General features: G+C 35.5%; 5 protein-coding genes and 1 long non-coding RNA gene across 6 annotated transcripts; 2 read left to right on the forward strand and 4 right to left on the reverse strand.

Moving 5' to 3' along the window:
• The first annotated feature begins 4,206 nt into the window (after positions 1-4,206).
• LOC122588901 (F-box/kelch-repeat protein At3g06240-like) lies at positions 4,207-4,773 on the forward strand. The gene has a single exon (XM_043761124.1). It carries the CDS (start codon positions 4,207-4,209, stop codon positions 4,771-4,773), a length of 567 nt encoding a protein of 188 aa, XP_043617059.1.
• Positions 4,774-8,592: 3,819 nt separating this feature from the next.
• LOC122584830 lies at positions 8,593-12,942 on the reverse strand. Its single transcript, XR_006321603.1, has 3 exons — positions 12,783-12,942; positions 12,575-12,669; positions 8,593-8,985 (listed from the first exon to the last, which is right to left on the reverse strand). It is a non-coding gene; the product is annotated as an uncharacterized LOC122584830 (long non-coding RNA).
• Positions 12,943-14,736: 1,794 nt separating this feature from the next.
• LOC122605193 (superoxide dismutase [Fe], chloroplastic-like) lies at positions 14,737-18,466 on the forward strand. Its single transcript, XM_043778097.1, has 8 exons — positions 14,737-14,904; positions 15,062-15,105; positions 15,877-15,951; positions 16,060-16,420; positions 16,507-16,625; positions 17,441-17,467; positions 17,554-17,577; positions 18,054-18,466. The coding sequence occupies exons 1-8, from the start codon at positions 14,859-14,861 to the stop codon at positions 18,276-18,278; spliced, it is 921 nt and encodes a 306-aa protein (XP_043634032.1). The 5' UTR covers positions 14,737-14,858; the 3' UTR covers positions 18,279-18,466.
• Positions 18,467-18,985: 519 nt separating this feature from the next.
• LOC122606782 (translocase of chloroplast 34-like) lies at positions 18,986-24,221 on the reverse strand. The gene is made up of 8 exons (XM_043779640.1): positions 24,084-24,221; positions 23,714-23,805; positions 23,197-23,304; positions 22,662-22,786; positions 21,016-21,280; positions 19,844-19,912; positions 19,609-19,770; positions 18,986-19,222 (listed from the first exon to the last, which is right to left on the reverse strand). The coding sequence occupies exons 2-8, from the start codon at positions 23,798-23,800 to the stop codon at positions 19,148-19,150; spliced, it is 891 nt and encodes a 296-aa protein (XP_043635575.1). The 5' UTR covers positions 23,801-23,805; positions 24,084-24,221; the 3' UTR covers positions 18,986-19,147.
• A 1,892-nt stretch (positions 24,222-26,113) lies between these two features.
• Positions 26,114-32,652, reverse strand: LOC122596625 (histone H3.v1-like). Its single transcript, XM_043769239.1, has 8 exons — positions 32,387-32,652; positions 31,802-31,892; positions 30,779-30,964; positions 30,567-30,701; positions 30,328-30,480; positions 27,533-29,691; positions 27,083-27,169; positions 26,114-26,586 (listed from the first exon to the last, which is right to left on the reverse strand). The coding sequence occupies exons 2-8, from the start codon at positions 31,882-31,884 to the stop codon at positions 26,534-26,536; spliced, it is 2,856 nt and encodes a 951-aa protein (XP_043625174.1). The 5' UTR covers positions 31,885-31,892; positions 32,387-32,652; the 3' UTR covers positions 26,114-26,533.
• A 2,604-nt stretch (positions 32,653-35,256) lies between these two features.
• On the reverse strand, positions 35,257-40,337 carry LOC122585237. The gene is made up of 8 exons (XM_043757356.1): positions 40,013-40,337; positions 38,631-38,778; positions 38,088-38,238; positions 37,842-37,967; positions 37,640-37,720; positions 37,358-37,550; positions 36,719-36,989; positions 35,257-35,731 (listed from the first exon to the last, which is right to left on the reverse strand). Exons 1-8 carry the CDS (start codon positions 40,208-40,210, stop codon positions 35,442-35,444), a joined length of 1,458 nt encoding a protein of 485 aa, XP_043613291.1. The 5' UTR covers positions 40,211-40,337; the 3' UTR covers positions 35,257-35,441.
• Between the last annotated feature and the right edge of the window lie 31,752 nt (positions 40,338-72,089).

The raw sequence follows: 72,089 nt of genomic DNA on the forward strand, positions 1-72,089 counted from the left end.
TTGATTCAAAAAGAAAACGAACACATAACCTTGATAGACTAGCCAAATGATCATACAACCTTGATTCACAACTAAATGAACACAAAACAATCATACATCCTTGATTGGACCGATAAACAATCCCATAACCATGATCTGATCAATAATTGATCATTTAACCTTGATACGAACTTATAACGATCAAACCACTGTTGAAACACCATGTACCTACACTTCGTACGACTCTGCATTTAAAGAACCTTTGATGCTTATATATAGGGTCACCCGCAGCCTTCCCACTTAAATGCATCATCGTCTTCCATGTATGTACAACTATCCTAATCTCAACAAACATTCATAACCACAAGCATAATCAAACGAGCACCAAGTCTATACTTCAATCGAACAATCAATCAATCTATCAATCAATAAACAAACAAGGATGTACACTTTTCAGCCCGAATCTCAATTGAGTAGGGAAGGTTACGAAACTCACCTTGGCCTCTAGAAGTCGCTAGAAAGAGAATAAGCGGGTGAGCGGGGAGCACAGCTACACAAACCTATTACGTCAACATCATAGCATCACAATGTATCCCAAACGATAAGGTCTAACTAGTTATACGATGCCACAATCCCCTAAGGTACATTAGAAGTGATTCTAGAATGTTTGGATACAAAAGGAAGAGTTTCGGTCAAATACGTTTCAACGAATTAGCACCAATAATCGATATGAAAATCAAAGTGTTTAGATTTGAGTTTAAACAATATTGTTGACCTTAGAATGGTGTTATAAGACTCTCCTTGAAGTTACAAGTCGATTGAATATATAACAAAATGGGAAATGAAAAAGTATCCGGTAGATCAGTGGAGCACGGCTCTTGTGCAGAGCAAAGGCCGTGCTAAGCCTCTCAGAGGCCGTGCTCAGCCACTCAGAGGTCGTGCTAAGTCTAACGGGCATAAACCCTAATTTTCAACAAAAACCTCGTTTTAACCTCAAAATCGACTAGGATAAACTTCAAGACTCGTTTTGGGACATAATTAAACTTAAACAAACATAACCCACTTCAAATCTACGACCCATAACATCATTTTCATGTCTAATTCGGTTTTGACCCAAATCATTTATCTTGAAACCCTAAATTTGATTCAACCCGTTTTTGACCCGAATTCGACCAAGAACTCGTAATATTCGACTAGGAAATATGTTTAAAGACATAAGATGGAGAAATTTAGTTAGGTTTTACTTACCAAAACGCCTCAAGAGTTCAAATTCAGGTTTGGAGTTTTTGAAGAAGAATGAGCACCAAAAATACCCAAAATTCATACACCAAGATGATTATCATTATGATTATTGTTGGTTCTTGTTAATTTACTCACAACAATAGGAAATCCAAGAATTTGTTATGTATTTATGAAGAATTTTAGGTGATAGATAGAAAAGAGGAGGATGGAGAAGAGAAAGAGTTGAAGTTTGGTAAAGTGAAAATGAATGGATGAGTGAGTGTGGGTGTTGATTGGGGGCCGGCCTAGGGAGTCCATTTTTGGGCTCCCGCTCCGCTAATTCTGACAAATAGCTAAACGTTAACCACTTAAACGCTAAAACGAACCCGTTGCCCCATTTAACTCAACGTTATGTCAAAACACGTCAAACCGTTCCATAATTCATATAAATTCACGAAATCATTCACATTTTACCACGTTTATTTACAAGTCAAATAAGGTCAAAAGTCACGAATGTTACAGTATTCCACGATATTTTCTATTTATACACTACCCATGTATAAATTTCATATATTCTGTGTATTTTCATGATATTTCATGTTTATACACTATCCATGTATAATTTCCTTTTTTCGTGTTAATACATCTTTCGTGTATTTTCATGATATTTTAGGTTTATACACTATCCGTGTATAATATAATTTTCTCGCATTAATACATCTTTCATGTATTTTCACAATATTTTATGTTTATACACTATCCATGTATAATTTGATTTTTCGCTTTTGTACATCTTTCGTATATTTCCATGATATTTCATGTTTACACACTATCCGTGTATAATTTTCTTTTTTCGCGTTAATACATCTTTTGTGTATTTTTATGATATTTCAGTTTATACATTATCCGTGTATAATATAATTTTCTCACATTAATACATCTTTCGTGTATTTTCGTGATATTTTATGTTTATACACTATTTGTGTATAATTAACTATTTTCATTAATACGCCCTTTGTGTATTTTCGTGATATTTCATCCATCTAATGGCGGGATATTTGCATGCATTGTCGACGTATAATAATATATTCCTAGGGATATATTATTTAAGCAATAAATTATATTGCAGATGCGTTTCCTTTAGTAAGTAATTTCACTCTCTTATTTATTTGGGCAAGAACAGTAATGCCCTAAGAGCAGTTATCAATGATGATTGTCTCTTAGATATGTTATTACCTCGTGTCTTGAAATTCAAGGATCACGAAGTCGTTATTCGTTATTGGCGTCTTCCGTTTGTATGAAGTTGTGGGTTTGAGTAAACAAATCTTCTAAGGATGTTGGTGGTCGTGAAATGAGGTCTTTGAATAGTCTTCTAGAGTGTAAACCACTAATCAAAGCTCTACATACTATAGCATCTGTTCCACCATGTGTTATGTTTATGTGCTTAGCGACTCGTCTGGTCATTGTCTTATACCAAGGGTTTCTGCTTGAGTTTTATGAAATCTTCGTTGTTGTAGAAAGTTTGCCTTGAGTTTGTCTCTTAAATGGAGGAAGCCATCGATGCCCAGGTGCGAGGTTATCATACCAGAATCTCGTTGTCCCGCATAGTGTGATGTGAAACAACCTACACCATGTTGGCTCTAGTAGTGTGTGCACGCTCATTGTTCCCATGAAAACTGTGAGATGATCATCGGGATCTGTTGTCCCATCATATGCTCGTAGATTGGTTGGAACCTTTAGCCCGTCGGGCATGTTATAGTCACGAATTCGGTTAGTGAAAGATGAAGCTACCAAGTCTTGCACATCCCTATCTCGTTCCCCAAACGTGAAAGGCTTGTGATAAAAGTCAGTATCTAATGCTAGTTTTCCTCTTGTGGGTGTAGCGACTCTAGTCGTGGTACAAGCTCTGACTTATTCCATACTGTCACTTTTAATAACCAAGATATCTTTGCTTTTTCCTAGTACCATGTCATTTATGCCAGAGTTCCATGCATGGTTCTATGACTAATGGATCGACATCGGCAGGCAAGGGTTGAGGTGAAATGTTTGTTCCTTTTTGAACAAAAGTAGTGTACATAGCGTCCATCAGATCGTTAATCCGATCAAGATTTCAAACTATCAATTGCATCAAAGGTTCATTCGGGTCTAGTTGTGTGGCTATGTTGCTAGGTTTTCCTGAGGTTTGATGAGTTAATGCAGGCTCAATGTTAGGGGTGTCAAGATTGTTTGTTTTATGATTATTAGTGTTTTGATCAGAGTTACTGTCAGCCATTTCTTACTTGTTACTAGCGAGGGAGTAATGTGGATTTCTTTGACTTTCTTTGTAAAAGGAAGAACCAAAGTTTCGGTCCCACGGATGGCGCCAAATGATGATACGTCGATTAACATAAACTTATTAGGAATATGCAATCTAATATCATTATACAAAAGAATGGGGTTTATACGGATCCCATGCCACCTAGCATGGGAAAGTGTGAGGAAAATTAGGATATTTGGGTGACGATTCCCTACTGGTAACTCGTATTATGTATACGGTTTTACACCATCCGATCCTATGATGATGATCTATGTTTTAGTTATATTTGCTAGATGATGATAAGAGAGTTTTATTCTTTAGAGAGAATTGGAGTGTAGAGAGTTCTATGTGAAAACTTCTTCTGTTCTTTCTTTATGATTTGAGTTACTATTTATAGTGATAAAGATGACCCTTGGTGATTTGAAAGGGTTTCCCTTGGTGATTCAAAAGGGTGTCCTTTGGTGATTTGAAAGGGTGTCCTTTCATAACTCGAAAGAGTGACTTTTGGTGATTTGAAAGGGTACCCTTTGGTAACTTGAAAGGTTGTCCCTTGGATAGATATTATTCCTTTGGCATCGTATGTGTACTATGTTATCGTATGTATACTATCGGATCCCATAACTTGTGATTATAAAGTTGTTAAGATAACATACAGTTTTGATAGTTTGGATGATATGATTGAAAAACTTCTTCCCGTAGAGGTGTATAGCATGCGAAAGGACTCATGGGAATCCATCACAGAAAGGTTTCCATCCCATATTACATCATTTCGCAACCTCGATGAAGTTTATGTGGATGGATATGATGGAGATGTTCATTGGCATTCTTATGTTGATACGAAGTACATGCTTGAAACAATAATAGCATTTGATTCGAATCTTGAAACTTTTAGTGAGATATTGCTTCCAGACTCTATCCAAAGCAATCGAGGAAGGAGTAATGCTTTGGGAGTTTTGTCCCGAAAGCTTTGTGTGATATCCAGCATCTACAATGGTGATTGTGAGGTGTGGGTGATGGATAAGTATAAGGTGGCTAGTTCGTGGATGAAACTACATGTGTTATCCGGGTTTAGTGGCAATATTTATCCGATTGGATTCACTTTGAACGGTAAGTTTATTTTTGAAAATGATCTTCGTCTAGCTCTGTACGATCCAAAGGCAGCCGCACCTAAACTGTTTAAGGGTATGAAACCATTTGATCACTCAATAACCAGAGTTGCTCAATACATTGACTGTCTCGTTTGGCCGGTAGCGCGCAACGTGAGCCATCCATTATGATAACATATCTTGATTACAAATTTGAAGCTCTAAAAGTGGCAACGGATACTGCGTCGCCATCATGTAGTTTGCTTGATCAGTCTACTAGCTAATTTATTTCTTCATGCTGTATTACATGAGGCATTTAATTTGACATTGTTGATTTGTTTTTTTTAAATTTATTTATTTTTCGTGCTCCTTTGTTTGCTGCCAGCTGAATTGCTGAAAAGATTAACGATCTTTTAACATTTGTCTGTGCTGGTTTATTCGAATCTAAATTTTGTTGGTGACAAGATTTTAGGAGCTTCAAGCTTCTAGTTTTTAAGAAAAAAAACATCTATCTAGTAAAAAGCTAGATTTTGATAATTAGTAATTAAGGTCCAAAAAGTACTAAATCTAATTATTATGATTTATTAAGGTAAATTTAGATTGAATAAGTGATTTACAATAACGTTTGTATTTAATCTTGGATCAATAGTACTCAGTCTAATTAAGAAGGTAAATTTAGATTGAATAAGTGATTTAGTAATCCTCATAATTATGCCTGTATTTCAGATAAGAAGCTAAATTTGGTGTTATTGCTTAATTTCTCATCATCTGATGTACCCTTTCTAATTTTTATGTATATTTTTTTTGTCGTCGTTAGGCTTAGTTAGGATAACCTGTTTCAACTCTATTTTGATTATCAATCACTTAATGTTGAAAAACAACTAATTAAGGCCATATCAATCACTGGAACTGGAAACTTTGGTGGTACCACAGATAGGGCATCATAGGGACTTCTTTTCGCACGTTGAACAAACAGGAAAATGTCTACACGATAAACACGTCTTAGTCATATACTCATATGCAACTTCTTTCAAAAACAATGTTCCTTTATCGTCTGTGGCATTGCATTAGATTGGCTATACGTCCCTCATCACCGGCATCCTTCAGATCCATCTTCATTTCCATTTCTTTTTGTTTGCAATAGTTTTGCTTAACCTCTTCAAATGCGTCCCTGAATCCCTCTGGATATTAGGCAGACCGGCCGCAGACATAAATAGTAGTTGCATGAGTACAAAAACAAAAGTAGTAATTCCGAAAAATGAGTTATTTCCTAGCTATATTAACTAAAGAGCATATTGATACGCGGCTTATCATGGCAGTGTATTCTGGAGGAGGCTCCATATATGGAGATGGAACACCAAAATTTGCAGACATACAATTTTGATCTACAATTGAAATTTTTTACACATTAGGATATCAGATGTTGTTATAAAAGCATGAACAACCAATATTAAAAAGAGATAGAATTATGTTTTCATACAAAAAACCTCCATTTTTGTTGTTGGTTAAAAATCTTTTGGGTGCCATTACACAAAGAGTGAAAGAGAAAGGGGTATGTTGATAAAAAGTTGGTGGTGGTTTAGCGAATTATAAAAGGGTAAAAATTAAACACATTCAAAGTAAAGGTAGATAGATACTATAAGGAGTCTCTTAACTTTATGTAGAGGTAAAACTATTTACAGTTTAATTTCCTACATATACCGTCATATTATTGACGCCCAAAATACATAGTAGACGCCATTAGGTATTACGTACTTACTTTTTCACAAATTAAAGGTAGAAAAAAAAATGTGACAACTATGTGATAACTGAGAAGTATGAAATGATTAAAGTACTTTATAATGGATCTCTATAGTGGTAAACGTCGTGATCTCTAATGTAACGTTTTTCCTTAAGTAATGCTGGAATCTTGGATAACCAATTAAGTTTCTTTTTTACCTATTCTAAACCGTGGTTTATTAATGCTCTATCTCTAGTTAAAGATTTAGAACGTCGTAGAAATCGCGAGGCTGTGATTCTTTGTATCCAACTGAACATTGCCCAAATGATCAATTTATGGCGTATTTGTTTTTTTAACCATTAAGTGATTGAATTAATAAGTGACTGAATGGATAAATAATGTCTATATAGATTAAGTCAATACAATTGTTTTTTGTTTGTTAAGTCAAAAAGCAAACACTTTTGATAACTTAATGGATTAAGTATCTTTGATTAAATCATGACTGAATTTATAAAGTCTCAAACAAACATCACCTTAGCAATGAATATGTCTTTGAATACCACACTATGGAATTGAAAATGATTCAAATATGTGACCTATTTCTAGCAAAAGTCATTAACAATAGTTTGCGAGCTATGGTTAACATCAAAAAAATAATGCCAATGAAGAGATATTATTTCTTAGAACTTGCTAACCATAGTTTACAAGCTATGGTAAACATTAAAAAAAAAAAAAAAAATGCTATGCATAACAGTAGTAGTGTCCCTTTTGATTAAATTAACTTAAGTATGCATAATCCTCTTATTTTTTAGCCAATTGATGAACAAAATACATTGGATCTGTATAATTGTCTTCCCAAATTATGGTGGTAAGTTTGTTAAACGTGTCAAGGAAAACAAAAAATCCTTTTGCAACTTAGCGGAAAATCAAAATTAAAATGAATCAGTTAGCCCACTTGGTATAGAATTGTGTGTCGGGGTAAAATCTACTTTTCCACCCCTAATATGTACTCGTAGTAGTTAAATTTAATTTAATTAGTGGCATAATAGATAAGGTCGTTCATATTTGATATTTTAAATGCCTGTGGTTTCAAACTTTAAATTCTTTTTAAGAATTAACCACCTCTAGACGTACAGCTAATATTGAATGATACGATGGCTTATATTTGGAAAAAAAGTTAGTAGTTATATAACTAATTAACTTTAATTTTATCAAATGAGAGATCACATGGAACATCAAAGAGAGTTATCATGAATTATTCACGTCATATTTTTGTTGCTTTTGGGTCACAGTGTACATGATTTTGATCATTCCATGCCATATATAAAGCGTATACCATTTAGTTCTGTTTACTTTCATTGAATCTATTTTTGGGTAAGAATGTGAGTTTAGTAGGTCTTAAGTATTACACAAATCAATCCCATCTAACCAATTTGTAAGTTATTCCTAAGAAAAAAAAACACAAAGTTACAAACCAATGGCTGAACAAGACGGTAACAGAAACAATAACACACAAAACTATTGGCCTGTTGGTGGCCGGGGATCTGCGCCACCAAGAGCCCCAGGCGCCGAAACCCCACCCCCACCACCCACAGTAACACCTTCCCCACAACCCTTTTTAGCGCTATCCATTGCTTGGCCTAGTTCAAGCAGCCAACCCGTCACAAAGTCTTCTGCTATATGCCCAGTATGTGGAAAGGAAATGTATCATGAAAAAGCCCTTAATGGGCATTTGCGCTGGCATACCTACAAGGATCGAGAAGTAGCTGCCGAAAGGGTGGTCAGGGCTTTAGCCTCATCCGTGCTAGTTGCAACAAACGGAAGGGGAAGCACATCAAGAAGGCAAGAGTTGCCTGACCTAAATTTGATTCCCCCGCCGGAGGGTGAAGAGTAATGGGTGTGGATTCTGTGGAAGCAAGCATAACTACTCTATAGCTAGCTAGGGTATCCCGGGATACGGGTCTACTCGACTCTCAAAGTGTCGTTTTTCTTTATTAGTGTAATCCTTTATTAGATGTCATGTTTCTTAATAAGCAGTGTAATCCTTAATTTGTTAAGTGTTATGGGTCTTAGTCCTCTTAATGTGAAGTGTTATTCATTAATCTGTTTACCATATCTAATGAAGTCTTTTTATTATTATTAATATTTTACGCTATCTTAAAAAGTTATGATACAAGTCTCCATGGTTGCTCTTTGCTGTGATAAGAAAAATAAAATGAATGAATACAAAAGTAGATAAAGATTGTGAACCTAATAGCAGTGAACGATTGTACGTAGAAATGAAAAGCCAGTAAACAAAACAACATAGATGCTACATAAGTTGGTATATCCATTACACGGATTATGAGGTATGGGACTTATAACTATAGTATACATATAATTGTCCACCAAAATCAGATTTTCCCTAAATCTCGATGTACACAATGTGTATTCAATAACCAAAATGTTCATGTTTTCCCAATACATAATGTAAGTTGCAACTATCTCGTTATAACACCACGTGTTGACCTACGTGTGTTGCGCACGTGTTCTATGTTAAATATCATACCATCCGTACGAAACATCAAATCCTCCATCTAAACTCCATATCAAAACTCCAGATGCTGCACGTTGTGCGTTACAATGATAATTTTGATCATGTCTACATCCTTTGCATTGTGTCCTCCTACAAATTCCTGTCAGACCTATGGTAAACACAAATTACAAACGAGTATCAGTTTCCATTAATTCCTATTAGGCTATTGTAAAACTTGTTTATACAAAATGAATTGTACAAACAGAATGTTTAGATTTAGTTTCACATGCGCATCTTCTACCTACGAGTGTCAATTAAAGATGAGATAGATTATTAATGGTGCATAAGTGTAGTGACATATTCGAATTTGGGGAGCTTTCAAAGCTTTGATGGTGTATATTGCTAGATTCTTATTTGGAACAAGAAAACCATGAAAAAATTTTACAGACTGTAAGTTTTTCGATTCATTGGTGTTTCATGTATTTTGTCGATGAAACTTAGTAGAACCAGTATACTCGGAGTTGGGAATGTCGGGTTTTGCCATATCACCAAAGCCGGTGGTGGCAACATTGGGCTTAGCTTAAGTGATCCGCAGAACGCAAAGATGTTACAGATGTGTGTATGTAGAGTACATGGATAACTCAGTGTTCCTAACGTCGGCCTTTGATGTGTTTCATTAACTTTGTTTGGATCAACCTAATGGTACCAACACCGGACCTTACTTTCGATACAGCAAGCTACGTATAGAAGACTGGGGATACCACTAGTCTTTGAACAATATAAATAGATGCATACATATATATATATATACCTTTTGTATGTTCCGTAAGCAAAGCCCAGTGTTGCCACCACCAGCTTTTGGTGATTTGGCAAATCAGTGTTCCCAGAGCCAGGTATAGTGGAAAAAAAATGTCGTGGCCAAAATAAGTAAACACCAATGGATCGTAAAAACATACAGTCCGCACAATTTTTCAAAGAATTATAGTTGGGAAACAAATCAGCCATTAAGATGAGATTTTAAAATAATAAATGATGGAGAGACAAGGAAGCTAACAGTAATCTATATACTATGTTTACCTTAAGTCATAAAGAGAATCGTAAATACGTTGCAAACACGTGCAACAATAATGGAGGGTGTGACGTTATAATAGCATGACGTTATAGAACGATAATATATATTTGACATAAACATATGAACAGCATGGGGTAAAGCCTGTCACGAAAACTACATTATAAAATATTTGCAAGTTTCGATCACAACATATCAAGAAAGCTAATGTTTTCCCGCTGAAATTTTATCAAGTTCACTGCGTGCCCATCAAAATTTAAGAAAAACTTCAAATTCTTGGATGGCAATAATGTTTATCCTATAATTAAAAGTCCATACGTCATAATTTGATTCTGATTAAGCGTTGCAGAATTTCGATTAGCAATCTACTTATCACTTATATAATCTAAAAATAAACGACATCAATGGCCGATATGCTTCCCAAGTATGACTCTAGTTCAAGATACGAATCTAGTGACATACAATCAAATGTGTATTCAAAAATGTTGCTAAACTAATTAGCCTAAACTGTTGACATACGAATCTAGTGACATACGAATCTAGATTTTAAAGACTTTCCTAAACTGTTGAAAAATTTAGTATACTAAATTGAATCGAATAAAACGTGAAAATTGAAATTGACATGCTCGGTTTCTGACCACATTTATCATGTGTTGTTACCTAAGTAAAAGTGTAAAATGAACCTCCACAAAATTTGGAAGACGTCATTCATTAAAAGTCAAATTCGGATAAAAGACCGTTGACGGGGTATGTTACCAGATTCTTATTCAAAATCAGAGAATCTATGTTGACAGGCAAATCAACCATCAACTAAATTTTTCTATAATTACCAATGATGGAGAGATAACTAATGACTATATTCCACAAGGGTTTTGATCATTTGAAAACTAAAATTTTCGTGAAAACTAGAAAATTGCCAAAAAACACTGTGATCTGAATTTAACACAATGTGTTTTTAATATGTTTTTCGAAAACACAATGTGTTAAGTTCATATCACAATGTGTTTGAACAATTTTCCGATTTACAACGCTATCAAAAACACACCGTGATTTAAAACTTAACACAACGTATTTTAGGTTACACAATAAAAACACATTGTGTTTTATAAAAACACATTGTGTTAAATTCAGATCACAGTGTGTTTTGGTCAGTTTTCTAGTTTTCACAAAAAATTTAATTTTCAAATGAATATTTCACTATTCCACAATGCAATATAAAGTTCCAATCATTAGCATTGTACATCTGTATTTATATTAAAAAACAATTATCCACCAAGAGATCAGACTTTCCTTAGACTTCAATGTGCACGTCATGTGGACTTAAAACTACCATTTTCCAAGTTTCCCGGTACATGTTGCAACTAGCATATATTTCCATAACTTAGATTGCACGTCGGTAGTTGACCTACGTGTCTTGTTTGCATATTCTACATCAAATATTATCGTTGTGTCATGCCATGCATATCAAAACATTATGCCCTCCATTCTTGATGCATGTTGTGCTCTAGACATTGCAGGTGTTGTGCACTACCAGCCCGAATGACCGAATCGGAAAACTGAACCCGCCTAAAAGATCCAGTCTTAGATACATATTTTCCCCTGATTTTGGTCTAGGTCCGGTCCGGTCCAAACGCAGAAAAACTCGGTCCGACCGGCCAACCCGGAATACGAACCGATTATCGTATAGCTAATACTCTCTGCTATCCAACAAGTTCAAAACATATAATAGGCAAAGATCTTTTTTGTTTTGCAATATACATAAAAAAAAAGGAAGCCCAAAACCAACATACATACATTAAATTACATACATTGAGCCTAGCAGCAGATCACTCTCTAACTGCAGCACAAAACCAACAGTCTGGACCAAGTAAACCAATCCGAAACTGGTTTGGCCCAATCCTACACTCACTCAATCATTCATACTTAATATCCAATCAAAGATAATCATGCACTATAATGGTTTAAAGAATTTTTAAGTTGGAACAAGTTGAGTTTATTATTACTAAATTACTTAAATGCAAAGTTCACGGGTTGCCTCGTGGGGAGTATTTGTGTTTTGTTCAAATCTCGAGCCTAAATCTAATGTATTTATTCTTATTTAATGACGGCCTCCTTTTATCTATCATGCATATAGGTAGCTTATGGTAATGTTTGCCTATCATGATTTCTTCATCAAAGTATAAGGTAATTCTACCATAAAATTTAGGCAATCAAGAAATTGAGGGCATGTACCAAACTAATATTGAAAACATTAATCCTGAATAATTTCAATTGGTGACTTAGTTCAATCGAATACCAACTGGGCTGGATCAAGTGGTTGGAGATCTTGTCTTTGGAAACAGAGGTCAAGGGCGCGATCCTCATGCCCAGCAAAACCAGAGGTCCTTTGCTACCTTTGGTTGAGCATGGAAGCAGCCTATCTACCTTTGGTAGGGGTAAGTTTGTCTACATCTCAACCGAAACTTTCCATTAGTGGCAGATCTTGAAGTTAAGTAAAAGCATAGGACCTAAACATTTTTTTCTATCACTATATTTCAAGTATTATAATAATAACACTAGAAATCTAAGTTTTCTTCAATAATTCAAATTACCGTTCTAACAAAAAAAAAAGAAAAGAAAAAAACAAATAGTTTTTAAACAAACAAAGAACTAAATTACTAATGAATATACCGGGAAAAAAGGTGAGTACCTGATAGTAAATTTAACATCTCAGCCGACGACCTTTAAACTCTTTGAGCTCGCCGACTATAGATATGGAATCAATTTTTTCAGCAATTTCTCTATCTATGTAAATAACCAAGGAATAAGGAGTCAACACAAAATTACAGCAATATATTTAGGGATTTAGAGCAAAATGATAACAAAACTAATTCAATTGCTAGTGATAAACAACATACCGTAGGGTGGCTGGCCGGAGAATGGTGGAGGGATGGTGTCATGGTGATAAACAAATAAGTAAAGTTTCTTTTCTTTCTTCTATCATCTATGCAATTGACGACTTGATGACGTAGGCAAGAAAAGGCCTAAAAAGGATGGATCAAAAATTAAATGTTTGGACTTGCGATGGGTTGGCTTAAGCAATTAGGGCATTAGGCTGCGAAATGGGATATGGGCTATAAATGTTAGTGTTAATACATTTTTAAACTTATCAAAGTACCAAATAAATTAAACTTTTTTGATTAAAAAAAAAATTAAAGGGGCTGGATATGTTTGGTTGTCCTTGAGCATTAGTTCAATGGTTTAATGACCATTTTTCATTCAATAGTTGTATTCAAGTCATGGGAAGGACAAAAAAAGTCCTTTATGAGGGCTTGGTTCTCGTATATCTAGGTTCAAGTATGAGAGGTCAGGGTTTACCCTTATTAATTGTCGTATTTTCAGACAGATTAGTATGGGGTTTCTCTCCATCAGGTATTTGAAATAGATGTTTTTACTTCGAGTGAGCTCTCTAGCGCGGACCCGGTTAATACAACGTATGCTAGGTCTTCCGCTGTCAAATCGCGACACGAAGTTTCAAGCTAAATTCACCTTTCAAAAGAAAGATATGTTTGGTTGATTGTAACGGAAGAATGAAATGGACGAGATAATTTGATAAAAGATACGTTTGGTTGATTCTAATGGAATTACAAGTTAATGAAATGGATAAAGTAATTGAATGAAAGATAAAATTTGCATTTGTATGTTATCTTTTAGTTATTAATTATTAATTATTAACTAATCTTTTATATATAAATAAAGGAAGATTGTGATGATATAATACTTTTTAAAAAAAATTTATTTGGCATTATTAGACTTTTTCTTATTAATTATGTATTTTTTTTATCTAATTAATTTATGACACCATCTTTTGAATTTAAATTTTTAGTCCCTTCATTTGAAAGTTTTTAAATCTTTCAAGGCTAATGTAATATAAGCCTAATGTATAATAATATTGTTTACTTGCCTCTAAAATATAGACATTTTTACTTACGATATATTTTTTTTATGTTTCATTATGATAATAAAAATGTATTTACGAAACTTGTTTAAGAATATTGGGTTAAACCCGGGATAATTAGCTAGTAAATAATAAAGATAACATTGTGTTTAAATTGTCATTGTTGGATGTGGTGAATGAGACAAAAATCATGACCTTGTGAGAAACACGGTTATGAAAGACTAGTAATGGACTTTTCTTTTTTCATGTCCTAACTAAATACACTTTTCGAACCGAAAGCAATCCTCTTTTCCATTGCATGTCCAATTCAGGCATACCAAACATTACCTAAGACTAGATTTAGCACATACGACCCTATTTGGTTAGCTTATTGGTTTTTTTTTTAAAAACAAATGTGCTTTTTCTAATCTTAAGTCTATTGTTTTTTTTAACAAATATGCATTTATTGTTAACCTTAACTTTATCAAAATATAGTGGAAGTGGTAGCATCCAGATTAGTTAATTGTTTTTGTTTAAAGTTAATGTTAAAAAGCTATCTTCCATACTTTTAGAAAAAAACTTCATGAACTTTTTTTTTTTCTTTTTTTTTTAAAATGAATTTCGCTTGAGAACTTCGTGTCATGATTCGACAGCGGGAGGTCTAACATACGTTGTCTTAACCGGGTTTGCGTTAGAGAGCTTCCTCGAAGTAGAAATGCCTATTTCAAATACCCGATGGGGGGAAAACCCCCTACTAATCCGTCCAAAGGTACGACGATCAATAAGGGTAAACCCTGCCTCCTCAGACTTGAACCTGAGTATACCCAATCTAAGTCTTCATCAAAATACCTATGTATTTCTCAAGCCTTGAAGACCTCCTGCTTGTTTGTGTTATATTTTACCTACTACAACAAAACTAACTAAATAAACTACTACTAATAGAATTTGCCCAAAACTCCACCATAGTGTTTGAAACCCAAAAACCCTCCCAAACCCCAACCCAACCCAAAAGGCCAAAATTATCTTCATCTTTTATTACAAGCTCTGCTGCAGTGATATGTTAATGGCTTCTGTCACAACCTCCCCTTTTCTTTCCACTCCAGGTTTATATCACCCACCACCTTATCTATATCTATATCTCTATCTGTATCAATATATCTGCATCTACATTAATATCTGTATCTTTATCTATATCTATATCTATATCATATGCTACTGAATTTTACTGCTTATTAATACTGAAATTTCAATAAATTGCAGAATTTTGTGGATTAAATAGAAGCTTAAGATCTTCACAAAGGCAGGTCAGTTGTATCTCCTCAATTGTTCCTTACAATTCTTACTGTCTTAGATGATATAACATGAATAAAGTTTGTTGCTTTATACAAGAGTTTCCGGGATGTAGACATAGTGTTCGACGAAATGCCTGATTCGATTTTTCAATCCTTTTTTTTTTTGGTGTGAGAAAATGGTAGCCAGTTTTAGCTAGTAAGGTCCGTCTGTGCTAGAAGAAGCAGGTTCCGTGAAAAGAAGTAATTTTCTTGGTCATATAGTCATGTTTACAAGATTATGTCCATGTTTTGATGTTAATGGTTACTTTCCAGTTGATCAGAAATTGATAAGTGAGTTATCGGTAATGACTGTATGACTTGAGATAAAGAACATGAACATCTGTTAGAGAATGTTTCAAACATGTTTACGTAGTTTCGAACATACTTACGTAGCTTCGAATTATGACTCTTGAGTGTATCCGATTTTCTAAATGAAGGTTAATGATATAAACAACTTTACGTAAAGATGTTATTGTGCTGTAAGTGCGGTGTTATGAAAAGATTGGGTTCAAAGTTGTCTGCCCTTTCATTTCAATCGGGTATAAATATACATGGGTTACAATATAAATATAGAAACGATTACAATTTACAAACAACCACATTAATTGGTGATTTTGAGAGATTGATTCTCGAAATGTCCAATGATTTGGAGCCAATAATCTTGCTGTCCATGTGCTGTGAATTTTCTGTTGCTAATAGTTATCTTCATTTTTGTTGATCGAAGAAGCTATTTTTATGGTACAGAGATGGTGTGCTAGGAGATCTGGTCACGGGACTATATCCGCCAGCATTGTTCTGAAGCCTCCTCCTTATGAACTGGTACGAGTAAATTTATGTATGCTCATAGTTATATAACTGGAAACTATGATAGGTGACATTTCTATATAATTCTGTAATAAATATTATGTTTTCTGTCACGTGTGGTAGCATGCTCTAGAACCACATATGAGCAAAGAGACATTGGAGTATCATTGGGGAAAGCACCAGAGGAATTACGTCAAAAACCTAAACCAGCAAATTGAGGGGACCGAATTAGATGGAATGACATTAGAAAAAATAATATCGGCTTCATACAACAAAGGAGATATTCTTCCGACTTTTAACAATGCAGCACAGGTTTGGAACCATGAGTTTTTTTGGGAGTCTATGAAACCCGGTGGTGGTGGAAAGCCTTCTGGTGAACTATTAGAATTGATTAACAGAGATTTTGGCTCATTTGAAGGCTTAATCAACGAGTTTAAGTTAGCTGCCACTACTCAGTTCGGTTCTGGGTGGGCATGGCTTGCATGTAAGTGCTTGTTTTACTTAACAAGTTCAAAGTCGAAATAAGGTTGAGCTGTTTATTGATGTCTTTATTTATGTGTTTCTTTGTAGATAAAGAGCATAAACTCGACATACCAAATGCTAGGAATCCACGGCCGTCAGAGGAGGACAAGAAGCTTGTTGTTGTGAAGAGCCCAAATGCAATTAATCCTCTTGTGTGGGAGTATCATGTGAGTAACAACATCCTTTTGGAAAGGAAAGTGCAATAATATTTGTTTTTGGGTTAAGTGCGCCAAAATGTAAGTAACTAATACTGAAAAGTTATAGTGTGCACGAGTTCAAGTCGACCTTTATTGTATGCACGAACTTAGTAAAAATGATTGAATTATGTAACATGACATACGTGGCAACCCATATAAGCTGCCACGTGCAAGTTTTGATTGGTCGGTCACAAAAAGTTACATGATTTGAACATTTTTACAAAGTTCGTGCATACAATAAAGGTCGACTTGAATTTGTGCACACTATAACTTTTCAGTATTAGTTAATTACATTCCGGGTCACTTAACCCTTTGTTTTTTGTATGAATATATGCAACATAACCTTATTACTTTAGGGGCAGTTTGGTTCACAGAATGTTTTTGAAGGAATTGGAATTTGTTAAATGAAAATTGGAATTTGAAGGAATTGGAATCTGAAAGTCTTAAAATATGACTTGATTTTGGTTTGTAGGTGTCCTGCATTACCTATGGTTTGTGGGTGTCCTTTATTACCTATGTATCATGGAAAATGAAAGTGAATAAGTAATGCATTATGTAGTAGGTATTTTGGTTATCTGTTTATGTTGTATATGGTTTGTGGGTGTCCTTTATTACCTATGGTTTGTGGGTTTCCTTAAACCCATTACTTTCAAACAAACATCCCCGAACACTTTCATTTCCATTCCATGATACCAAAACCCATTCTTAGTTCCTTATATAAGCTCTTTATGTATCATTTGCTTTCTATTAACCTATAACTGGTTTCTTTTTCTTCAATCATGCAGCCACTCCTCACTTTAGATGTCTGGGAGGTAAATCTTATTCACTTTCATTTTCCATCATACATAAACTTTGTTCATGATGTATTTACTAATTTCACTTTGAATCTTAATTGCAGCATGCATACTACCTCGACTTTGAGGTAAGAACTTGTTTGCCCCATTAGCCCATGCATTATATAGGCGGTGTTTGGTTTTGGGTTATAAAAGTTGGTTTTCTAAATATTTCAGCTTGATTTTATAATAACCAGTTTGACATGTTATTATGATCTTTATTATGATTAATTGGTACCTGGAAAAGTGGAAATTATCAGTTTCTATATGCTTCAGCAAAACTGATTATTTACTTTTCTTTGCAAATGATACTACTGAAAAATACATAAATAAAATTATTAGCAAAAGTTAAAATAAGTCAGAGCTAACTAAAATATTTCATTTTTGATTTTGATTACTTCAATAATATGTAAAAAAAACTGTCTAGTGCAGAATCACAGCTTTTGCCAAACACTTTTGACAACTAGTATCATTATTGCAATTTCAAACTGCAAAAGTGCACCAAATGCATCTGCGGTATTTTATGTGACTGCTAATTATATTTGATTCTTTGTTTTTGCTACAGAACCGTAGGACTGATTATATATCGACTTTCCTCAATAAGCTTGTATCATGGGAAACGGTTAGTTCCAGGCTTGAAGCAGCCAAGGTTCTAGTAGCAGAGAGGGAAAAAGAGATGGCAGAAATTGATGCGGTCGATGACCTGGACACAATAGAACCTGATGATACGGATATGTATTTTGAAAGTGAAGCAGAGGATGGTGAAGATTTTATAGATGATGATGAATGATGATCAATTTTGCTTAGAAATAGATATATTAGAGTTGTCAAGTTATGTAATTGCATCTTTAGTAACTTGGGTTAAAAGATGTTTGTAATGCCTAGAAAATTAGAAATAGATACGAGTATTAGAGATGCTATTAACTGGAAAAGACGGCATGATATGATTCTATAATCTTAAACCTGATCCTTAATTTATTCTTGGTCTCATCTACCACGTTCACCCTGGTTCTGTTACAAACAAAAATGTTTCATGTTCATATATTTTACACCCAGACTTGTAAAGTCATACGCATCAACTTCACATGCCGACTTTTTTTTCCGAGTCTCGTGTGAGTCTTTTGATAGCATAAAGCCTGTATTTGGATTTGATTTCTTTCGGTGAAATGCAAATTATATTCACACAAGTCCTTGCAGCTGCAAGCGACTACATATACAGATTGACCCAAATTATACAATAATAAAGTCACACCATTCCTTCCAATTAAGATTCTTATGCTAGTTCTATTTCTATACCCAAGGAAACTGGGTGTTTTCTGTTTTGATACCAAGAAGTTTGTAGTAAAACTGAAGCCTGTGATTGCTTCATTATCTGTTTTAATAACTCATCAGTTATAAACAGCAAGCAGACCGATTCAAACGGGCCTTGCTTTTTAATTCATCAACACAAATCCGTTTCCGCCTTTCCGGTATAAGACATAATGAACAACTTTGAAGTTTGACAAAATGCAACCTCACATATCATTAATTGACAAAAACATTTAATATAGCATCATATTAAGTTACAAAAGATTGAAAACCACCTGCCAGAAAACAACTGTCTCTAACTCACCAACTCAAACAAGATTTATCCTTAGATGACTACAGCGCAACAAGATCTCATTCCCAAGAAGACTTGGGTGCTTTAGCGATATCATCCTTGATCCATTTCTTAACTAGACCGACAAAGATGTACTGTAAAAGAATGCATAAGATTAGGGAAGTAAACCAACGCTGGGATACTGTTAACAGCTTAAATTAGTAAACAAAAAGACTAAAATAAATCAAAATGGGTCAGATGGGCTGATCAGATCAAAAAGTTCATAAGTTACCCGAAATGTATTCAAAAGAATAAGACCCCCTATATCTCTTTGTTAAATCATATTGTAATTAATAAATAATACAGTAGTTCATGTAATCATATAAACTCAAAGAAAAAAAGGTGCTGATCCGCCCAGCCCATTTCGTTACTCAACCTTTACTACCCCTTTTACCACCCATGCAGAGAATATGTACAGAAATCAAATGAGGAATGAGTGTGAAAAACATTCAACCAAATGAAAGGAAGCTTGATAGCTTACTTGGGCAGTCAAGATGAGAGGAATGAATACTTTTCCTCTTTCATTTGCATTCGGACCATCAATTAACTTTTGGTCAACCACAATGCTATTACTTCCATTGGTTGCAACTTCTGTGATAACTTCAACTATCTTGGGAATCCAAGCAGTACCATTTGGAAGAATCTAATGCAGAAGAAAAAAAAATCAGATAAATTTGGATAAGCTCGAGCATAACATAATTTTTATGACTACCTACCTTTTCTTCATTGTCATTCTTATTACATCTGCTGCTGTTCTCGACCAAGGCCACGGGAACTTGATGCCCCTGCAAGAAGCAGCAACAGCATAATAAATACATGAATATCAAGTTTCTAGCGTTCCGTGGACGTACACATACTAATATAAAAACTTTCACTTTTGTTGTCTTAAGTTAACAATTTCATAACCAGAAGACTTTTAACCAGATGGTTGTTTATACTTCCAAAATAAAAAAACAAAAAAGAAAGCTAAAAGAAAATCCCAACCCCACTATAAGCCCCACATGCAGAAGAAATTTAATAGTTAACTAGAATTGCACCCATGCTATGGGTAGAGGGGGATAGTTTCTTGATCAAAAAGAATCAAAAAATTCAGCGACAGACGTGGCTAAGGGTGATGGTACCCGGCTTCGCCAACTGCTTGTAGTCACTAATACATATTATTGAACTTACCATATTGATAATTGTCAAGTCAAGTGGCATAATGGTAATTTCAGTGTGGTTAAAATTGAAATCTTAAAGTCCTTCACTGATTACCTCAGTGGTTGGACACCCGGACTTTTGTCCAAGAGGTCACAGGTTCGATACTCTCGGCCTGTGATTACCCGCCAGAATTTTGTCCTGGCTTTCGTGGAGCTTTTACCGGGTGGGGCGGGCGGGGGGAGGGAATCGGGTAGGTCCACGGTATCCAGTCCGGATACCTGTGATCCGGCCCTTGCTTTTCTAAAAAAAACAATTGAAATCTTAAAAAACTTAGGCAAAAGCTTTATATAGTAGCATAGGTATCTACAGTAAAGCCAATAATTTGGAACTAGTCTACAAGAACAGATGACAATTTCAACCCATTGGTTAATGAATAGATCAATTTGGGCTATGTGTCATCTCATATGGGTCAAATTAGTTAAACGGAAGAAAGTTCAAACAAGTCAAAATCACCCAAAGCCCATCTTGATGCATAAAACCGCATAGATCATTTTCTTCAATAATTTGGATTATAGCAATGCTTTGTAATCATAACAATCACCTTAAAGGACTTCTAATGATTAGCTCTCTTCTAATTGTCCTAAAGAAATTACCCATTTCAACCTGAACCTGTTTTGATCAATCTGTTTCCACCTATAACATACACACAGAAGAACAAATGATGCAAGCTTAGTATAAAGGATAATACCAGAACTTCACGTTTCCTGAACAGAGACCCAGAGTCCAAAAGTTTAAGGAGAGCCTCAGATCGCTTTCCAAAAAACTCATCATAGCCGAGACAATCTGGTGGTGTGAGTTGAGCATGTGTGAGCACCATAATGCCTTTATGCCAAATTTCTTTACCAAAACTATCTGTTATTGCTTTAATAATCTGCTTATCCAAGTTATCCACTCTGTAGGAATCTAGACGGTCCACATATAACAGAACATCTATTGTTTTGTTCAAAAGAAACCTGTTCAAATAGTCACAAAATTACAAATCTTTAAAAGACCCTGTTAACATAAACAAAACTTAACAAGTTAACATACATATTGCTACTACAGGTCTACACTTAATAAATTTAACCACAAAATGAGATACAGAACTAATAAACTAAAAACTAGTCTCAGATCCCATTAAACGACGGTTTTCTACAAAACTACATACTCCAACATAAATAAATAAATAAAGGATTCGTCAAAAGTGGGGTAGTTTCATTTTAAAATTGAATGCAACATTTTTTTGCATCCGTAAATTATTGGAATTGTTTTCGCCAATGTATCTGAAATACTACAGGTGGCAGCTGATGGTTCATCTCTAACAAGTCAAACAGATTAAGCTAAAATATTAAACTAAAAAATTTAAAAACGGGGGGTTGAAGCCATCCAAAATATATTCAGGTGCTTAAACCATCATAAATCACTTTACTAATAAAAGACTTATAAAACTGGAAAACTTATTTGTTTGTGAATCGGCCAAGACCATCCCACTCCAATTCTCACTAAAATTAAGTGTTCTTGAACCATCTTCCCAATAACCCACTTTCCAACCTTATGAATTACCCTTGACGATGAAACTGGAAATGTATTAAGGACCAACACATCGAATGCCCAATGAGGTTCCTTTGAGCTACAAATTTCAAAAAGGGTAACGTCCCATGTATCACATGAGTTGTGACATTCTAATAAATTGAAGATGTGGCATCGATATTAAGCTAGATTACAAATATAGGGGATTTCTGAAAGGCTTATGATGTTAAGAAAGTAACATTCTTCTCCCAAAAACACACTAACTTAGAACAGAGGTGGCTACTTCAATCATTTTAAGTAGAAACAGGTCAATTTGGGTTTATTTTATCTTGGAAGGTCAGTAGGTGTAACGTGTAAGTCAAGCTAAAGACACACTTGCATGAAACAAGTCAAACACATAAAACTAATAACGTCACCCAAAATGTCTTTCAGATTCACAAAACATCCTAAATAACTTAATGCAGATAACTAGATCATTACTTTGATTTTTGCAATTGCATTTGACACATTAAATATTTATTCGAAAATTTATGAACTTCTCGACATGAATTGTATGATCAACTTAACCCTCCCATCCTGTTTCAGACACACAACGTAAACCTAGAAAAAAAAAACAATTTGCACCTCTCATTTTGTCCCTCCGCCATCTACTTCTAAGTTCTACCCTCCCACCCACATGAAAGTTTCCAAAAAGAATTCCACCTCTCTCTGGAATCTGGAACCATATATTGGCACATGCACACACACACACACACACAAACATTGCCAGTAACGTGATATGCTATTGTATTTCTGAAAGTATTAGTATTAAGACTCGGTATAGACCTTTTGATGAGTTCCAAGGCTTGATCATTGACATATCCTCCTTCAACAATGCCGGGTGTGTCAATGATGTTTAACGTGAACCCTGAGCGTTCACGGGAAACCATGACAGGTCTTGGGACATCTGACTGCAAAAATAAAAGAACTCAAAAGAACGTATAAACAAATGTGCAATAGGTCAAAATGCTCAATTTATATGCAGGTAAAAAAAAAAGTCAAGTTGGGTCTAGCCAAATCACCATTTCTTAACTATTTTTTTAACAAACAATTAAAGAGCCATATATGATTACAAAAATAATGTTTTCAGTGATGATCCAATTTTTTGAATGAAATGATTGAATATTTATGCATTAAAAGTTCAAGCTGCCACTTTGGGCAAATCTAGACCCAATTTCTTTCTAGCTACTTTTTATGACTCCTAAGAGATAAAACATAACCCAAATCAACAGATTTGTATGTAAATGGGTCAGAAGCTTGGACATATAGAGTAAAAACCCAATTAAGCATCATCCTAGAGCTAAGAGGTTATAGAAGTTACCTGGAAAGCACTGACCGCAACTGCTCGTTCCCCGAGAATGGAGTTTATCGTCGATGATTTCCCAACACCACCCTTTCCCATTACAAGAATTGTGACACTGTCCCTCTCCTGTGATATTGCATAACCATAGAATTTAAAAAATGATAAACTTACAAAAAAAAAAACTGCAACATTTCATTTACCACACAATGTACAAAATATTTTAATGATACTTAAACGTCCAAAATGCACTTTGAAACTGAAAAAAGGTTGCGTGTTCAACTCTTTGAAACAACACTACTTTGTTTTTTACATTTCACTGCAAACTAACCACCGTTCTCATAAGAACACCGAAAAGCAACATACATTGGATAAGCATACAAAATTGAACCCACTCATTTCAAAAACAAAATGACGCATTTCGTTAGCATTTTACTAAAACGAGACAAATACGATGGCTTAAAATAATATTACAGCCTTCCTATTAACTAAAACTAATAACAAAAAGTAGATACAACATTTGGTGAAAGAGTTCAACCTTCTCCTTTAGTGTAGTCAGTAGTTTAAGCAACTTGGTCTGTGTAGCAAGAGGAAAATTCTGAATCCCAGTCCATTCTCGGGCCATCGAACCTAGTGAAAACCCCGAAAAAACCATACAATCAAAACCATAATTCACAAACACAAATTTATCACTATTTCACATTTCACATAACATAACAAACATATAAATCAATATATATTCCTATCAAACAAACCCCAATACATCATTAACCACAAGCTTAAACCTTTTTATAGAAATGATTAGAATTGAAACTTTGCACATAATTTATATAAACATCAATTTTAAAATAAAGATTAAAAAAAGTAAGAAAATTTAATAAAAGAAAAAGATGGGTGTTGGAAATTACCTTATGTTTAGTGATAATATGAAGTTTTTGGAGAGGAAATTGTATGTAAAATGGCAATGTGATAATGGAAAGAAAAACCCTAAAAATGTTAAGTAAAGAAAGACTGTTGAAGAAACCCACCAGACGAGCTTATCAACAACAGGGTTTTTGCAATTTGTAAGAGAGATATATATATATATTTTGTATAAATGGTCCTTTACCTTTCTATTAGATACACATTTGAAACTTTAGTTTTTGAACTTGTTACTTTGTTAGGTGACATCGTGTTCAAGATTCAAGATTCAAGCTTAAAAAATCTCGAAAATAAAATAAACCGAAGTTGGATTTCTGAATTTTTGGTTGGATTTAGACCAAATTGATTTATTGGATTTATGCTTTTACGTATAAATTACAGGTTATAAATGATTAAATGTTGTAGATTTGTAGTCAAATTTTGATGACTTACATTTACTATGTTACATGTAGACATGTTTTTAATGTATGTGAATAAACAACGGGAAAAAAAATACAACTTGGATTATTTTTTATCAATATTAAATGCCAAGAAAGTCAAGAAATGAGGCAACAAGTTTGTCGGAAATAGACTTTCACATGAAGCTTTGTGTATACATGCAAAGTAGTATCATGTATGATTCGAACCATAGGGAAACTTACAAAGCAAATTGGGGGTCCGAGAGAAAACTAATTGAATTTCTTTTGTGAGATATTAGGAGTTTTATTTTTGTAAGGTGGAAAATAAAAAAATGTGTACTGGATTATTAGATTTTAACTCAAAATTAAAGGGGCTTATGTTTAGGTAAACTCATAGTAATACTTTTTTCTTGTACGGTGTTTATTTATCACTTTGAATAATAAAGAAGACTCTTGGGGTGGACGTAGGAAGAGGATTGAACCGAACAACATAAATCATTGTCTAATTGTTACTTTATTTTTTCTCATATTATATCTTGCAAGTTTATCTCGATACATCATATCCCTACTTCCACTCGTGTGGGTGAAAGTGTGACCTTTTGTCACAACAGGTTTCAGAGCACCTAGGTTTAAGGATATTTTTGTATCTAAATGGCAGGAAATAATTGTACACATTTTAAGGTAGAACCTTTCTATGGAACCGGAAATTTTACTCTATGGCAACCAAGAGTGAAGGATATGCTCGTTCAACAAGGCTTGGTAAAGCCACTGAAGGGTAAGGAGAATGGCAAGTCATAAAAGATGACGGATGATGATTGGAATGACATCGAGGAATAATGTGGTAGTACCATTTGCTTTTGCATCAGTGACAAGATCATTAACAATGTCAGTGGGGAGACAACCGCGACTAGCTTGTGGAAGGCACTCGAGAAGTTATATCTCGGGAAGAACATGACCATAATTCCACAAAGCTTGAATTGAAGCGCGAGTTGTACCGATTAAATAACTTGTAATATGAAATAAATAAATATTTAAGTTTAAATAGATAACTTGCCAAAGGTTTGCTGTTGTGGTTGTTGCATTCTTAAAGTTTATATACTACTAGTACTTTTCTCTTTAGACGTTTCGCAACGATTTGAGTTTAGTTAGAAAAATGTTCGAATGCAAGAAGAGCTTTAAAAAGTTACGTTGATTTTGTGGATGATTTTGAGCCTTCTTATGAGTGCATGATGGAACTTTGAATGTGGACTTGTGAGTTGCGATGCACTCCAAGCGAGTTAAAAGTATTTATAGAAGTTCGTCAGATATATCATATCATCATTATATAATATACAAGAAAAAGACAAACATGATACATTTCATGAATATACTGTATTTAGAACATTGTACCTCAGGAATCAGGATGCAATATTAGAAAATAAAAAAGTAAAATAAAATAAATAAAAAGAAGACATCCATGGTGCCAATTGAAAGCTTAAGAAAATCTTGAATTTTCAATCGCATTTTGAAATAAACTTGCTACAAAAATGATTATTCAAACTTTGTCCCTCTGCAGAAGAAATCAAATTCATCCCACCTTAATTAATAACAAAGAACACAAGTGATGTGATTACAAGAAGTTAACATACATACATGTCATATGGTATTATGGTTTATGCCAAACAATGAAATATACACCTATGTCATCGATTCCTACTGAACGACTGTTTTCATGGCTTAAAACAATAATACAATAGCAATCATACAAAAAATGAGTCAAGAACTGTATGTAGTATACAAAATGCAGGCTAGGCTCGTAATCCATCCTCATTCAGTCGACTAACTCTCTAATGTACACATTCAAGTAAGGATTCTTACTTGTAGCATATATGAGCACAATTTACATGTAACTTATAACATCGAAGAGAAGTTGTTCCAATACAAATGGAAGGAATAACAATCTGAACTGGCCTATTAGCTAAATTTCACCCAAAGTATCGCAGCAGGTCATGTGTATATTTTACAGCTCGGTCCTTTATGATCATTAAGGCTCTTTGGTGTTAAGGGAGCTTGCTTCCCCTAAATACTGGAATGGAGAAGAATGATTTTGTTGCTGAAAAAGAAAAATAGCATAAAACAATGAAATTTAAAGGGTATCCAAAAAGGCAAAAACAATGAGGTGATGGAAACTAGGAATGCATACAAATAAAGTATAAATAAAACTTATTTGAGGTGAATGGGTAAAAAATTGAGGTTTTCCCTGTTCAGGTTACCCAAGAAAGGCGAGTTGTTGACTCAGGTTTACACCAGCCTAACCTGGATATCCTCGTGACCTTTTTCGAACCTTTTCCTAGCCTCCCCAAGCTGTTTACTTAGTGATCTTTGAATCTGAGACCTCTTGTGAGGACACGAGGACGCCTTATCACTAGGTCACCTTGGTGGTGGACTGTTCGTTAAAACTAATCTAAGGTATCTTGCATAATGAATAACAATTGTGAAGCCTCTTGTGGGTTTTAGATGGGTGAGTCAATTTGTATAAAATATTATTAGTAGTTGCATTTTCTTTGAGAATAAAATATTAGCTTGCAAACATTTCACAGAAACTCTACCTTTTGTTGTACTCATGGATGCAGAGACAAGGCCTTCCGATACCTTTGGGTGATTGTGGGATGTAAATCTGCCAACATTTGATTGACCTGCATTGATCATACAAGTTACACAGATAAAGAAGTTTGTTTCTTTTCAGAGATTCGACATATTGTAGTAGCAGGAACTTCAAAAAAATGATCAGCACTAGAGGTGGCAGTTTTGGTCAGTTCACAAATAAATGGTTCGATTTAATTGGATGATCTTGTATGTCTAATGAGTAGAAGTGAGAAACATAACTTCGAAGAAAACAGGTCAATCGTCACCTACAGTGTGTTTTTAAAACATTTTTCTAATCTGATGGTTTGAACAATGAGTGTCTACGGACTGTTTCAACCCTTTAAAAAGGATTATGCTTTTGAAACTGCCAGACCAGCACATTTACCATCAGTAATCAGCAAGGATCTTATTACCTTTAGACTCTTCAGATTCATCATCTCCTTCAGAAAGTGCTGACGGGCTAGACCAACTAGCCGTATGGGACTTAGGTTTAGTTTTTCGAGCAAATTTCAAGAGCCGTTTGAACCCTTTTGGTGAGTCTTTTTGGTAGACCAAAGCAGGTGGGTGCTCGGCATTTCCCCACTCACCAATACTAGCTTCTTCACTGCTCTCCACAGAAAGCATTTGAGATAAAGAGTGACGTACCTGTGGACTTGAAGGTCCACACGGCTCAACAACTTTCACTGGAGACACAATTTTCACTGGGCTTTCACATTCCATGCACGGAATGATCTCTTCTTGATGATCATCTTCTACTTCAACCCATGCATTTGGAGAAATCATCAATTCTACTTCATCATCATTTTTAATGTCTGGTGATGGTACCTTTTTAAGCACGTCCTCAACTGTAACACTAGATTGATTAGGACTCATTGATTCTTCGCATTTGGTGGGGCTAACCACCTGAGGTTCACATTCCTTCTGATTTACTTCTATTTCAGTAGTCATGGCTACCTCATTCTCCTCAGCTTGAATTAGAGTTCCAGCGCTCCTAGATGTTTCCTCAGGCTGATCCACAACTTTTGTCTTGTTAATACCCGGACTGGCACCAGACCTGATCCCAGAGCCCTTTCGAAGAAACGGCTTAGTTTCTAATGCAACCACACCACTTTTTTTGGTAACTTCGTTATATAATCTCAGTTTAGCTTCAGGAATCTGGAGATTAGGTTTAGTTGGCTTCTTGGCTTTTGTCACTGTTGCCTGTTTCTTCTCATTATCAGTTTTAAGTTTTCTATTGGTATCTGGTGGTGTTGACTTTGTAGTCTTGAATCGTGATTGAGTTATCTCACTTTTTGTGGTTAACAGATCAGTTGATGATGCAGACTGAGGGTTTTTGCTTGGTGGTGTGGTTCTAGTAGGTGATGCACCTGTGGGTCTTGGTGAGGGTGTTGATGGGCATGACTTGCGTGTAGCAGACAAAGAAGATGGAATCTTCTTCATAAGAGAAGGCTTTGAGGCTTCCTTTCTGGAACTCATTAACGGGGTTGAGTTTTTGCGAACCTTCTCTTTCTGGAGTTTATTGACATTATTGGAATTTATCTCAAATTTTTTCTCATTAAAGATTTGGTGAGTTACTTTAAGTTGGGGTGCTTTCCCTCTTCGCTTTTCACCCCCCATTTGTTTATAATCATCAACAATTTCAGCTCTTTCCTCTCTTGGCACCAAAGATATCTTACTTTTGGTAATATCACTGGTGGGATTTCGATGTCGAACTGGCTTATTTTTGTTTTCCATCATTTGTATGAATAAATCATCCAGTTCTGATTCCTTCTGTTGATTCCATTCAATGGATGAAGGATGCTTTTCACAGTTTTCTTCAGCTGTTTCTGTTTCAGGTGAGTCTGGTTTAATATTCTCTAACTCAGCCGAAACTTGACTTTCATAAATAAATATATCAGACTCTGCTTCTGCTGGTTCATTTTTGGGAATGATAGGCGAAGTCTCGGTAGTAGTGTTGGGATTTTGGGTAACATTGTCACCCATTCCTGAACTCCATCTTCTCAGTACAGCTTTTTTCGAACCAGCAATTCCATTTAACAATTTCTTTGTCTTCAAAACGTCTACCGTTTGGTCTCTCTGTTTGCTTTCAAATAGACTGATTTTATCTCGTACACTCATCCTTAGTACATTTTTCTTTGCAGGTTTTTCTGGGTCCTCCTCTTCCTCATCACTACTGTTGCCATCTAGATCTCTCGGAAACAATACCTTTTCCCTAGCAGGAAAATAGTTGAGGCTCTTAATAGTTAGTGCAGTTGCCCTGTGTGATCCTGATCGCCCAATTTGTATTCGCCTCATAGGAGATGCTGATCGTCTTGGTGTTGCAGATCTGATACGAGTACGACTTCTCTCAATAGATGGTTGGTCCTCCTCACTTGAAATACAAGAATGATTGTCAGTTGAACTTTGTTCTAGTTGAGCAGCTTGCGTTGGAGAGACGCAATACGTTATGGATGGGTCTGACAGCGAAAGGTGAGGAGCAGGGGCATTTCTTTCAGTCTTATTGAAAGCATCATTCCTCAAGTCTTGAACTGTGGGGAAAAGGGCCATTTCTACAAATTTCTGAAATGAATCCCTGGAAAAAGTATGGTAATAACAAGTGTTAATGTGATAATCCTCTCATTATGAATTACAGTATTAGAAACGGCATGATGGCGGGTCAGGAAGGTAGGGCAACAAATCAAATCATGTATTCTACTGTTTGTTGGAATGGGTCAGGATAGCTCGGCAACCACCTTTTTTTTGTCTTTTTGTTGGAATTTTCATAACTAATTTATGTGTTCAACTTCAACATGATTATAGAAACCGTACTGTTATGATAAGGATCTAAACTTCAGAATAAAACAATTCAATAGATTGTATGCATAACAAATACAAATTGGGAAACTTTTAGCCCGTTGGCTCTATACTCACAATATTCAATTTGAGCCATTTCGGATAAACATAAACCATAACCCAAATTCACCCATTCAAAAGAAAACGGGTCAAAAGTGCCATCTTTAGGAATTTTATATGAGAGGTACAGGAAGAGAAAAGCAACAAACATATTCCTAAAGAGCATTATTAACAGTCCACTGTCTACCTAAATGTATTGGTTCCTACCTGCAATTACTAAACCAGGAGCTCAGATACTTGACTAATTGATTTCTAACATAAGTAAACAGGAAAGCAAAACACAAGGAGAATTTACTCATGTGAAGGTTATAGGTACCTTATATCTTTGGCTCCAACATGATGAGCGAAATTTTCCAAATCCAAGATGTCCTTAGTTGAACAGATTTGACCAGTAACCTTGTCAAAGGCAGAAACTAATTCGTCTTTCAATGCTGTGAGCCTTAAATCAACTGCTCTTAGTAGTTCATTCCTATCAAAAGACAAAATATAATGATTAAGAAATTGCATGGAATACAGTGAGTAAATCATAGATAGCAAGGAACACTAAACACATACTTGGAGTCAACCGATGATGTAATATCAATTCCAGCGTTCATAGACAATGAAATTTGGAATTTTCTGGTCTCCTCTAGTTGAGCAATTTCATTTCCAATACTAAAAATGTCTGGCGAACCAATAATGCGTAGAAATCTGACAAGTTATAGATTATTAAAGTAAGCAAATCGAAAACAAAAGCTTTTTAATTGGTTGAAAATACACCATGATACCTTGTCAATGTTGCCACTGTAAACCACCCAGCATCCTTGACATTGCCAGGCGGTAAAATTTTGAAATTTATATTTAACCCTTTCGAGGACAAATCTTTTACACGAGGTGAATGCAACAATAGCTGTTTCAACGTCCCAGATGCTACTTTCTCAGTCTTATTGCGACTACACACAAATGTCTCATACCTAAAAAATGTTATACGAGGAGATAGTTATGTACATAACCCTACTGCTAAACGAAAAACCGGCTAGACAGCTCAAATTTCAATATAATTATCTTACAACAAACAAAGAAACAAGTGAACATATGAGTAAACCCATATAATAGATTCTTGTTAATACTTAATAACTAATATAAGTGCCTTTTTATTATATTATGTAATACTTCAAAAACTTAGCCAAACAAACCAAAATTGAATCTGTCAAATCATGAGAGTTAATGCACAATATGCATTTCTAATGCTTCTTATAACTTCTCTCGAAAACAATGTGATACAAACTCGGCCTTCTAATACGGTCATGTGGGGACTATGGGCTAATGCCATGTGAGTGTATTGAACTTTGGCTGAATTGGTATATGTATATAACGAACCTTCAAAACGTTCATTTCATGTCAAGAACATAAATATCACTAGTTACTTTGTATTTCTTTTGATTTTCTTTAGTTTCTTATTATTAATTAATACTAGTTAGTTAAAAACAAAAGAAAAATAGTATCGATATGCCAACGTACTACAAAAAAGTAAAAGCGGTAAATAACTTTGATGATTTTTCTAAGTAATAACTGATATTTGTATATCAAAATGAGGATCACATTTGTACATCATATGTTAACAATTTGGATATTCATTACATTGAAAGAACATTTTACAAGTTCGATTTACATACACTTCGCAATATATTATTACATAGTCATGCCATACGTATGCAAATCAATGAGCTAAACATAAAAAAAAAAAATGCAAATGAATTTGTAACAAAAAATTCATCAATAAGTTTTTAAAGAAAAGGAAAAAAACCAACCTGTTCTTGCTTGGAAAAATTTGTAGTTTAACGTAATCGAGTGGCGCATTGGGATCTATTGTTCTTCCCTTCAACTTCATCATCAATCAATCTGATACAACAAACCGAAAAACCCTAAGTTACATCCCAATGCTCATAAAAAAAAAATTATTTAAAATATGAATCTGTTTTAATGAAGAGCCAAAATTCAAATTCAAATAGTTGTACAAAACATACAAAAGTAAAAGCACTACAAATTTCCAAGTATTCTCCAGAAAGATAATAATCGAAAAAGCGACCGACCTCGAAAAAATCAAAACATGATCATAATCAATACATATAACTTCATCTACAGTTACAAACTAGATCCAGCTACACTATAGCCCTAAAAATAAAAACAATTTCAGCTTAATTCACAGAAAATTGGCAATAATGTTTTAGTAATAATATCCAACATTTTTTTAATAAAAATTCTTCATATAAACTTACAACATTATGCATGAGCCAATTAAACTGTTTTTCACTGACATGTATAAATGAAAATTGAATCTCATTGAAAGAAATACAATATATGTATAGATACAAACATATCGTGAAAGTTGATACCTGAGAGTTGTAATAAAATGTGTGTTGTTTTGTCCGGTGTACGGCGGCGACGTGCGGTGGCGCGTTTGAAAGTGAAGCAGGGAAGTATAGAAAGGAGACAGAGATAGAGAGCTGTTTGTTGTGTAGTGTGTTTTATGGCGCGTGGTGTATCTTTTTGAATGAATAATTAAAAAAGAAAAGGTAAGGTGGGGAGGGGATCAATCAAATTTATTAAATAAATAGTTTGCATTTTTTGAAACTTTGGATTTGAATAAAAGTTGATTGGTCTACATTTTGGTCCTTTGCTAAAATAATAGGGAAAACGAGATTTATACTATGTTTTTTAATCTGATTCATAATATACCTTTTCATCCAATATCTAGTAGGAGAAGTTTTTTTAATTAATTTGTCTAAAAGAATAGATATAAACTTTATGCCTTATGACTTGAATTATTTGTAAGTTTTTCTAAATTCAAGCCTTCATTTAAAAGATTTTTTTTTATCATTGGATTATTTACCTGGAGTTGTAAATTTATATGTTTGTTGTGCATGATTAAAATTTATTGTAGACTCAAAACAAGATTGTTTAAACTATTTTAAATCTCTAATTAATATATATATATATATATATATATGAAAATAATTAATCCTCCTAATCATGAGATGATAAAATTTGGAAAAAAACAGGGGGCAAGATTAGCAAAGAGACTTAGTGGATAACACGTGTCACCTTCTGATAATTTTAGTAGGATTTTTAGGCTGTTTTTTAGAAGAATTTATCATTTTCCATATTTTTTTTAAAAACTCAATTTATCCAACTCCTATTTTTAAACTACACGAATACCTAGGATGTAATCAAGTGGAATACCTCAAGGTCATAAAAGCTTTACCAATCACCAACGGGGCAATGGGACACCAATTTGTTTAAATTTTAGACTCATGAAAGCCATGATTCGCAATATTACAAAAATGCAAGCAATGGTTTGCGATTTTCAGTGCTGCAAGCATGGTTTGCTCTTTTCCGAATGCAGGTCTTGGTTTACTATTTTCAGAATCGCAAAACTTGCGATTTTGATTGATATTTTGTAGGGGAAAAAATAGGTTTTATTGTATGTTTTCTATGATTTTTGGGCATTTACGTTATTTTTTCTACAAATCGTAGGTAACCTTCTCCTTGTTCATAATATCCGTTTTCATTTTATGTATACATTTTACACTTGAACCAATGACATTTGTTGCTAGTGTTACTTATATACTTGATAAGACATGGTTAAAAGGAAAAGAAAAATATTAATAAGTTAATTAAATAAGTTGTGGAGTTGTTGTGAGTTGTGACAATGGAAATAGTATAGGAATACCGAATAGGGTCTAGTAAAAAAGATGTGTCGGCCGGTGGAGTACCACCACAACCGTCACCACCATTGGCCACCATCATTTTTTAAAGCCAAACACTTTGTTAAATCATGTTTGTTGCATCACTAAAAAGAATGTAACATGCCCACTTTTTTACCCCAACAAGTAAAGCTATATTAGCACCTTCACTTTAATATTGCTTATCTTACAAGTCAATCACCACAAACTCACTCAACTTGATAGGTGGTGTAAAGGTTTGAGTAAACACTATAGGATGAATCTTAAGTCCAAGAATGGAAAACACTATAGTATCATAAATGTGACAATGTTGGCTTGTTTATGTTGCGCAACATATATATAAATGAAACAGTAAAAGATCATAACATAATGTGGTTATGTCTGATAGGTGTGATCGGGTTATTACACGGACAAGAACATCGTAAGTTAACATCGTTATGTCCTATGAGGTTACTCCATGGATAAAAACCGAGTATACGTTATATTAATTATGAAAACATGTTGTATAATGAAACTCTAACTATGATGGTACGAATATTTATAACCAGACTACTACTAGTTCAAAAGAAGCCAAAGGGCCGGGCTCAATACAAACCGGAATTCTAACAGGTCGATACATACCGAATTATTTCCATATGGATGTGATACAATCCAAGTCATACTATAACAATCTGCTTATGAACCAACAAAATAAATATAGATAAAAATGGAACTGATCAAGTAGTTGAAAAATGAGCTTAACACTCTTCTGTATTTTTGATACAAATATACAAATGATTGCTACAATAATATATGGAGAAATGATGTATGGTAATATTTTAAGTGAGGGATATATAATATGTATATTTAACATATTGATCTTGGCACTCTACCTTTTCTGGAAAGATGTAAAACCATATTCTTCTCAACAAGTTACCTGTAAGGCTGTACATAATTTATTTCACATCAATGTCGGTACATCACCATTTTGTTGCTTCATTCTAATTAACCAGGGTCTGCGTGACTGCATCTACTGGCTAGTCTGGTGTCATATGGCAACTTTCTCGCCTATGCGGGATTATACTATCTGGGTTTTACTACGGAGCAATTATTGTGTCGAATAAAGGAAATGTCATCACTGAGCAGAAGAAAACTGTATTTTCAGGTCACCTGGGAGTCTTTAAGTTTAAACCAAGAACTTTCTTTGACCGGCTAGATCGCTAGCCCAAGGGCTAGCATATCAACAAACTTTCACTTTCTGGTCAATCAAGTCACAAGACAATTGTATCGCCAATCAGGTCAGTAAACACATTTATTGCACATGCATATACACTTTTGATGAAGCTTGTAAAACTAGTGCTTTAAATAGTAAACACGTTAAGTTTAGTGACCGGGTTAATAGCAGTATGTTAATGTAGGTCTGACCTTGATCCAAGCGAGCTCAAACAACCAGGTATAAACTATTCTTCACAACAAACGAGATTCACAAACAGTTCACACATATTACACTACTAGACCAAGATCATCCTCAGAAATCAGAATTATTAACCCAAATCTAAAGATAAATAACATGCATTTTTTACAATTCTCAAACATTGTACATGACATTATATTCTTTCCTAAAAATCTCATTTTACAAGAGTACAATATCTATGAAACAACAGACTTGATGAGCTATCTGAAGAAACCTAATGGTTACATTTGTAACAGGTTCCATCTATAAGCTTCAGTTAGACCATACATGGACTAAGCCGAGCCTATTACCAGTGTATATCTCATTGCGCTCTTCATCATAGAAGAGGGCGGTAATGTCCTCAAGTGCTTCTGTAACAGTACTCGTAATCCTGGATGCTCGGATTCGTTTTCTTGAGGTGCACTTGCAGCTTCTTCTACTAGATCCAACAGATTCGGTGGTAATGCCACTGCAGCCACACTCATCCAATGGAACACCATTTTTAGCCTTTATTTTAGCAAGGCATTTTCCGGTCAAAATGTTGCTGATATTTATAGATCCTTCTGCATAATTAGAGAAAAGCAAAATAATGATGACACAAATTACAGAGGCAGATGAGGTCCTGCTATATGGGATCCAATCAAATCCATTGGAATTGCAACCTTTGGCTTCATAGACCAATCGAGTGTTAACCTTTTAGCCAGTTTAACAACATACTACTCAAGAACATCAAACAAAACCTTGTGGACATAAACAAAAGTTGAAAATTTATAGACCAAAGGAGCTCCTATTGATTCTCATACAGTTGGTTCCATTTTACATGTTTACTCACACCTAGTTGCATTAACTATTTAAAGATGCACAAGAAACCAAAGTCCAATCTGAGTACAAATGTATAGTAGGACTGCACCCCAAAATTAATGAGCCTGACGGGAACCAAGCCTTCCAATCCCAGTACAATAGGACAGCACCCCAACACTTATAAGCCTGATAGGCACAAAGCCTGACCAAGCCCAATCAAACATATCCAAATCAAATGATCTTGTTTTTCCAACAATATTAAGTTAAGAACAGACTTTATAAGTAGAAGTGACTTGTTAACTCAGTTCAGCAGAAACGAAATATCTATGAATAATGGGTCAAAAGAGTAGATGGATATCAAAACGAAACGGGTTTAACATGCACTCAGATCCTAGAATATCCCAATCAATTGAAAGAAATAAATCAGAGAATATTATCATAAGTGATTCAGCTTGATGGTCATAACTAATACGTAAACTACTCACTAAGTTTTTAAAAATGGAATACTGCTGACAGCCTATGACCCATTGTTGACAAATGCTCACCTACCAACATATTTTGCCCCCTCTAGATCTAAGGAACCATAAAGCCGGCTTTGAAAGTGGTTGGGTCAGCCAGGACTGAAGTACGGACTGATCTGGAGCAGGGGAATCCAGTCTAAACGGGTCTAGATTGTGCATAACTAGTCAGACCTGACCAGGGACTTTGTGCACATCAATTGATAGTTAAGTTTAAGTTGAGCAGTTTACCATTTGCTTCTGTTAAAGAGTTATCTGACTCGGTTTTGCAATAGGAGATGATAAGATCCTGATCACTTGTGATGTATATGTTATTAGTGTTGCAGTCAGGATGCCACAGCAAATGATCCTCAAATGAAGTCACAAGTTCCCCTCGGAAGTTCCAAACAGCTACAGTCCGGTTTCTAAAGGTTAAAAATAATTGGTTCTCATACAGAAAGATGAACGCTGATGGAGTCATAAATTCTGTCCTGCTAACTTCCACTAGGTCGGAATTGCGTACCTGAGTACATAATCACTTTTAGACTTCAACGCTACTTCTAACATAATTTAAGAGATCAAAGTAAGGCATGATCTGACAATATTTTTTAAGGTTAACATAGTTGGGTCACCCGCCAACATTTTTTGCCCATTTTTTTATGATAAACTTATACATTGAATATGATTTAGAAACCTTGAAATAAAACGATTTATGAGGTATGTACTAAAGTTAGAAATTTGGCCAGTATCAACCCTTAGATCTGTTCCCTTTATAGCTAAGCTTTTTGGGACCCAATCAAGAAACAACCAATATCGATGCATTATAAGTAAATGGGTTGACACAGCCACCTTTGCATAATAGTATAGCCATAAAATGAGAAAGTTCCTTACATCAAGGATCTGCAGATTCTCATTTTCTTGCTTCACAAGAAGTTTCTCATTGAACTGCTCAATGAAATCCACCTTTTTGTTACGATGAAGAAGATGATTAAAAGATTTTAGAATAGTTCCATCTTCAATAGAGACAATCTTGAGAGGAACATGGCTGCTAGCTTTATTGTATATCAACAACATGATTCCAGGACTGTGTTTTGGAAGGATATATCATAAGCAAATTTAACACCACAGTATATAGAAAAAGTATAAAGAAATCTCACAAAGCGAAGAATATACCTTATTTTGATCTCTTGTACATTTTTATCTGATATAGAGTATAACATGGTATAATTTTTCAAATCGAACACCTTGTAAATGCTGAAGAAAACATAACGGAGAATATTAATGTCAACGGAAGAAAACAACATAGTACACAAAGATGACATAAAGCTAGAAATTAACGTCAATGCTCATTTGGACACATTAGCCAAAAACTTACCTATCTTGTGCTGAGAAGGTCAGCACCTTTCCATTCACATCATCAAATTCCACAAAACCAGGCCACTTCAAAGATTCAGTCTCGAAAAGAGCAAAACCAGCATCAGGTTGACCTCGTCGTATGTATCTGTCACCAATATCAGTGTGATAAACGCTCAGCCATAAACTTAAAATGATGCAAAGCTATGATACAAATACAAATATATATATACATACATATATATATATATAAGTAAATTTCACATACTCAATCCTTGTTGTCCTGCATTTCAAGGAACTGAAGCTGTCAGAAGCATAGACCGATACTGTAATCAGTGAATCATTATTTTTATTGTAAAACAAGCTTCTTATAACTTCATCAGGACTGACGTTTAGAAAGCATATTCTTTTGTTAGCCTCTGCATCAGATACATAACACATGAGAACCCATCACCATTAAAGAAATAAATCACAAAGTGTATTCTAGATTTGTGGTGGCTAAATGGGTGGTTTGGTGCATCAGAACGGGTCCAAGGTTAAAACTACCTATTTGTAGTGCCGGTGGGTATTGGTTTACCAGCAAACATTTCTTTTAACAAAGATATAATGCATTAGCTATGATTACAGAAACTATCTTAATAGAATGGTATTTAAACTACCTGATACAAAATGTTAACTTTGGGCAACTTTCAATTAAAAAAAAGTATTTCATGACCTGTTATGAATAAACTATAAACCAAATCAACCAGTTCATAAGTAAATAGATTGAAACCGCCACCTCTAATTCTTAGCATCCTAACTGATACTATACCTCGGCAAAATGCAGCACAAACTCCGGACTGGGCAAGAGCAAAGACTATATCACGAGCAGCAACAATCTCAATGATTCTTGAACGCTTCTTAAGAAAAGGCAAAACCATAGAGCATTGTCCCTTAGGATCATGAGTATCATACTCCTCCTGGTACCATTGATCACCAAATAAATCAGTAAGCAGTCAGCGAACTATATAGAGTACGACATACAAACAATGCGTGAACATTATAAATAAATATCAAAAAAGTAACAACTTTTATCACATAAAACCCCAATATTATCCACCGACAAACATTAATGAGCATGTATAAGTACGTATATAGTTCACATGATCATTAATTACATTGGATTCTAGTCATTCTACTCACCCCACTCCCAGTCATATATAAGCAAAAATGCAATAATAGATCATGCATCGGTAATTACCATTCTAGTAATGATTTTGACCTTCTCAACGAAGTGGAAAACTATCATTTCCAACTACCAAAACTGAAAGCTATAATTCCAACAATCATCACTTTAGCTACTTTGGACAAGATCACGTATCGATTATTAACTACATTGGATTCTATGATTTGACCTTCTCAACAACGCGACAAACTATCATTTTCAACTTCCAAAACGCAAAACCATAACTGCAGCAATTGTCACATAAGCTAATTTTCGCAGGATCTTGCATTCAACTACACTGAATTCTAGAATGACTTTGACCTTCTAAAAAAAGTCAGAAACAATCATTCCCTACTTCCAGAATCATAATTGCTCATTCTAGCTAATTTCAACCTTCTATAATCATAACTACATTGGACTCTAGTAACCATTTCAACCTTCTCAGAAACGTTAAAAAACTATCATTTCCAGCTTCTATAATCATAAAAGCATAAATGTCACTCGAGTTATTTATAACACTATCATGTCACAATCATTAACTAATTGGATTCTAGCAATGATTTAATTGTCTCAACAACATCAAAAACAATCATTTCCAACTTCCTAACCCGATAACCCTAACGCCAACAATCGTCACCCTATCTCATTTCTGCAAAAACTCTACATATATGAATAACTACACAAACGAAAAACGCAGTCAAACGAGACAAAACCTCACATAAACATATTCACACATACTCTCTTACTAAATAATTACTACTATCTCATATCAAACTCAAAAAAGCCACTTATATCATACTATTATACAATTTATACACACACTTTTTTAATACCCACATAATCAAATCGAGATTACATCATATAAATATTCATATACCATAATAAAAATCAAAACTTTATAAGCTACACTAACCAAGATTCATTCTATATTCTTTTATATATAATTATATATAAAAATACAAATAATTATTAGAAAAAATATATATAACCTGCAAAAGGATATTTCTAAATCTTTCTTGAGCATCACAAATTCTAAAACTACGATCTCTTTTAGAACAAATCTCTCTTCTTTGAAGCTTCTTAACACTATTCATAAACCCATCTGACCCACGCGCTCTTTTCTTCGTCACCGCCACGCGCCGACCATTACACGGCCGTGGACTCGCCGTGATCCTCCTTCCGTCCATTTCCACCACCCCAAATCCCTAATTTTGATTTTTTTTATTATTGAAATTAAAATTCTAAGGAAAAAAAAAACCCAAAATCCCCAAGAAATTAATGAAATGAGAATTTGGGGATTTTGGAATTATTTATTACGGAGTAATTGTTTGTAAGTAGTGAGAGAGCAGTGAATTCGTAAAATGATATCCAAATAGTGTTGTGTTCTCTCCAAATTCTATTATAGTATTATTATTATCGGATTTTTGTAATTTTATTACGAGTATTTTTAAATGTATAAAAAATATATATTTTTTGTTGTTTTAAGTAGAGTTAATTGCAAGATTGGTCCCAGTGGGGTACATGGTTTTTTTTTGAAATGGTTGTAATGAGGGTCTCCATTTTCAGATTTTTTTGTAAAATTGATCTAATTTTGACGGATCTGTTAAAAGTGGCCGTCAAGTGTGCACGTGTGCAGCATGTGTGAGTGTATTTATGTACTTTTTCCAACAAAAGGACCCCATTGGTAAAATAGAAAAAACATAGGGATCAATTTTGCAACTAACATCTTTTATATTTTTTTTATTTATTTAATTCAACCAAATTGTAACATACAATTATCTGCTCGTTAGGTCTCTAATATTAAATTTATGTGTACTTTAAAACTTTAATAATGGAAATATACCATATATAAATAGTTTTATTTTTGAAAATTGATTTATATATAAACTTTTGTTATTATACAAGCTTAAATAAATAAAAAGTTGTATGTTAGGAGTTTGATATTTATTAAAAAGAAGAAACCAAATCTGTTCGAATAATATAAATGTCATATATGGTATATCTATTCTCGTGTCAAATATGCCAGAAGTCAACAATATTTTTTGAAATAAATTAAATTATTAAATAAATGCAAATAAAAAAACTTATAAATTCTAATTTAGAAATATAAATAAAAGCAAATTAGTAATTTGATATTTGCCTTTAAAACAAAATCTTTGATATATATTCTTAGAAAGTAGATATAAGTTACTATGTAAATTGGAGTTTAATCATCAATTGAAGTATTTAGAAGTTTTAGAATTTTTAATGAAAATGTCTTTGGTAATTTAGCTATAAATAATCAATGAAAAGCTAAAAATTGTTAAAATTTTTATTTAAGTTAATTATCTAATAAGATTTAATTTTTTATGGAAAAGTTAAAAAGTATTATTTAGTGATGGATTTTTAAAAATAGTAAGTTTATAAAACTTTTTCTATAATTATTAATATAAATAATAATTAAAAGTTTTTTTTGTTCCATATTTTTTTATTTATAATTTTAATTATGATACATGTAAATTTAATTTTTAGGTTAACAAAAATTTTAAAATGGTTAAGAAGTGGTTAGGCCAATAGTATTTTATTATATATATAAAGATGAGTTAGTTGTAAGGTTGGTACCTATGCAATGGGGGTCCTTGTGGGGTGGGAAGTACATAAATACCCCCACACGTGATGCACACATGCATACTTGACGACTACCTTTAACAGATTTATCAAAATTGGACCAGTTTTTTGGCAAAAAATTCCCAAAATAATGACCCCATTGCAACGATTCTCGAAAAAGGATCCCCTTGCTAAAATGTACAAACCACATGGACCAATGTTGTAATTAATTCTTTTAAGTAAATGGATAAGTCCACGAAATTTATAAAGTTTGTCACATTTTTTAAATATTTTAAAAACTTATTTTACGTATGAAATTTCTTTACAAATCTAATTTATGTGTCGGTTATTTTATGGGTAAAGATTTTATTCATGCTTTTTAAACGTATTTTGCCATTTAAGTATTAAGGGTGAATTTGCTTGAGAAATGATTGTTGAAATTGTGATCATACTTGTTAGTGGTTCCTTTCCAGTGATGAATATAAGTTGACGCCACCCAGTAATGTAGTGAATGTCAAAGCGTTGCCCCAAATAAGCGTTTGAAGTGAGTGTTTATAGAGGACTAAGAGACAAGCTTCGTGTATTTGGTCTCTCACAAATCCTAATACGATGTGTAGCCTGTGTGAGTGTGTATTTCTTTTATGGTGATTGGGTTTACTACACGTCATATTGTTAGAATGATTGGTCCTTTGTCACACACAATGTCTTAGGATGGTTTCCTTCTGTATCTCTCCAGAGGATCTTGATAAGCCATGTCCAGGGGCTGAACTTCGACTTTCGGGATGACACTGGCCAGGTCATGTTTGGACTGGGTGACCTAGGTGGTACACTATCACTGGTTTTTACTTTGTCTTTTGTTTGTAGGTAGATTGGTAGTTGTGTCGATTATTTTAAAACACTGTTGAATCATGAATACAATCAAAGGAATTTTTACTAATATGCAACTTATGTGGCTATATGCAACTTAGGTTAACTAGTTTTCTTTTGATTTCTAACTAACAAATTAGTCATCAGCCTTATTCTCTCATGAGTCATGACCATGCCATATTATTAGCTTTTGTTTGTTCCTTTATTTTTACTTGTCTAGCATTTTTCTCATGCTTTTGGACTTATAATAACATTATACATTGATGGCACATGAACCAAGCTATCACCTGAAATTGTTCCTACCCTAACGCAACAACACGATACCGTCACACAAAACTATCGTTCTTTTATCAGCTCCCGCCGTAACGCGCGGGCACAAGACTAGTATAGAAATAAACCTATCACTCTTAACTCGAGAGCAAATAATTGAGTGCTTATTTAAACATGATCTTACTATCACGGACCGATTATTATGTTGAATTAAGTATTTTTGATTTGTATATACTTACTATAAATGTATCAAAGTTTGGCTCATAAGAAGAATTGTGTAATTCTAGCTCAAAAAGAGATATTAACCCAATAACAAGTGAAAAAAAAGTTAAAAACCAATTACTTTTGGAAAAAAAAAACAATTAGATTATTATTATAGGTATATAAGATGTCGTCCACTCGTCCTAGGATTCCTAGCTACTAAATTTTATATGTACTTTTGAATATCATGGATATATATTCACCCCTCTCCTAATTGTTTCTAAAGTCCAGTAGTAACAGGGTAAATAATAATAAGTACTCCGTAACTTTTAAAGGCACTAAGGCAGCTCCATTAGGCCCTACCCAACTTTTTTTTTTCACTCACTTTCTCGCTATTTTCTCAAGATTAGCATTGGCAATGGTATTTTCAGGAGGTATTTTATTGAGAAAAAGTGAGAAAACAAATAGAAGAATATGGTGTGGTGTTGGTGGGGACATGAGCTTTCTTTAAACTATTAAGACCATTCGTAACCATTCACCACTTTACCTACACTTTTCTCTGCCACATCAGCATCATCTTCTCACATTTTTCACTTTCTCTTTTCTCCTTAACCATTCACTTTCAAATTTAATACCTTATAATACCCCACTATTCCCAACAATACCCCATAATATAACCAATCAAAATAAAATAAAACATAACAAAATAATAAAAACAAAAGAAATGGACCCACTATCTTCTCTTTCATCTAGGTGAAACATATCACCTATCTCCTTTCAACTTTCTATTTCACCTATAGCTCTTAATCATTCACATCATTTCACCCACCTCTATCACCTAGCTCTTAAAGATGGTCTAATAGTGTAACACCCGTCATTTTAAAACTTGGATTTTCAAAAACTTTGTCAAACAACGTTTAAACGTAGCGGAAAAGGATCACTTAAAACAGTCTCATCCGTAACGGATTGTACCTTTCATAAAATGGTGTTACTAACCGCATCATCAAAACAATGTATATGAAATCCAAATCTTGGCACCAACATAAATGCCATCAACATTAAATGAAACATAAATCATAAATAAAGTAGCCGAACATATGGCTATGGGTAAAGTCTAAGCATTCAACAAACTATGCTAGTCTTCTTAATTACTTCTACCCATCTCACCGAGCTAATCCTTTCCTAGCTCAAACTTGTTTATCCTGAAGGACACAACATTTTCATAAAAGCAAGTGTTAGCTAATAAATTAGCTAAGTAAGATACACACATTTTTAATAAAACATTCTTCATTTTACTTTCTCAAAACTTCTTCATATTATACTTATTAAAACATGGTCACATCACATAATATCCACAAACATCATAAGATAATCCCACCTTTACATATTCCCACATTCCAACACAATTCATATCATATCAACATATACTTATAACTTATACAACATCTCACATCATATCAACTTACATTTACAACTTAATCAACATCCCATATCTTTGCATAACACATATAAACATATCCCACGTATACATATTAGCACATATAGAGTATATACTCCTAATTGTGCCTATCAATGATAAATCATACTTATAATCAACGTAAGCAACTTAATCAACTTATCATCTTATCAACTTATCAAATTTGATCAACTTTAATCAGCGTATCGACTTATCAGTATGTCAACTTATCATCTTATCAACTTATCAACTTTAATCAACTTTAAGCATTCCGTTATGCTTTTAACATTGGTGGTTAGTCACTCCACCCAGAAATACTATATCAACGTAACTATACCGCAGGAAATTACTCAAGCGACCACTTATAGTATCCCGTCATGATGGTTAGTCACTCCACCCGGAAATACTAGATCAAGATAACTATGCCGCAAGGAGTCACTCAAGCGACCACATACGCACTAGCTTTTCAACTAGCACGGGTTAAGCTTAACACAAATTATGCTCGAGACTTCTTATCTTTATTAGCTTAGGCTACACTTTCACCTAAACTAATCACTTATTAACATCTTTACTTTACTTTTATATTAGCTTAGGCTACACTTTCACCTAAACTAATCACATATCAACATCTTTACTTTAACTTTAGGTATATTCATTACCTAATGAGTTTCACACCTACTTCAACATGTAATCCCATTAACGTGCACATCACATAACATTTCTTCGTGTATCTAGTGAACTAAACATTTCATACTTAAGTGCACATATAAGCCATCACATATCAACATTTAGGCATATCAACGACTTTATCAACATCACATCACATATCATAAACATTTTATGGCAACGTAATTTTAAGCATCATACTTTATATGCACATACTTACTTTGACTCTAAACGTCAACATATCAACATAGATCATTTCAACAACACATATCATAAACACTTCATGGAAACATCATTGTAATCATCACACTACACGTGCAATTAACTACCTTTACTTTAAACGTCATCATATCAACATGCAAACATTCCCATATAACCTCCCACATAACCTGAAAAACCCAACACATATAAGATAATCCGATTAGAGGTTAATTATAGAAACTACATTTTGTTGTGCCTCCAGCGTGAGAAAAGTCATGTATCTTACCTGATGATGAGCACAACGATCAATAAGCAACTTTAAAGTATCTTGTTCGAGTTCCCGACTACCTATCACACACATATAATCGACATGTAACATAAACGGGACCTTAAAGAACATCTCCAAGCTCCCTAAACATCAACATAACTTAACATTTGCTCATTATACTATTCATTGATACTATTTTAGTTTTGATTCATCTTTAAAGAACATTAGCATTGGAAAATACACTCTTCCACAATTTTGTGGATAGCTTACTTATCAAAAACGGAGTTACGGTTTGAAAGTTATGACTTTTCAAATACTAAGTAGTTTGCATTATGGACTCGTGATGCGACATGACCACCATGGTCACGACATGAACTCTAACCAAAAACCCAATTCTTTCAATCTGTAATTTGGATGCGACATGACCACCTGCGGGTTTATTCAATTTTGCATGTTTTCCACTTCTAAATGAATCCAAACACACCCAACGTTAATCCCACGACTTATACACTTAAAATTAACCTTGTTTAAGGTTCAATTCATGGCTTGATGCCACCAATTGATCCGGAATTCATCTAAATCAAATCCATGATCGTTTTAATTATCCGAATAAACTGAAATTGGTAACAAATTGTAATTATCCCACCCCAAACCCTAAGACCAGGAACAAGATCAATATAATTGACTCATATGATCACAAAATCAAAAAGAAATCACTTATATCACCTGTATACAATCACAAGGATGAAAGATCTTGATCAAACTTCAATCAAACACCAAGAAACGTAGGGTTTTTAGTGGGAATTTGCTTTGGAAGAGAGGGAGGAGCGGCTGGGGGTTTCACAGACACGTGAGATTTGAATAATGAGAATTAGGGAAGCCTAATTAACCCTTAAACCCATGGCCATCACTTTTCTTTTGTTACCTTAAGTCCCTCAACTTCTCAAACATCACATTCTAAGCTTAACTTACTCACCGGGGAACTAAACAACTTAACAAACACTTGACTTTCATAACTTTACTTTTAATTACTTTCATTCGATTTACTTTAACCATCACATATTAAAAACATAAGCATTTAATCACATAATCCAATTAAGGCACATAACTTGATGGAACCTATCGTTAACTAACGAACAAGTCAACAAGTCAAACATAAAAAGTTTAGGATGTTACAAATAGTAGGAAACAAGAGTTTATTTGATAAATAAAGAGTTTATTTATTTTTAAAATATAATAATTTATTTGAGAAAAAAAACGAGAAGAAGTTATGATTGGTAGGGATATTTTTTGGATTGTAAAATGAAAAAGAAGTGATGTGGTATTGATGTGTCAATGAAAAAGAAAAAGAAGTGAGAAAAAGTTATTGGTTGGGTAAGGCCTTAGTAACGTAGGGATGTTTATTTTTTATTGTAGATGATATAAATTCTTAAAGATTTCATAGAAGATATTCAATAGATATTGAAGTTAAAAAAAAACAAAGATTTATTTAAGTTACAAAGATATTGGTTTACTATATTAAAACACATACGTTGCACGGTCAAATAAATTTATAGTTAAAATATGTTAAACTTAGAATAAAAAATATTCATAAATATTCACATATAAGTAAATACCTCTAAAAATGGATTTACGATTTGGAAATACGAACAAACACACTTATTAAATAAAATAAAATTTTAATAATAGGGTAACATTTCAAACATGTATGGTTCGAGCCATATTGTAACACCCCACCATTGGCGGAAACATGAGGTGTTATGAAAAGTACAACACGACATGGAATTACATAGATACTGCTAAATGAAATAAAATATAATAAATATATTCCCAAAACATGTGTTCAAAGTCATAACGATGCTAGAACAACTTAATACAATAAGTCCATTGATGTGCAAAATCGAGCTTTAAATTTATAAACTAAAACTACCCAAAAACTCACTACTACGCACTTACGGGCAGTGGACCTGATCGTTTGTAATTTAGTTAAGAGGTAAGTCTGAGTTCATTCTCAGGGACTGTGAAATGATTAGTTGCTTGTAAAATGGTTTGAAAAATGGGTGTTGCTTCAAAATTCCTTTTGACAATTAAATAAATTGGTTTGCAAAATGATTGCATAAATTTAAAAGAACAGTTCAGACAATATAATTAAAAGTCATCTACCTTGACTTCCCTTGACTTCAAATGTGATTGCATTTGATGAAGAACAATTTCACTAGAGTTTAAAAGATAATCGTGACAAGATTAAGCTACTCACATGGTACAATTATCGAATCACCTAACTACTAGTCGAATTACCCAAGCTGGTACCACCAAAACCAAGACAATTCTTCTAACAATCAGTTTTATTGACTATCAAATTATCAATTGAACTTATGTGACAATAACGTGGTACCACCAACCGATATCAATCACGTTGACAAAATTAATCTTTTCTTAAAATGATATTCACTATCATACCATGAACTAGTGATAATTACTTATAGACAAGTAACCGTTTTAAAATCACATACACATTCAACTGGTACCACCAACGAAGAATCATATGCAACCAATATCGAAATTAATTAATGAAAAGAATTAATATCATCAAGATCACAGAACAACGATACTCAAATAAACCCTTTTGAATTAAAAATATAGCAATCACATTATCCGTCTAGTTTCATCAAGGTGGATGATTAGACAGTTAGCCACTCATGATCAATTCACAATAATGAATAAAATATAAGAGAAACATGATGTACCAATTGTTTGAAGAAAATAAAATGCTAGACAAAAAGTAGATACGATCTAGATGGGTGCCCGTAATATCTTCGATGAGTCCGCCTAAGTGTTTCATTTGATTGGAGAAGGTAGAATCCTGATAGAGCAGCTCCTAGAAAGAGTTTGGATCACCTAATTTTCGACTTAGGTTTTTGCTTATATACCATCTGAAAATCTGATGCAAAACCAACCTAGGTTTCTTTTCCCCGTGCACCCACTGCGGTGCAGTGGGTCTTGACTTCTCTTCACTGCGGCGCAGTGAGGTATTGGTCGACTTGACTTCGGCTGAATGCGGCACAGTCCTTCTGTTGCCATCCCCACTGCGGCGCAGTGGGGGTTTGTCCATTAATTTCCGTGGATCAGGACTGCGGCGCAGTGGGCTTGTGCATCCCCACTGCGGCGCAGTCAAGAGCTTGTATAGAACCAACTTGTTTCGGTCTCAATTACTTGCTAAGCTCTGCCATCTCGTCCATTCAAATCAACTCTCCTCAACATAACGTACTTTCTGGCCAATAATCACCCGAAAATGTACCAAATGGACGCGTAACCTGTTTAGAGCCTGTAAACACTAACAAACACCATAAACGCGCCAAATGAATACAAAAACGACTAAAAACATATATTAAAATGGCCAATAACGATATGGGTAATGGGTATAAATTAGTCACATCATCCATAAACGGGATAGTCCAAGGCATATAGCCTTAAAGTCTGACAATAAGCAGTGGAGCATAAATCTTCGAAGTCCAGTCTAGCATGCAAGTCTTTATCACTGAATAGTCTGAGTACCTGAAAAGTATACTAAAACGTGTCAACACAAAGGTTGGTGAGTTCGTAGGTTTTAGTCAAAAAGTCTAGTCAAGAAATAAGTCTTTTGTCGATTCTTTTAAATCAAAATAAGTATTTGTTCAATATATAATGAGCAGAGTTACGCTATATAAGTCAAAGTACTCAAGTCTCAAGTCTCAAAGTCCAAGGTACTGAATGTACCCAAAGTACTCAAAGTCTGGTCTTATGGTACCTGCCTTTGTCCAAGTCTCCACTACACACAATAAGCACGTCTCAATAAAGCACGTCATAAAGCACAACCAACAAGCACATAATCACACACATACAAATAAGATCAAGCACGTCATATGGCATAAGTAACTCTATACGTACCTGATGTGTGAAATCGGGTTTAATAATTTATAACAAAATCTACCGCTTACTGACTACCACACACTTACGGGCAGTGTACCCGTTCGTATGTAATATAGTTAATTGGTAAGACTAGGATCGATCACAAGGACTGAATGTTGTACTTAAGGTTGTAAAAATGTAAATCAAGAGAAAGTTTGGTTTGTGACCGAGTTGTCACTTTGCGTTTCAGAAAGCTAATTAATCAACAAGTAAAATAAATGAAATACTCAACCGGTGTCAATCGAGAGTATGCGAAAATAGCTTGAGTTGTAACAAATAATTAAAAAGCCATCTATGTCGAATCCGCTACACAAGAAGTTTAGGTTGCATATGGTTTAAGCTTAAAATTCAATAATGTTGGTGACAATAATCGTGACAAGTCAAAACCACAAACGGGTGCACAACGTTTGTAAAATTTACTCAATCACCTAATCAACCCAATTTCTTGCAACAAGTGGTACCACCAACCTATTACAATTCCTTGAATTAACTAGTTTGTTTGATTATCTAAATAACAATTTAATCTTTGTGAAAGAAACGTGGTACCACCAACCGTTAAATTCACTTAACAAAGTAATTTCTATTAAACTTGTATTCCTTACTATCATACCATGACCTAGCAAAAGTTGTTCATAGACAAACAACTAAAATAATACTTGCATTCAACTAGTACCACTATTGAAGAACACAAATATCACCAAGAACACAAATTTAAGTAGAAGAAATCACTTCATTAAGATCTTGACAAAATGTTAAGTTAAACCTACTTGAATTCAAAATACTATGCAACCATAACTAATTGTTTCACTTCATCTTCATAGATGTATAAAGATTTAGCTACTCATAATGTTAAAAGCTAAAGATTAAAATAAAAAGGAAGACATAATGTACCCAATGTAGAGAACAAATCCAAATCGAAGTTACAATCGAGCTACAATGAGTAACAATAGCTAAAATGAATCTTCAAGTCTTCAAATGATATTGGAGTAGTGAAAAACTCTTCAAAACCCTTGAAAATCGGCTGGAGTATAAGTGTGTGAGCTAAAGTGTCCAAGAATTCCGTTTGGGTGGAATGGTGGATGGTATTTATACCCCTGGAGAGAGAAAATGGTGATGTCAGATAGATCTCACGCCGCTAGGGACTTGGATCGCGCCGCTAGAGGTGTTCTTGAGCATTTCTGTCCGAAAAACAGCAAACTCGCGCCGCTAGTAGCTTCCCTCGCGCCGCTACTGGGTTGAAAACCCTGGCTCGTGCTGCTAGATCACCAGCTCGCGCCGCTATCTACTTCAGGCTAAAGTTCTGACTTGAATTTCCTCAACTCGCGCCGCTAGAGCACCTCCTCGCGCCGCGAGGTCTTGCTTGGAGTTGCCGTTTCAGCTTCGTTCTTCTTCCGTTATTGCATATGGACCACTTCTGAGCTATTTTCTACCATTTGGGAGCAATATACCTGCTGTAGGCCTGAAACCACTAGCAAATACCATAACGCACCACAAAACAAGTATAAACGACTATAAAACTAGTACAAAACGTCCAATTCGGTGTAGGGAAACATGTACAATTTGAGGCTTATCAGTACTGGCTCAATAATGAACATAAATATGAATCGACATAACTGTTTGAAAAATTAGTATACTCCCCCCGCCCCAAAAAAAAAAAAAAAAAAAAAAAACTTGTAAAAAGATGGGCTACGAAACTTACCTGAAAGCAGCACAGGTACAAGCATACTAGAATCAACGAACAAGAACATGAACAATCACGTACACCTGAAACACGTACACTATCTGTCCAAAAGTCCGACACTGTCCACAAGTCAACCAGTAAGTACTCACTCATTTGTACACGCCGATGTCCTATACTAGTGTCTTAAGAAATGCCATTATGTTTTGTACAATGTCGTATTGTATATATAGTAACTTAGTTGTACTTGAAACACTTTGAAATGTTGATGACTTGAAGTTTAGTCTTTGACCACAGAAACAAAGAACTTGTCATATATATATATATACATATATATATTCGGAGAGTTTAACTTCCAAAAAGTTTAATGAAAAAGTATAAGTTTTGTACTTAGAGAGTTTATATAGAGAACTTATTTAAAGAACATATTTAGTGAAATTAATTTCAGAGAACTTATTTGAAGAACTTAAGCAGAGAACATATTTCAAAGAGTTTAGCCAGAGAACTTATCTCAAATAGTTTAGGCAGAGAACTTATAAAACTCTTCAAAATATCAAGACGCATAACCTATAAGTTCTTCGAATTCAACAAGAAACAGAACTTAACGAGAGAGTTTAAAATTACAGGGAGTTTAAGTTTTGAAGACTTTATGGCACAGAATTTGTCTAACTTTGTTCTCAGCAAACTTGAAAGGCATGAATTGTATAACAGAGAGTTTAATTTATGAAGAGTTTATCTAGAGAATTTAATCTAGAGAGTTTAGCTAGAGGATTTATGTAACACCCGTCATTTTAAAATCTGGATTTTCAAAAACTTTTGCCTAACGGCGTTTAGAAATGCGGAACATAATTATTAAAACATAACTAACCCTTAACAGATAGTTCATTTATAAAGTGGTGTTACAACATCATATCATTAAAATAGTATAAGATAATCCAGATTTGGAACCAACATAAATGCCAACATAAACAATACCTAAGTCATATTAAAAGTAGCCAATCATCATTAAGGCTAACATAAATGACTAAGCGGGAAAACTAAATGTACTCTTTATAGCGACTACCCGCCTCACTAAGCTAAGTCTTTCACTAGCTCAACCTGTTTAACCTGAGGGAACAACGTTTACAAAAGAGCAAGTGTTGGCTTTAAAAGCTAAGTAAGATAATATGAGTTATAAAAAAGACTACCATTTCATTTTATATTAACAAAAACATTTCATATTGTTAATATCACATATTCGTCATAGCACATTAAGATCACCGCATTATTATGGTGTACATCACATCATGCATTAGCAAGATCATATCATCAACATTAAAGCAACATACATAAGTTAACACATTAGCATCGTAGTCCTAAATGTGTCTATCATCATAAAGCTTTACTTTTTATCTTTATTTACTTTCTTTATTTCTTATCTTTCTTTACTTCTTTTCTTTTGCCTAGACGTAGGCTATGTGACATAAGCCACACGTACTTAAGGATGTGGGGTTGTGTGTAGACGGCCATAAGACCTTACATGGGATCCTCACACCCGACTTGATAGGTAGACCTTACGGTGGTCCATCGTCGTCGTTAAGGAAAGACAAAGTCAATCCAACTGAGTATACTGTTTAACCTTTGCGTGTGTAGTGGTTAGTTACTCCACCCGGATACACTCAAACATAACTATGCCACGGGGAGGTATCTAGATTCCCACACCACGTGACCACGTACACGCTAGCTCCGAAGAACTAGCATGGGTTAAGCTTAACACAACTTTACTTATGCTCGAGACTTTTTAATTATATTAGCTTAGGCTACACTTTCACCTAAACTAATCACATACATCTTTTCTTTACTTTAGGGCCCTTAATCGTGCACGTGTCATGGCAAACCTATAAAAGTCTAGTGACTAGATGTTCAAGCCATGCAAGTAATCATATGACATACATACATCATCATATCGTAATCACATATTAGCATTACATCATCTTAACGTAATAGCATATCGTCATATCATTTTATTATCATAACATCATAGCATTGCGTCATCAATGGTAATAATAACCAATCCCATTCATTCCCGAACACATTTAAACATACATACATTCATTTGGGGAAGTTAACTTATGAAAACTATGTTTTGTTTGTCCCTCATGTGATAAAAGATATTATCTTACCTGAATTCTTTTAACAAAGTCTTCCTTGGCTTAATCTCCTACAAACATATTAAATTCCTCAGAAAAACTCGCACGATGCACATGATACATTTCTTATATAATGCCATGATTAATTGGTCAAGCTTCTCGAGTATCAAACTGTTTAAACAGGTCGATTATCTTAAAACTTATCTTAATGATCATTAAACTAGATAAAAGGCTTCATGGTGAAACCATCATAAAATACTTGATTTAAACTTAAACATGATTACGAAAGCTAGATTGCACGTTATAAAAGAGGAGCATATATATAAGTTCATAGATTATGTTCATCGTTAATTACTCGAGGCTTGCCAATAATCCTGCGTTTTACTAATATGTAAACAACTCTTATTTCGAAACAAGGAACAAGTTATATATACCTTCTAACAAAAACAAGTTGAGACTCGTATATATATTGCTACTATCAATCCAGCTCTTGAACTCTCTTTGCTTAACAGTAGGGCCGGTCTAATAGGTGGCCAAAGTGGCCGATGGGCCGAGGCCTGATTTTTTAGGGGGCCCGATTTTTTCTAGTTTATTGTTATGTATATACGTGTGTAATTATTTAAGCTTATTGTAAACTCTAACAATTATCTAAAAACTAAAACATACAATATAACCCATAAAAAGCCGACGTATACACCTTTTATTTGATTAAAAAAAGAGTTATCATTACTTATCGAAAACTCAGAACGGGTCAAGAAGCGCCTTTTATATATTTTATTGTTCTATTTTTCATTTATTTAACATGACAAGTATTTAATTTTGTTTATTATTTATTGTAATATGTATTCATATAAATAATTTATTATTATTAAATGATATATAAATCATTATTGTTATTTAAAAAACAATGACATAGTTGTTTGTTATTTGTTATTTCTTTAGGTCTTTCTATGTTGTTTTAAACTTATTGAAATTTTATTTGTCTTTGGGCTTTATATTCCATTTATTGATATAACATTTGTTGTCATTTTTAGAGATAAATTTATATAATATAATTTGTTGCGTTTAGTTTATGGGCCTTTATTTTTGCTCTCAGCCTACATCTATAAATTTTCAGGGACGGCCTGATAAACACTAATATAATCAACCAGCCACCAATTCCTGGCTGTTTCAATCCTACTAGACTTTTGCGACTCCAACTTAATGGGACTTAACTTCAGCAACTACTCCACCACTGAAAATAGCAACAAACTCACAATGACTCCTGCTCAACGATCTCACAAGATAGTGTCGAATCGCCTACCTCAACTCGTAAAAACATGACCAATATCGAAGCGAAGACCAAATCCTGGGAGCTCATCTCTTTCTATAGCCACTCGCCTTTTCTTTATCTTTGACTAAACTTCGATTGAGTTATATGCATGATCTCATGAACCAGCAACTTTAACAAACGACACTCACTTGTTCTCATTAATTACGACTATTTTGAAATTTACTCCATAACAGCAACTTCCACCCTACTTGTCGACCAAGCAATGCGAAGTGATGTGCAATATTGATCTGCAGCAATATCGATATCCTAATCGCTTCGTTAGTTCCTACTTATCTCACCCATCACATTAAACGACTTCATGTGTTTCCCCGTACAGCATCATATATTGCAAGCTGATGTCAACTTTGTAACTCGCCGTACATAATAGAATGATTTGTGCATAGAACGTTGACCCAAAGCTAGACTATAACCAGCCGCTTTCTTTGTTTGTGAGTGTGGCGTCGTACTATAGACGAACTCAAAACCCTAACGCATGGAGATATGTACGCGTATCAACAACCCTCATATGTATATTATATTATATTATATTATACTATACTATATATAGACCGTAGTTTTCTTTTAACTAGTTTTCAAATCAAACCTTTAAGTTTAATGATATAATTTTTCTATAGATACATTTAATTACTATAATAGCAATAACAACTAGATTTTAGATCCGTGTCCAATATTTGACATGAGGTTTACGATATTATCAATATTAGATGTTCATACATTTAACTTATAAAAACTTATAACTTTGAACGTATACAATTCTAAGTGTTATACTTTGCAAGTTTTAGTACAATAATCATAGGTTCGTCACTGTCATTATTAGCTGAGACATATTGATAGAATTGTTTGTTGTAGTCATTCCACAAGGCACATGCTACAATAATTTTTCTATTATAGATTTTTGAAACCAGTTGTACTCATAATTTGATATTATTATTAAAGATAATTAGGAATTAAAGTATAAATATATTTGTGATCCGGTACTTGACATTCAAGTATATGTATTTGATCATGATGCGAGCTTATAACACGAATAGGTTTACTTTGAAGCATATGTCATATGATATTTAGATAACAATTAGGATTGTTTTCATGTTCTTTGATAACAATTAGGATTCTTGATTTGAGTAACAATTGAAATTTTAAAAAATTAAATGTTAGGTCCAGTTTTGGCTATAAACTGGAGCTCTCCAGCTGCATCTGGAGAGCATGAAGAATTGTCCGAAATATTAGAATTCCAGTTGCATTGTACAGTTTAAGCAACTGATGACTTCCTCCTGTTGAGATCTGAAGACTTAAATCTGAAGACCTTCTAGTTGAAGTCGAAGACAACAAGTGGAAGAAAAGGAAATGGCAATGGCAGCGAAGCCCAGTTGACATTTCACCAGATCAATCAACTGGAGATCCTCTAGTGTAAATGCCTTTACAAAGCTTTACACTGATTACTAGGAAGACCTTTTACACTACATCCTTTTACCCGGACAATAATCTTGTCTGTGGATAAAAGTGCAAAGATGTAGAGTGGTTGAATAAAGTAACCTTTTGTCTTACTTTATTTAGCACACACAAAGGATTATTTACTAATACTTTTGTGTGCTGTCAACCATATTTGTACGTCGAAGTTGAGATCCCAATGCTCATACTTCGACTATAAATAGAGGTCCTTGCCCAAGCATTTCAACAACTTTGCAAATTCATACTTCTGCAATATTGGTGAACTTGTGCAATATTCTCTCAATCGCAAAAAGGAAAATTTCACAACTTTAAGTGTTTCGATTGTTAAGAGAATTTTCAAGTATAGATCAATTGTATTTCATAGGTTGTTAGGATATTTACATACTTGTATTATCTTGGTTCCGCAACAACCTTGTATTTTATTTAACAATTTATAAATAAAATACACTTGAAAAATACATATTGTCTCACCAATTATAAATACTTGTCATTTATTTATTGCATTGTATTTACTTATAACTTGTCACCTTAATAAGTTAACTTCCAGATTACCTGGTACACAATCACTCTAAACTGGTCATGTCCAGATTAAGTGATTGTGTTGCAAAGTACACTCACCATTGACATAGAGGTGTCTTCAGCACTCATCTAGTAATAGTTGGGACTTAAAAGTGGTATCAGAGCGGGCAAGTTGAATTGTTTCAATTCTATAACCTAGGTCTGGTTGATGGCTGCTGAAGGTGAGAATGGTTCTGGTCCCCAAAATGAAACTAATCCTAATCCTAACATTAATGTTACAACTCCTTTGAACACCAATCCTCCTCTTCCCCCTCCTCCTACACCTGGAGCCAGCCATGTCCATGTACACTATTCCAATACTCCAGTTCCCAAATTCGATGGGAATGGTGAGACCTTTGGTACATGGAAAGCTAGAATGCTCTTGCATTTTGGTGGGATGGAGAGGTATATGTTGAAAATCCTCAAGGATGGACCATATATACCCACGTCCAGTGGTGTTAGTCCTCTTCTAGACCCAACTGGGAGAAGAGTTACCAGGGAAAAGTCTGAGGAACATTGGTCAGACGAGGATCGCAGGCTGGTTGATCTTGATACCAGACTGAAAAACATGATCCTTGCTGCTGTCCCTGATATGTCGTATTTTATATCCATTTCCCATGGTTTATATAGTTAAGTTAGCATGTTTAATGAGTCGTTTTGTATACATTTGTTGCGTTTATGGTATTTGTTAGTGTTTCAGGTTAGTAGCAGATACTTGAGCGTATTTCGGAAGGAAACGACATTCTCTGAGTGAAATAAGTGCTTACGGATGATTTCCGGGTCGTTTGGATGAAGTTTGGTGAAAGTCAACGAAAGTCAAACCTGGAATCAAGACAAGCTGCGCAGCAGCTATAAAACAGAAGATCCAAGCTGCGCAACAGCTGTAAAACAGGGGGCCGAAGCTGCGCAGCAGCTCGTCTAGTGGGTTTCCAGCAAAGTCAATAAAAGTCAAGAAGTCAACTGCGGTCAAAGGGAGCTGCGCAGCAGCTTAAGTTCGATTCTGCACATGATTTTTGGGAAACATATAAATAGCTTGTTTTTCATTCCAAAACCCTATGTTACATTTTCCAGCCGTTTTGTAGACCCTTTGAGGAGACTTTTGATCAGATTTCTCATCTTTGAAGATCGATATTACGATTGGATTATTCTCGTTATTTCCGTTCAATTCTTTGTACTCGGTAACGATGAATTCCTTCATTCTGATTTGTTATTTGTATTTCAATATGAGTGGCTAATCACCTTTTCATCCATCTTGATGGAGTGAGACATTATGTAGGGATTGCACAATATTTATTAATTCAAGTGATTTGATTTAACATTTTGTCATGAACTTAATCTATTAATTCTTTGTTATTCAATTATTGATTGCGGATAATTTGTGCTCATTTTTTAGTGACGACTAGGATTTGGGTAAAAGTTATTTTGATTGCTTAGCTAGAAGCATTTGGTTCTATGACGGGTACGGTAGAGGGTAGTCAATATTTGATAAGAATTAACGGGTTGACGGTTGGGTACAATCGATAGGCAAAATTGTTATCTGAAATGACCAAAACAATTGTTTAACTAGGGAAGTTATAAAAAGGCGTCTCGGGGTACCGGTCTTAATAACGAAACTAGTTTATACAAGAGAGTCGAATAAGTAGTTAACTTGACGGGTACGGGGTTAACAATTAATTTGAGTCTCGGTCATTAAATCACTAAATTGAATTTGAACTTCATCAAATGTGCAATCCTAACATTATGTTGAGCGAAATCAAGATGGGTGACTTTTAAATTCTTGTTTTAAACTACAATCTCTTTTTCGATTAATCCTTTGGGATTACTAATTTTCAACTAACTACTTGCATCGTGGCAATTCGGCCACAAAACCCCCCATTTTACTTGAATCATTAAACGTTTTTACAAATGCTTGTTTAAGTCCTTGCGAACGATCTCGGCTTACCAGTTTTTCACTATACTGCATACGATTAGGTACACTGCCTGTGAGTGTGTAGTTATCAATATTATTCGGTAAATCGTGTTATAAATTTAAAGCTAGATTTCGCACATCAAGTTTTTGGCGCCGCTGCCGGGGACTTGAATTAAGTAGTTGTTTAGTTTTGTGATTCGACCCTTCCCTGCATTCAATTGTAAGGAAGTTATTTGTTTTAATAGATAGATTTTATTTCTGTTTTAGTTTTACTTTGTAGTTTCTGGTGCGGTTAACAGTTTTACTTGTGGTGTTTGTACAGGTGCTTTGTGGTTGATGAACACAAGAGCCTCTGGCAGACCTTTGCTTAGTCCTCAATCTAATCCAGGGAAAGCCAGACGACGCTTACTCAGATCAGACAACACGGAGCCCTCAAACACCGGAAATATAGACTCTAACACCGAAAACCGTGACCACCCGGACGTAGACTTGGATCAATATTACTTAAAGAAAGGTTCAACGTCCGAGGTGCGCTCAAGTCCTAGATTCTCCGAAGGTAGTGGGTTGTTCAAAACTGGTGAGAGTTCAGGGGAAGAAGATAATCAGGATAAAACTGATCAACAGGATTTAACCGAGATTCCTAGAGAAAATCCTCAGCCAACTCAACCAGTCAGAGCCAGGAGAATGGGTGATAGAGAGCCGGAAAACCCCAATAACCGTCTTTACGGTGACCGTAGGAGAAATATCCCCACAAATAGGGGCACTCCTATTCGCCTTCCAACCACCGGAGTAAACTTTTCTCTTAAAGGAAGTCATTTGAAAAGTGTGGAGGAGGAGAAGTTCGATGGGGTGACGAATAATGACCCATATGGGCATTTGGAAAGGTTCGAGAAGATTTATAGGTTCTATCATGGGGCATTTGGAAAGGTTCGAGAAGATTTCTAGGTTCTATCACTATGGCGCGAACCAAGATGACAATGTGAAGCTTGAGCTTTTTCCACTCACTTTATGTGGAGGAGCTAAAGCATGGTTAAAGGAGCAGCCAGATGATCTGTATACCACTTGGGATGAGCTTCGTGTTGGGTTCATTGACGAGTTCTACTCTATAAGGACTCAGAGACAGTTGGAGAATAAGATCCGATCATTCACTCAAGATCCAGGGGAAGATGTAGTAGATGCCTGGAAACGATATAAGGAGATGATCAGGAATTGCCCAGGAAACAATTTGAACACGGAAGCAGTGGTTGAAATCTTCTATGATGGGTTATTAAAGAGAACTAGAAGGGAATTAGCCGGGGCATTTGGAGGTAGTTTGAACAATGTCACCCCAGCTGAAGGATACAAAATCTTGGATGATATGGCCAAAGAGTTCTCTGATCGTGATGAGGTTGTAAGTAAGAGAACTAGTGGAAAGACTGTAGCAAAGTTGGAGAGTAGTGAAGAATCAAGCTTGGTTGCTAAAGTCAAAGCCCTCACGAAGCAGATGAACGAGAGGTTTGACAGAGTGATTGCTGATGGTTGTGACTACTGTGGGGACATGCATTATTCAGAAGATTATCCGGATAAACCAGCTCAGGAAGTTAACTATGTCCAGAATCAGCAAGGGAACTTCAGTCAGGGTACCGGTTATCAAAATCGGTCATCAGGTACTTCTTATCCCTCGTCCAATTTTAATGCTAATAATTCTGGTTTTGTTGGAAGCAGGTTTAGCAGGTTCAACAGTCAGCAAAATGCGAATTCGGAATTGAGAGACATCATGAAGGATTTGGTAGGCGCTCAGAAAGCTACCAGTGAGAAGATGGCCTCTCAATGGGACGCTATGACTACTAGGTTGGATGGGTGATGTGTATTTTCTAGTCTTAAATTTATGAACACGAAATACCTAGCTACTAACTACTACACACTTGCGGGCAGTGAACCCGTTCGTATGCAATATAGTTGACTTGGTAAACCGAGGTCGAACACAAGGACTTGATAAGCAATTGTTACAATAAAATGATTCAGATTAAAAGGGGGGGTTTTGTGACCGAATTGTCACGTTGCAAAGTTAGTGAGAAAAGTCAGTAATCCCGTAGGATTAATCGCAAAGAGTATTTGATTGGTTGAATCTTAACACAGATTTAAAAATGAACACCTACTTGGATCAGCTCACATGCCAATCATCGGGTCTAATTACTACTTGCATTTGTTGAACGACTCAAAAAGTAGACAAGAAGAACTCCCGTTATACTTGAAACTTTAACTGCTAATTAGATAATTATTGCTCCCGCACTTAATTTCTCCTCTAAACAGTTAAGCATTAAATTCCTGAGTTGATTTTATGATTTAATCTTTTGAAAGCTTTCTCCCGAACTGCTTATTCCCCTAATCAGATCCCTCTATCATAGACGTTTACACATTCGAAATGAATTTAATTGTTTTTAATCTTCATCGTTGATTTCTCCCGAACTCCAACGATTTCAGGTTAATTACAGACCGATTAACCATTTCATAAATCAATTGACAATGACATAGATTTCTCCCGAACTTCTAATTACAATTATCAATCAATTAATATAAAAGTTGAAAACAATATTTAAATCCAAATAAATGTGGATCTTCGATTAAACATATAAACCTTGTTCAACATTTGCAAGCAACATCAATTCGACCCTATGACATGCTTACTACCCCAAGCGGGTGCTAAGGATTTAGCTATTCATATTAGAAATGCAAGAACAAACAAATAGAGAGGAAATCATATTATACCAAATGAATGATGATAATCCGGTAGCAATGATGATTACAATCCAAAGCTGAAAATAAGCGAAACCCTAATCACTTGCTTGCTCCCAAAATATCCCTAAGTATGAGAAAACTATCCAAAATTGTGTCATATCCCGTCACAAAAGTGCAGAACCCTAACTAATCCTTTGTACAAAACACGCGTCTAACGGCCGTTAGTGGGATAACGGCCGTTAGCATTATACTTGAGGTCTAACGGGGGTTACTGGGGTAACGGCCGTTACTCTTCAGTTGATAACTAACGGCCGTTAGTTCCCTAACTGCCAGTTACAGGAGAAACCATAAACCACCTATGTAACGGCCGTTACTGGGCTAACGGCAGTTACAACTTCCAGATTTCGTTTTCTTCATCTTTCGCGTGATTTCACCCGAATCTTTCTCCCGTTTCTTCCTTAACTCATCAACATCGACCAATTCATTCGTCTAATCAATTTCCAACCTGAAAACACTCAACACACCTTCAAAGCATCGAAAGTTGGATATAAAACTATCAAAATGACGAATAATTGGTTCTAAAGTCACGTGGGAAATGGTATAAAATATGTCACATCAATAGGTTGGCAAATAAGCTTGAGCAAAGTTCGAAGAGTACTCAAGCAACGTTTCAGGATATTGAAGCAAGGTTGGAAAGGCTAGGAAACTCAAGCAGGCAGCCCGGTACCCTACCGAGCAACACTCAGCAGAACCCGAAACCTCAACAAAATAGCCAAGGATCTGGAGCTAAATACAACCATCTGAATGCAAGAAATGAGCAAGTCAACGCAATCACAACAAGAGCAGGTAACTCTTATGACTCTGCAAATGTTTCACCTAATGTTGTTACTCCTCTTGTGCAGGTTGAACCAGAAGTTGCGGTTGATGAAGAGATCGAGATGGAGCCAATCCCGGCCATTCCATCTAAGAAAGTTGAGAAACCTACTGTTGGGGCACCTCCCGTGAAGCCTTACAAACCGAAGGTGCCTTACCCTCAACGGTTGAAGCAAGGGAAGATAAAGGAGAACTTCAAGAAGTTCGTTGATCTAATTCAGAATGTTAACATTACTGTTCCATTAGTTGATCTCCTTGCAGGTATGCCCAACTATGCAAAGTTTCTCAAAGATCTCATTTCGGATAGGAAGAAACTTCAAGAAAATAAGACGGCAGTCATGAGTGCCGAAGTTTCAGCAATAATAAAGAACGAGATACCCCCTAAGCTTGATGATCCAGGGAGTTTTCTTATTTCTTGTTCTTTTGGTCTTGAGTTATACAAGGCATTGGTCGATCTTGGGGCCAGCATCAATCTAATGCCTTATTCAGTTTATAAAAAGTTGTCTCTTGGTGCATTGACCCCAACCCGTATGAGCATTAGGCTCGCGGATAGATCTTTCCGATATCCCATGGGGATAGCGGAAAATTTGCAGATTAAGGTGGGTCATTTGATATTCCCGGTGGATTTTGTTATTTTGGAAATGGAGGCGGACATCAATGTGCCTCTAATTTTGGGCCGACCATTCCTCATGACCGCGGATGCCATCATCCGAGTCAAGGCTAAGGAAATTTCCTTAGGTGTCAGTAATGACCGGGTTATGTTTAATGTTGATAAAGCTCTTAAGCATCCATACTCATGTGATGAATCGTGTTTCAGGATCGATGTGATAAAGGAGGAAGATGCTTTGGAAAAGGAGCTTATGGACTACTTGGATATGGAAGATGGACAAGCAGTGTTAGCTTGTAGTGAAGAAGAGCATGAGTGGGTAGAAGAAATGATGCATGAAATCATGGCTCTTAATGTTGATGAAACTCCACCGGGGATGAACCTTTCGAAGAAATCAATAATGATGGAAGTATCCGAGTGCCTACATCGGTTGAGAGTCCTCCCACCGATTTGGAACTTAAGCCACTTCCGGATCACCTGGAGTATGCATATTTGGAAGGTACATCTCTTCTTCCGGTTGTTATCTCATCTTCTTTGATGGAGGATGAAAAGTCTAGACTTATTGCCGTGTTGAAGGCCCATAAAAAGGCCTTTGCATGGAAGATTTCCGACATCCCGGGTATAAGTCCAGAATTTTGTAAGCACACAATTAACTTTGTCGATGATGTTAAACCTGTTGTGCAAAGACAACGGAGATTGAATCCAAATATAAAGGATGTTGTTAAAAAAGAGGTGTTGAAATTGTTAGATGCGGGAATCATATTCCCCATCTCTGATAGTTCATGGGTGAGTCCGGTACATTGTGTACCGAAAAAGGGTGGGATGACTGTTGTTGTAAATGACAAAAATGAGTTAATTCCCACAAGAACTGTCACGGGGTGGAGGGTATGCATCGATTATCGGAAATTGAATGAAGCGACCCGCAAAGATCATTTCCCTTTACCATTCATTGACCAAATGCTCGAACGGCTCGCCGGAAACGAGTATTTCTGCTTTTTAGACGGGTTTTCTGGGTATTTCCAAATACCCATAGACCCGAAAGACCAAGAGAAGACCACCTTTACTTGTCCCTATGGCACTTATGCCTATAGGAGGATGCCTTTCGGTCTTTGTAATGCACCCGGTACTTTCCAACGTTGCATGAATGCCATCTTTCAGGATATGTTAGAAACTTCCATGGAAGTCTTTATGGATGATTTTTCTGTGTTTGGTAGTTCATTTGAAAGTTGTTTAAAGAGTCTTGACAAAATGTTGGAAAGGTGTGAGAGGGCACACTTGGTTCTGAATTGGGAGAAATGTCATTTTATGGTTAAGGAGGGTATTGTTTTGGGACATAAAGTTTCTAGAGAAGGGTTAGAGGTAGACAAAGCTAAAATTGATGTAATAAGCAAATTACCTCCACCTACAAATGTTAAGTCGGTTAGAAGCTTCCTTGGTCATGCCGGGTTTTACCGGAGGTTTATTAAAGATTTTTCTAAAATCACTAGACCCATGACTAAGTTGTTAGAGAAGGATGTCCCGTTTGTTTTTGATAAAGACTGTCTTGATGCATTCAACTTGCTTAAAGAGAGTTTGACCAATGCCCCTATTATGACTCCACCCGATTGGTCCTTACCATTCGAGTTGATGTGTGACGCTAGCGATTATGCCTTAGGGGCCGTTTTAGGCCAAAGGGAGGATAAGCATTTCCGCCCTATTTCGTATGCTAGCAAGACTTTGAACCCAGCTCAACAGAATTACACCGTTACTGAGAAAGAGTTGTTAGCTGTGGTGTATGCTTTTGATAAATTTCGTCCCTACTTGGTCCTTAACAAGACAATTGTCTACACTGACCACTCTGCCCTAAGGTACTTGTTCACGAAACAAGATGCTAAGCCTCGTTTGATTCGTTGGGTCTTGCTTTTGCAAGAATTCGACATTGAAATTAAAGACAAAAAGGGGGCAGAGAATGTAGCAGCTGACCATCTTAGTAGGCTCGAAAACCCTCACCGTGAGGAGTTACAAGAGCATGATATTAATGATGATTTTCCTGATGAGTTTTTGATGAAGATTGAAACAGGTCCTTGGTTCGCCGATATTGCTAACTATCTCAGTTCAGGTGTAATTCCGGAAGATATGTCAAAGCAAGAACGGAGGAAACTTCATACCGAGGCCAAACATTACTTTTGGGAAAATCCATTTTTGTTTAAAATTTGTGCAGATGGGATGATAAGGAGGTGTGTAGCCGATGATGAGACACGCCAGATTCTCGATGCTTGTCACCATGGGCCAACTGGTGGACACTATGGAGCATCCGTCACTGGTAAGAAAGTTTATGATGCGGGTTTCTTTTGGCCAACCGTGTTCAAGGAAGCACAAACCTTGGTAGAGGTTTGTGATGTGTGTCAGCGGCAAGGTAATATTTCCAAACGAGATGAAATGCCGCAAAACTTTATTCAGGTATGTGAAGTTTTTGATGTTTGGGGCATAGACTTTATGGGACCTTTTCTCCCATCGAATAGGAATTTATATATCCTTGTTGCCGTTGATTATGTTTCAAAATGGGCCGAGGCGAAAGCCTTGCCAACGAATGATGCACGTGTGGTCATTCATTTCTTGAAAAAGCTTTTCTGTAGGTTTGGTGTGCCTAAGGCCTTAATCAGTGACCGCGGAAGTCATTTCGCGAATCACCAACTCGCTAAGGTGCTTAAGAGGTACGGTGTAAATCACCGTTTTTCAACCTCATACCACCCGCAAACGAGTGGCCAAGTTGAAAACACGAATCGGGCACTAAAGAGAATTCTTGAGAAGACCGTAGGAGATAATCCGAAGTCTTGGTCCACCAAGCTTGATGATGCTCTATGGGCATTTAGGACCGCCTACAAGACACCAATTGGGACTACCCCATTTCGGTTGCTTTATGGCAAGACTTGTCATCTTCCTATCGAAATTGAGCATAAAGCCTTTTGGGCGCTCAAGAATTGTACATGGACCTAGTTGAGGCTGGTGAGCTGAGATCTATGCAATTAAATGAACTAGATGAACTTAGGTTGTATGCTTATGATAACTCCTTGTTGTACAAGGAACGAACTAAAGTGTGGCATGACCGTAGGCTTAGAAAGAAGGATTTTAAAGCCGGAGATAAGGTCTTGTTGTTCCTTTCCAAGTACAAGTTCAAGCAACCCAAGTTGACATCTAGGTGGACCGGCCCCTTTGTGATCAAACATGTCTATCCATCTGGTTATGTGGAATTGTTTAAGTCGGATGGCACTTCTTTTATTGTAAATGGTCACAGGTTAAAGTTTTACCATGAGGAGGAAGAAAGTGTGGGAGTCGTCGTTGACGAGCTTCCCTTTTTCGACATGAAGCAATGATCAAGAGCTTCGAGTCTAGCTAGAGACTCGTAAATAAATTAAGCGCTTCGCGGGAGGCAACCCGTGCTTCTCGTTCTCTTACTTGTGATTATTTTGTTTATTTGTCTTTGGTATTGTGTTTTAATAAGAAATTACAGGTAGAGTCCGCTGACACTCCATTCGGTAAGTCGTTTCAGGAGTAAACGAAGGTAAGTGTGGGTGTTTTTTGTTGTCTGCTGTTTTTCTTTCCTGTTTTTAAGTTGTTCGACAGGTATGTTGTTGTCATACAACTTGTGTCGTTTTGAGAAAACCAGAAAATCCAAAAAAAAAAAAAAAAAAAAGGGAAAGCTGCGCCGCAGTCATCAAGATGCGCCGCAGCTAGTCTCTTCTGTTTGAAAGCTGCGCCGCAGTCATCAAGCTGCGCCGCATCCATGGTCAAACAAAGTCAAATTTTTTTTATTTTTTATTTTAGTCAACAAATAAGATTGTGGGGATGTTTTTCTTCACACACAAACTAATTCTCTGAGTTTTCCTTTTTCTTTTCCCTCTCTTTCGATCGGCCATAGCCACCCTCCCACCAACTTCCTATTTAAATCTCTTTTGCTCTTTTAATCTTGCAAAATGACTAGAACAGGAAAGGTATGTTTTGTTCTCTCCTATTTTTAAATTCTAAATCATTAAATCTGTAATGTTCATGGCATTATTAGTTTTATTAGATTCTTAAAAATCAAATTTATTGTTAAGAAGATTAAGAACAAAGAGTAGTTGGTTGTAATTTGATATTGAAACTTCATGGAACTAGTTAATCTAGTTAGGGTTTGATTACAAAAGGTTGTTATTCTCAATTGAAGATAAACCCTAGAATTTAAATTAGGATTTGAATGTGGAGGGGCTTTGTAGTTCACCTGACTGTTGCTTGCATCTATTCGTCCCAGACTTCAAAACAGCCAAGCTGCGCCGCAGCTTAACACTGCGCAGCAGCTCTCGAACAGAAACCCAAAGCTGCGCAGCAGCTAAGAGCTGCGCCGCAGCTATCATCCAGAACAGCCAAGCTGCGCCGCAGTTTAGTTGGCTGCGCCGCAGCTGGCCTGTTTCATCGCCTAACCTCATTTTACTTCATATACGTTTAAGTTACATTGGGGTTTGATTGTTTTGATGTTGTCTTGTATGTGTAGGATGCCGCTACTTCTAGCCGCTCAGCACGAGGGGGTTCTCGTGTTTCGTCCGCAACTGCACCTCCTGCCACACCTACTGTTGAGCTTACTCCCGCGGCTGTCGCTATGGGCGTTCCAGCCCATCCGTGGCTTCGATTTCCACATCTAACTCCAGAGAACAAGAATAAATGTACCAATCGTTTGGCTACTTTGTACAATAAGGACATTACTGAGCCAAAGTTCATGGAAAGCAATATGCTAAGAAGTTTAGATGTGCGGACTGAGGTTAATAATTTCTTTACTCTTAAGCATGGGGGAACCGATCCTGATGGGAATCGAATCGATAGGGATTTTAGTATGTGGTTTGATATCTTTAGTAATAGGGAGAAAGTATATAAGGAATGGTGTTTGGAGTTCTACTCTACCATCTCTGTTGACGACATTGATTCAGTAAAGAGTGTGTTTGAGGGTGAGGTGATTCATTTTAGATGTGGGGGTTTGAACAGGCATATGACCATTGCTGAATTTGGGGTGTGCACGGGAATGTATACTAGGGAAATGCTAGATGATCCTTTTTTCTGTAACCTTTTGAAGCATGCTGCTAGGACCACTACAGGGTTTCCTCAGGGATCGGGGGATGCGCGAGACTATTAAGTCACCCCTTTTGAGATTGCTCCATAAGATGCTTGTTCACTTTTTTGTTCAACGGACTCACCACCCGGACAAATTGTATGTTGAGGATTTGTGGCTAATGAGGATTTTGCATGAGGGAAATCATGTGATGACAGCTTGTCCTCCGTATGTGCTTGCTAAGCACATGGGAACAAAGGGGGTGAAGGACTCGGGGTTGGTTTGTGGCCACTTTGTCACAAAAATTGTTCAACATTTTCAGCTGGAAGATGATAGGGCAAATGTAGGCTTTAATTTGAATTGGAAAATTATGAAAGCCTTTACCTTTACTGAACTGACTCGTTTTGGTTTGCTTCGCCCGAGAAAGAGCAGGAATGAGCGTTACCAATTGATTGCCTATGATGAAGGTGACCAGGGGGAAGATGAAGAGGATGATCAAGAGGCCAGTGATGATGATGAGGAGATGGCTGATGCACCTGAGCAGCAGCCCGAGCCTGCACGACGCCCTAAGCGTCGGGCTACCACTTCTACCGCAGGAGCATCTTCTTCATTCATAGCTCCTGAAGGCTCGTTCGATCTTTCTCCTCTACAGGGTCTAGTTAATCAGATGTTGACATCCCAGCAGCAGTTCCGGAATGATATGGCTGGATTCCAGACGAGGATGGATGATTTTCGACATCAAGTGGGCGATGATTTGACCTATATTGGTTCTAGTTTGGGGAGAGTGGTTTATGACTCTCGACGTTATCAGCCTATGCTAGAGGCACAGTTTACCGGCCAGGAGTATCATCCGCCCACAGTCATTCCAGCATATGATCCGCCGAGTATTTTTATTCCTCAGCAGCAGGTTGGTGGTGGTTTTTACTTTCCACCAGAACGCCAGTTCGAGATGCCTCCTCGCCACGATCCTGGTACATTAGGGCCGGATATGCCGGTCTGTTTTGGTAATTATGCAGGTACCTATGCAGGGACGAATGTCGGAGAGACAGGCGCTGCGGAACCTACTTTTGCTGAGCAGGTTGTTGGATCTTTATTTGATGTTGGTAACATTCCTGGTTACCGTCCTTACCCACCTCATCCACCTCAGTGATCTACTTTTGGGATGACGATGCTTGTATCAATTATGTGAACATTTCCATTTTCCGTACTTTATTTTATTTTCTTGGTTGGCTTGTATCCACCCTGCGGGGTGATGGACATCGTATTTTATTTCCATTTCCATTGAATAATTAGGGTAGGATGATGGCATGCTTAACGCTATTATGATTATTCTGTTGCTTTTGCTGTGTGTTTATGTGTGACAGCAAGGTTGTGATATGCATATGCTGGCAGTAAGTTCAGCGCCATATTTGATTGGTATGTTTGTTGCACACATAACTCTCGCACCTTTCGTTTTGGTACACGTTGTTTATCCCGCCAACCAAAGTTTCCTTCCTATGTCGGAAGTGCCATTTGTGCCACGGGGTCGATAACTTGTTTCAAAACGAAATGTGTCCTTATTCCGGTATGTGCTCTTATTCTTGCTATGTCGCTTACCCCTATTTCCTGTTGTTTGACCGATCTGGACATTGAGGGCATTGTCCATCTTAAGTGTGGGGGGGGGGGGTGGCAAATAGGTTTAAGCTACCGGCTATATCACTTTTGTTGTTTTGTCATTTTGATTTCTATCGGTTTTGTTGATATGTCCCTCTCGTAGGCCTTTAGATTTTATCTAGGGGTATGAGTTTCTATTTTGAACTCTTAACTGTGATGTGCATGTTTGAAACTGGTGCTATCAATTTGGCGGAATAATAGAAGTTGATATGATTTTTAAACTTGAGTTGAATTTGTCCTTGTGGTGAATTGCTTTTGACACTTAATTCATTATTTATTAAGCAATTTTACTACCAAATTTTTCCTTGACAAAAAAAAAATTTAATTGGCGAAGTGTGTCCTGAACGGTTATTTGGCTAGTCCTTCGGGATTGATAACATTACTTGCATGCTTATATATATCCAAAACACCGAATTGTGAGGTTTCATCCTGTAATATATAGTTGTTCAGGTGACGGTTTTGGTTTGTTTGCCTCGTAAATACGTCCCTCTCTTAGGCTCTTGGATTTATTCGGGAGTAAGGGTATTCATTTTTGATGCCTTGCACTAGGATGTGCGTGTTTGAGGTATTTCTAAGCCATTTCCGGGTTCTTTTCTCGATAAGAGTGTGCTGGTGATGTGTTGATTCTAGAACTTGGCCTGGTGATCGTGACAAGTACATTGGATGATGAATGGGCATTTAGGTTTGACCATACTTTTTCTTTCTTTCGTTTCTTTTTCTTTTCTTTTGTATCTCTATAATCACCTATACAACCTTATACACATACCTATACTTGTATATATACACATTTCCCTTTTCTTTGTAAACCTCAGATAATCTTATACACATATACATTCCTTGTAATTTAGCTTTTCACCCTTGTATAAATCACCCTTTTCATGTAAACTTCGCCTAATTACACTTTACTATACCGTTAGTCTAATCTGGGGGCCATTGATTGCCATGGGTGTTTGAATGGTTTGGGAGATTTTTATTGGGTTGATGTGTGGAATATTCTTGTCTACGAGAATACATAAACGGGTTAAGTTATTGAAGATTGTCTTGAATTGTTCAAACAAAGAAAGTGAAGAGTTATAGACATGTTCATCATTGTAAGAGAATATTTACTAGTAGAGTAAAAATGGTTCAAAACAATAAAGAACATGAAAAACAGAATATAAAAAAAAAAAAGGAAGAACTTGGGCTACTAGTAGGTATTTCTCATTTTCAAATATCTAGAAAGGTGTTGTATCATTATTTATGGAAGATTTGGTTGATAATAAGTTGTTTGAGGTTGATACACCACAATGGTGTCGGGTTTTGCTTGATACTTAAAGGTGTGTTCGCGGGATAGCATCTTATAGGTTGGTAGTGTGTTGGCAATCAATGGTTTGGGATTGGTTAGACTATTCTGTACATTTCTCACATATATCTTATACTTTTGTTCCTTATCATTCACTTGTAACCTATAACTTCCCATTTCCATTGTAAATACCCGTAAATACATAGCCTTAGTTTGAATATACAACCACCCTTTATGCCTATTTTGACAATGTACTTGATCCTTGCGCCTTAATGGTGGAGTGACGATCCTAGATCAAGCCTATGGTAAAAAGTATACATCACAACTGAGCTATGAGTGATTCTTCATATATTCAACCCCGAAAGTAAGTTATTGGAGTAGAATGATATTGGTAGGATCATTTGTTTCATGTATGCTTAGTTGATTATCGTGGCTTACGGATTGTTCAGGTATTGTCAAACATTTTGAGTTTTCATTTAAGATTAAAACTGCTTCACCCGCCTTTTGTCAATTGACATGCTTGGTGTTGCTGCTTTTTGATACCTGTCACTTGTTTGATAATGTGATTGTCAAGGAATGTTTCATTTAAAGTTTGGATTTGCTTGAGGACAAGCAAAGCTTAAGTGTGGGGGGATTTGATATGTCGTATTTTATACCCATTTCCCACGGTTTATATAGTTAAGTTAGCATGTTTAATGAGTCGTTTTGTATACATTTGTTGCGTTTATGGTATTTGTTAGTGTTTCAGGTTAGTAGCAGATACTTGAGCGTATTTCGGAAGGAAACGACATTCTTGGAGTGAAATAAGTGCTTACGGATGATTTCCGGGTCGTTTGGATGAAGTTTGGTGAAAGTCAACGAAAGTCAAACCTGGAATCAAGACAAGCTGCGCAGCAGCTATAAAACAGAAGATCCAAGCTGCGCAACAGCTGTAAAACAGGGGGCCGAAGCTGCGCAGCAGCTCGTCTAGTGGGTTTCCAGCAAAGTCAATAAAAGTCAAGAAGTCAACTGCGGTCAAAGGGAGCTGCGCAGCAGCTTAAGTTCGATTCTGCACATGATTTTTGGGAAACATATAAATAGCTTGTTTTTCATTCCAAAACCCTATGTTACATTTTCCAGCCGTTTTGTAGACCCTTTGAGGAGACTTTTGATCAGATTTCTCATCTTTGAAGATCGATATTACGATTGGATTATTCTCGTTATTTCCGTTCAATTCTTTGTACTCGGTAACGATGAATTCCTTCATTCTGATTTGTTATTTGTATTTCAATATGAGTGGCTAATCACCTTTTCATCCATCTTGATGGAGTGAGACATTATGTAGGGATTGCACAATATTTATTAATTCAAGTGATTTG

Source organism: Erigeron canadensis, chromosome 1 (assembly GCF_010389155.1).
Source record: "Erigeron canadensis isolate Cc75 chromosome 1, C_canadensis_v1, whole genome shotgun sequence".
Taxonomy (NCBI): Eukaryota; Viridiplantae; Streptophyta; class Magnoliopsida; order Asterales; family Asteraceae; genus Erigeron; species Erigeron canadensis.

Bases quoted from the DNA above. Each gene is read 5' to 3' on its own strand.
- LOC122606782 (XM_043779640.1), bottom strand. From the start codon at position 23,800: ATGGCCCGAGAATGGACTGGGATTCAGAATTTTCCTCTTGCTACACAG. The intron at 22,787-23,196 runs GTAACTTCTATA...TTATTTTTGCAG, and splicing joins TTGCGGTCAGTGCTTTCCAG to TCAGATGTCCCAAGACCTGT. The intron at 19,913-21,015 runs GTATTATCCTTT...TGCTTCTTGCAG, and splicing joins TCAGGAAACGTGAAGTTCTG to GGGCATCAAGTTCCCGTGGC.
- LOC122605193 (XM_043778097.1), top strand. From the start codon at position 14,859: ATGTTAATGGCTTCTGTCACAACCTCCCCTTTTCTTTCCACTCCAG. The intron at 16,421-16,506 runs GTAAGTGCTTGT...GTTTCTTTGTAG, and splicing joins TGGGTGGGCATGGCTTGCAT to ATAAAGAGCATAAACTCGAC. The intron at 17,578-18,053 runs GTAAGAACTTGT...TTTTTGCTACAG, and splicing joins CATACTACCTCGACTTTGAG to AACCGTAGGACTGATTATAT.
- LOC122585237 (XM_043757356.1), bottom strand. From the start codon at position 40,210: ATGGACGGAAGGAGGATCACGGCGAGTCCACGGCCGTGTAATGGTCGG. The intron at 37,968-38,087 runs GTATGTGAAATT...TATTGGTGACAG, and splicing joins TGCAGGACAACAAGGATTGA to ATACATACGACGAGGTCAAC. The intron at 37,551-37,639 runs GTATATTCTTCG...TCCAAAACACAG, and splicing joins GTACAAGAGATCAAAATAAG to TCCTGGAATCATGTTGTTGA.
- LOC122596625 (XM_043769239.1), bottom strand. From the start codon at position 31,884: ATGATGAAGTTGAAGGGAAGAACAATAGATCCCAATGCGCCACTCGAT. The intron at 30,702-30,778 runs GTATCATGGTGT...ATAACTTGTCAG, and splicing joins ACAGTGGCAACATTGACAAG to ATTTCTACGCATTATTGGTT. The intron at 30,481-30,566 runs GTATGTGTTTAG...GTCTTTTGATAG, and splicing joins ACATCATCGGTTGACTCCAA to GAATGAACTACTAAGAGCAG.
- LOC122588901 (XM_043761124.1), top strand. From the start codon at position 4,207: ATGCGAAAGGACTCATGGGAATCCATCACAGAAAGGTTTCCATCCCAT.